The following is a 60,943-nucleotide window of genomic DNA, read 5'->3' on the forward strand; positions in this document are numbered from 1 at the left end:
AATTGAAGGATTGTTTAGAAAGATTTAGATTATTTCAGAAAACTCACGACCGTACCACTTGTCCCTGACCATCACGTTTATGATTTCTATCATAAAAATTTCAAAAATTAAAATATCGTCATATTTCAATGTTTTATACACAAAAGAAGCACACCTCTATACAAACATAATGATTTTTCGGGTCTCAGGTAAGTTTTTTCGGAGTTATACAAACTTAAAAAGATTTTATTGGCTTTTTTCAATTTTTTGAGTTTTTTTATTTTATTCTAGAAAGACCAAATATACCAAAAGCTCAGTGACCTTTTTATTGTATAATGGTCATAAAAGTAAATTAGTTTATAGCAAAAAATAATATTAACTATTAGCGAATTTCCCTATAGGGAAGTAGCTTTTACCGTAGGTCTCATGGTAAGACTTAGGCCCGGGACCGATTTACTTTTTCATTTTGATGTCCCTAGAGGCCAAAAACACCATTCGTTCAAATTTTTATATATGTATATATATATATATATATATGTGTCCGTGAACACGATAACTTGAGTAATTTTTATCCGATTTTGATAAAATTTGGTTTGAAGGTGTAAGGCAGGATAAACTTGAATGAGTTCGCGATCCAGCATGATCGGACCATGGGAACAGGGTTTTATGGGGGGTTTTATGGGGTAAAAATTGGTTTTTCTCACTTTTGACCCTCAAAACACAAAATTTCCCAATTTTTCTCTAAACCTTCTTAAAGAGCTTAAAAAAACAAACAATTCAGTATATCAAAGTGTTTTTGTACGGTTATTGGTTACGGAGAAAACTAAAAAAATTGTAAATTTAAAATTCCCATGTTATTCTTATGGAGAATATTGTAAAATTTTGTAGTTTGCTTGTTTATGGATATCTTTTGATCAAACTTGGCAAATATATTCATTTTATACTAAGCAATAATTATTTTACTTAAAACACACACTTTATTAGTTCCCTTGTAGCAGCAAACCTAGGTACTCGTTAAACCTAATGTTATTTAAATAGATCGATTTAAGTTCAATTCAGCCAAATGGAAATTCGCTTAGACGGCAGGTTTGCTGCGGCGGGGGTATTTTTAATATTCATTTAAACATCTGTTATGGTCGTGACAGGATTTTGTGTTTTTCCACTAAAGATGCTCTTTTAAAAAAAAAAAATTCCAAAGATATTGCGTTACCATGGACATTTTATGAAACTTAAAATGTTAATGAAATAAAAATAATAATAAAAATTTTGAAAAAAGGGGGAAAAAATTTCCAAAGTGCTTTTCCTGAAAACGTACGTTTTTAAATTTTCACTCAATTGTATTTATCGAAAACCATGTATCGATCGATCAAATAATCTATATATATATAAGGCAAAGCCCTCACTGACTCACTGACTGACTGACTCACTCACTCACTCATCACTAATTCTCTTACTTCCCATTTTATTCTGATCGGACTCTCGGGCTCCGCCCCAGTGGCTCTGGAGTTTCCCATGTTAACCTTATGAGTACTCATATTTAAATGGAATTAATGAATCTTAAAAGCTGTTTCAATTAAACAAGTTGGTTCTGTTTTATGATGTTCAATAGCATTAAAGTTACAAGGATTACCAACAGGAGGGTGCAGCACTATTATTTCTTTTACATTTATGACAACAGCTAATTTGCAACCAAAAGGTGAGTGAGCGTAGCGAACGAACTTCAACCTGGAGGCGAGTTAGCGTAGCGAATGAGCTAACCTGAAGGCAAGTGAGCGCAGCGAACGAGCTCACTTATAAAGTTAAACGGGGCAAAGCCCGCGGGTACAGCTAGTAAATAGTAAATAATAAAATGCCTTTATTTAGCAAGCCTTCCTCAGTACATACTGCTTTACAGGATAACTCTTGTCAATTTAATAATATTAAATAAAACCATACTAGTGTCCCTGTTGCTCGAATTCGAGCAACTGCTAAGTATTACAGGTGTTATTTTAAAACGTTTCTGATGACTTTAAAGTATTCGACTCAAAGGTTATGGAAATACTAAAGATGTAAATAAGAGATTATACCAATTTATTCAGGCTCTCTAGCTTTTTTCTATTGTAATATTTACACCAACCCAAATAGTAGCCTAAATATTTCATTTCAACCAAGTCAGTAAATGTTTGTAACAAACTGGTTCACGAACTCTCGAATAAACGTAGGTTGTAGGTTTACACGTTTGTACCAAATTTCATCAAAATCGGATGATTTTTGCTTGAGTTATCGCGCTAACGGACACATATAAATATATATATTATATAAATATATATATATAAATATGTATATATGTATATGAATTTGAACGGATTGTGTTTTTGGCCTCTAGGTACCTCAAAACGAAAAAGTAAATCGGTCCCGCGTCGAGGTCTTACCATAAATACTACGGTAATAGCTTATTTCCCTATATGGGAAATTCACTAAAAGGATAAAAGGAAAATATAAAATACCCCCGCCGCAGCAAACCTGCAGACTAAGTGAATTTCCATTTGACTTATTGGATTTACTTAAAAATATAGCATTTATTCCCGATTTAAATAGAATTAGTTTAACGAGTACCTACTTAGGTTTGCTGCATCAGGGAGGGTAAAACTATTTTTTTTTGTAAAATGTTAATAGTTAGTAAGAAATAAAAACATTTTCCAAATTTGATCAAAATATGTTCATAAACAAGCAAACTACAACAGTTTACTTATTCTCCATAAGAATAACATGGGAATTTTAAATTTACAATTTTTTGGAATTTTCTCCGTAACCATTAGGCGCATAAAAATGCTTCAATATACTAAATTATTTGATTTTTTAAGCTCTACAAAATGGTTTGGAAATAAATTGCTAAATTTTATGTTTTTTGGGTCAAAAATGCGAACATTTTTACCCCATAAAACCCCCGTTCCCATGGTCCGATCATGCTGGATCGCGAACTCGTTCGAATAAACGTAGGTTTACACGTTTGTACCAAATTTCATCAAAATCGGATCATTTTTGCTCGAGTTATCGTGCTAACAGAGACACACACACACACATATATATATATATTTGAATTTGAACGGATGGTGCTTTTGGCCACTAGGGACCTAAAAACGAAAAAGAAATCGGTCCCGCGTCCAGGTCTTATCATGAGTACTACGGTAATAGCTTATTCCCTATATGGGAAATTCGCTAAAAGGTTTAATTTACCTGTTGCGTCAATTGATCCTTGTGTTATAAAATAAATACAGCTGTTTCGTGCTGCTAAGCGCGCACGCACACCATCAGGTTGATGGAAGAATGATGTGCCCGCTTGCAGCACGAAACATGGGAAAGTCGCTAGAACCGAAACATAGCCTATAAAACTCCTATATTTTTTATGTGGAATGTTGTGCGGTGGAACTCAGGAACTGTTGTATTTGGATTGTTTTGTTAATGGATAGACCTTTATTTTGATTAAATATGGCAAGTTTACTTCACAATAATTGCTATTAACATGTCACTAAAAATGCTATAAATGTATGTAATTTGAAATGGGGGGGGGAATAAGTTAGTTAACTACTTGCGGCGACTGCATTGCATAGTGCATGTGTTGCGTCCCAGCATGTACTAGTAAAAAATTAGTGTGTTATGGCTTGTGTCACGTTTGTCTCAGCATACGCCCGGCCTTAACTACAGGCCGTGGTATGGCCACCTTTAACTACAGGCCGCGGCCTGGTAGAATTAGCAACATCGCAAGTGGTGTTGTTCAGTGACAGACGTCCCATAAGATAACATGGCAGACAGGTGACATCAGCTCATTAATTCGCACTTCATTGATTTAAACTTAAATTTATGAACATAAATTTATTAAAATATTGAAAATAAAACATACAGAATTGAAAACCGAAACAATCTGAATTAAAATCTATTACTATAAATTTTTAAGCGGAGTCAATATTGTCATAGTAGGCCTACAGTAACGAATATTTCGTAAATAAACAAATACCATTAGCTGCTTCCAAACAAAACAGCTGTTACAACACCACTTGCGACGTTGCCAGTTAGAGGGCCGTGGCCTGCAGTTAAAGGTGGTCGTGGCCGTGGCGTTCGAAGTGGCAGTGGCAACGTCGCAAGTATGTAGGGTTCTAACGTTTTTTTAAGCAGCTGTAATGGTATTTGTGTATTTATGAAAGCTTGGTTACTCGACTATGAAAATATTGACTCTGATTTAAATGTACAGATAGATTTTAAATTCACACGGTTTTGGTTTTTATTCCGCATGTTTTATTCAATATTTTAATGAATTTATGTTCATAAATTTAAATTCAACTTTTAAAAATCAATGAAATGCGAATTAATGAGCTTATGTCACCTGTCTGCCATGTTATCTTATGGGACGTCTGACATTAACACACTCCACGCCTTGCTCCACTACACAACACTACTTCTGACGTTGCTAATTCCACTAGGCCGCGTAGTTAAGTGGTCATGGCTGGCCACCAACACCTCGTGCAATTTGAAAAAGCAAACAGGCTCGATAGAAAAAAGGACAAACAATCCCGATGATTGAAAAGTGTGGGCCCTCATCTTCTTAAAGTTGTTGGTGACAATTTGACTTGCACATGTCAGAACTTAAACATTTTTTAAATAATTTTACATATAGTTACTTGATAAGCTGTGTAGAATTAATAAGCTGTGCTAGATAGGCCAGTACAGGCCTATCTAGCCCTGCCTGTCAGAGGTGTGCCTTAGTAGCTCCGGGAGCAGAGCCGCTTCAATAGCTCCAACTCCTGTTGTGGAGCTAGCTCCACAAACAGCTCCAGCTCCGGCTACCACTCCGGTTACTCCGATGACCTAAGGTTAAATAAATGCACTCCAACTCTGACCCAGACGAATCATTCCTTGGAGTCTTGTCTTGGATTACCAAAGCAGAATATAATAATTCACGGAGCTGGAGCGGTATTGTGGGGAGCTAACAGCGTCGTGCTATGTCAATGACGTCAGTCTTCTGGGCCAGAAGTTCTAGCCGCTCCGGGAGCAGTTGTAGTAGGGGCTGTGTTACTTGTGAGCTGTGTCGGAGCGAGGAGCTGCTAAGAAAATCGTCGGAGCTGCTCTAGCTCCGCACCATGCGCAGGCAGAGCGCTCCATTGGCGGTGGCGCTCCATTCACCACGGCACACCTCTACTGCCTATCATCGATCTCTATTATATATACTATATACTTATATATACTATATACAGTACTATATACTCTATACGTACCCACAATTCCACAAACAAGCACAAGCCCCAATCGCCCAATGATTATCGACGTCTACTCCTACTGCATTCCATTCTGCTTCGACTACTCATTCTCATTTTCTTTTCTATTCATATTCATTGTTCATTATTAGGTTCATTTTCATTCAGTCTTTGTCTTGGTCGTTCGTTGCGTTCAGCGTTGGTCGTACTCGTACTCCCTCCGCCATTTTGAAGAAATTCTTCATCTTCAAGCTAGCTAGGCCTAGCTAAACCCTACAGAAATTTAGGTTTATAGGAAAGTGACTTGACTTGATACAATCAGCTTGACTAAATCAATTTACTCGTAAATTTTAGTTAATTTGTGCCAATTCTGATCTGAAAGTGCTACTCCAATATGGGAGAAGAAAATAATAAAAGTGGTAAGTAAAAAATGTGTTAAACTATTGGTTAAACCTAGCCGCCTAGCTAAGCTAACCTTGTCTTGTGAACTAAATTTATAATTAGGTAAAACTTACCCTTCCAAAGCATCCCTATTTTTGAATGTTTAATGAGAATTATTTTATGGGGTGCCCACAACTAGTCACATAGCCTAAGTTAAATTTGGATATAGCCTCTAGAGGTCTAGAGCCTAATAAGTTAAATTAAATAGGGGTACAGTTTCTTAGGGCTACGCTATTATCGATTGAAACTATTGAATTGAAAATATATCTATTATAAAATAAAACTAACTTATCATAACCTAACCTAACCAACCAAACTTGCTGATGGTGAAAAAATTGCATGTGTAATCGAATCGATAGTTTCATTCGATATAGGCTAGGCCTAGACCTAAACTTACTGGTAGGTTAACCCTCCGAGTGTCCATAGTTTAGGCCTTAATGTCCGCCTATTTTTGGCGCATTTGCAAGGTTTTATTAAAACCGATCTGAGAAGTTTAAAACAATGTTAATTCTACTGTTCTATAAGTTATACCATTTTGTTTGGAAAATCATGGGCTTCAATATTATACATAAAACATAAAGAACATTTGTTTCAAAAAAATTTTTTAGGTAAAAAAAATATTTTGGAAAATTTTCAAAAAAAAAAAATAAGTTTGCGCTCAATGAAATTGTATAAATTATAGGCCTATAAATATTTGAAAATAGCCACTTTGTTCTAAATTTTATGAGGATTACAAATATATAATAATATAAGGAAGTAGATTTGCAAATAAATAAGTTATGGGCAAAAAACAGATTTCAGTACATAGCGTTTAGCTAAGAATGCATAGCCTAACCATAGCTAGGAATCTGGCTGATAATTTACATCAATATCACTACCTTCCTACTTCTTCAGGATCATCAACCAGCCCTTCAAAATCACTTAAATCTTCTTATAATGCACCACGTATATCACTACTTTTGATTTTTAACACTAAAACAATGATAAACGTAATAAAACACATCAGTCATCGGTCCGAGGTTAACCAAGCTGATTACAAATACGCACGTCAGCTGTCTGCTACAATTACGATCGGCTCAGAGAACATACAGCGCTGAGACAGACCTCTGGAGAAAGCTTAAATTTTAAGGAAAAGAACAATACCTAACTCGATCCAGTTCAATCCGATTCAGTCAGTCATAGAGCCTTCGCCGTAAACGATGTTCGCGCGTCGAGAAATCGACGCGTGACACTACACAAAGTGTGTCGCACGTCGATTTTTCGACGATGGACACTCGGAGGGTTAATTTATTAATTTGTAGCCTAGGAGCCTAGGCCTAAATTAGGCTATCTAGTCGAATATACTCCCGTAGCTGTTGTCAAAAAAATCTGGGGTACCTACAGTTTCTTAACCCTAGCAGTGGCCGATCGACGTCTGGTGACGATCTGACGTTGATGCTTAGAATGGCCAAAGTCGTCTTGTGACGATCTGGGCTGAAAATTTTTTAGCGGTAAAAAAACACTTACTTAAGTTACAATCAACTCAGATGAGAATAATATATAGGTATACCATTCGAAAGATCACATTCTGAATTTTCATTTTATTACATAAACAAACCCTGTAGCAGGTATATAACAATGTCACGACGATTAGAAATCAAATAAATTTTCGACGCGGCACGACTTTTGCAGCCGACACTTGGGAACTGGTAAAACACGTCTTGTTTGGCATTACCCTGCTCGGGTAATTTTCGTCGTGGGATGTTGCGAGTGGTACCACTGGATAGCCATTGATTTTATCTTCATTGTGGTAGTAATACCTATTTAGAACGAAATATTGATTGCACAACCGGTACAATTTTATGAAAACAGCCGTTTTTGAAATTTTTAAGAAATGGCAGATGGTCGTCAGGTGACGATGTGGAAAATACGAATTACATACAGTGTAATTTATTATTACTAGTCATATATTATGTCATTTTGAAGAGGAAGAAATATAGATTCAGAGAGTGGCAGCCCTGCACTCAGGGTTATTTCTGTATGCTCGCATGTAGACGACGGAAGTGAGTCATTACTGCTACAGTCTGTCAGCTGTCTTGTATTCGCCATTGTTTGTTTGTGTTGTTGCCGGTAAAGTGTTCGTTCTCGTGTTATCCGCGATTTATTACTAAATACGTTATTTGTTCGTAGTGTTAGTGAAGTTTGTGTGTGTGTATAACAGTAATCTTCATGCATAAATATTACTGAATTGTGTGAAATAGTGTTCATAAAAGGTTGTATTTTGTTAGCATTATGTCCTAAAATGACGATTCTGACATTCAGGATTGTTGTACGAGACGGACCTTAGTTCACCATGCTATATATGCTATATAATGATATACCCAAGGTGTTATAAATTTTTATAAAGGTAAATGAATACACTACAACATGTTTATAATGGTTTGGGGGTAAAAAATTTTGTAAAAAAGTTATAACCTATACTAAATACTGTATTTTGTTAGCATCATGTCCAAAAATGACGATTCTGACATTCAGAGGTGCTATATATGCATAGCCTATAATGATTTACCCAAGGTGTTATACATTTTTATAAAGGTAAATGAATACACTACAACATTGGTTTGGGTGTAAAAAATTTGGTAAAAAAATTATATAGGCTACTAATTACTGTACACTCCATTTTCTCAAAATGCGCAAAAAATTCAAAACGTTCTCAAATTGATACATAATCATAGGTGAAAATAACTTTTTATCATCATACTTGATGACTTGATACTTGATGACTTTTTTGGATTCCTTACTTCATTAGCTTTACAAATGTGTAGGCTACATATTATCAGCCTACATAATGTTTAACAACACAAACAAACACTGTAGGCTATAGTTTACACTTATTTGCGGTTTTGCGGTTATTGTATTATCATGTCCCTATTACGCACCTAAAAAAAAAATATTTCTAACATTTTATAAATTTTTATGTAGGTAACAAGATTATTATGTTGGTTTGAAGTAAAAAAAATTGGTACAAAAGTTGTATACTAAATACTGTGAATTATTTTTCTTGAGAAATCGCTAAAATATAAAAACATTATTTTATATACGTATGTTTATAGGTAAAAAATTATTTTTACCATAAACTTTATGACTTTTTTTGATTCCTTACTTCATTAGCTTTACAAACATGTATATATCATTATTAGTATACATATATATTATAGAACTTTTTACAACATAAACTAGGTAACACTGTACGGTTTTCAATTTTTTCGGTTCTCCGTTTGTCATTATATTTTGCCCCAAAAACTTATAAAAAAAAATATTTTCCTAACATGTTATATATTTCTATGTAGGGAATTATATTGGCTACAAAATGTATATAATGAATTTCCCATAAAAAATCTGTAGAAAAAAAAACCAAGGCCGCTTTTGAAATTTCAAAAAAAAAAAAAATTCAAAAATTTTTACTGATAAAATACACTGTCTAAATCATTATGATATTACTATTTCTAGATTCTCCTGTTCTTTCCGAACAAAATGAATATGAGGTTGTTGGCTAGGTTTACTTGTACGGTTTAATTTTTACGAATTTTCAAAAAAAGGTCTGCAAAATCGCCAAGATGGGTTATTCCCCACTTCTAACATTGGCCACTGCTAGGGTTAACCCTTTGCACTCCGGCAAAAATTTTTTGGTCCTAGCCAAAAATGCCGGTACTTTGCTGGATAGGCCTAGCCAAAAACTCCAGACATTTTTACTAATTTTTGTAAGCGTTTGGTAAAATTTATGTATCTTCCTTGTCTGATCAGATAGAGACATAGGCCTACTTTTTGTTTCCTTTTATTCCCTATGAAATTCTACATAAAAATAAGTGAAAATAACCCATACTGTATCAAAAATAAAATTTTTTTTATTAATTTTTATTATAATACGTTTGATTTTTTATTTTTAGAAAAATATTATGTTTGAACGTGTATATCTAAAAAAAAACCATTGAGACCATATAGCCTATAATGTTAGTATTCTCAAATTCTCTACTTTAGTTAGTTCTGAACAAAACACCACAAGTTCCATGCACCTACCTTAAAAAATGAAGAAGTTGTAGGCAAATTTGAAAATTTTTGTCCGAACTCCAAAATACCTACAATTGATGGCAAAGAGCTTGCTAGATGCTCGGAGATTGTGGACCTCGGCGTGTTGTTCACCCCAAACCTCAGCTGGGATCGCCATGTCCACTCTGTCTGCAACAAAGCCTTGCGCAACCTCGGCCTAATTCACCGAATTTCATCAACTTTCAATAGAGCATCTACTTGCTAAAGTTGCTATTTCATTCCCTTAAGTGAGACCCCACTTGGAATATTGTGACTTTATCTGGTCCCCTCACCAACAATATCTGAAGGACGAGCTGGAAAGTGTGCAAAGAAGATTTGTGCAGCTCGTGGGTACTCGCCTGGGATACAGGTTCCTTGAGGCTCCTTAGATGATCTGCAATCCCTCCTGAAGCTGCCTTTACTGGAATCCCGTCGCTTCAACCACAACGTACTATTCCTCCGTACTATTCCTCTGGTCACCTCTGAGCTTGATTGCCCAGAACTACTCCAAAAGCTCAACTTCAGGGTTCCCACTGGTACTCGCTCCACTGACCTCTTCACCAGGGTAGCAGCTTCCTCAAATTATGGAACAGTCCACTTGTGAGACTTCAAAGGCACGGGAACCTAATACCTGGAAACCTCGACATCTTCTGCTGCAGCTCATCCATCTTTAAAAGAAATCTGCTTGAGGCGCAAGTTAGTGATGGTGTTCAGTGATCGGTGGCTCTTAGTGATGTGCAATAGGTCTCATTGTCCCGGGTTGATGTTCTGATTATGTCTTTCTAATTTGTCTGTTTCTTTTCTGCATGTAGGCTAATGGTTTTCTTTGTTAAATTGATTATATTATATAAATTATAAGGCATTGTTTGATAGTGCAATATCTGTTTCCAAATTTTTTTAATATATCCGAATGGCTTATTTTGCTATTTTGTTTTTAACTCCAGAATATATACGAATGGCTTATTTTGCTATTTTTTAATCAATAATTAAGTACTGCGCGCTTGTCTGGGGCAATTGTTCAAGAATTGAAGAAGTGTTAATATAGAAAAAAACTATTTGAATTATTGATGGTTCAGTTAATCTTGAACATTGTAGGACTATTTTTATTAAATTAAAGATTCTTACTGTTATTAACCTTTATATTTTTGAACTTATTCTTAAAAAAAAAAAAAAAACTACCAGTCATGGTCCAGAATGAAGATGTCCATCCCTAGGCTACAATACTCGTGGTAGACATCAAATAAGTTACCAGCACTTCCATTTGAGCAAATCTTTAAATGTTGTTATGTGTTTAAGAAAGTTTATAATAAGGTAGTTAACAATGTAAATAAGTATCCACAAAACATATTTATAAAAACAGTGACTGGCTCTTGAGAAATCCTTTTTATAGTAGCCTATTGAAGAGTTCCTGGAACATTCAGTGATAAGTCATCTAAATTTGTTAATTACTCTATAGGTACTATAGGGCCCAGTCTATTTTTGTTTTCTTCAATTTTGTCAATTATTCATTTGTTAATTGTTTATAGTCTATTGTGATTGTTAACCCTGTAGTTGAAAGGAATTTGTACAAAAGACTTTTTAAGTAGCCTATAAATTTGTACAAAATATATGAATACAACTATTGAATCATGTTAAAATTTCTTTATAATGAAAAGTAAACATTGAATTATTTACAATATAAAATTAAATCAGTCATATGATAAATATTAAAATTAAATGAGAGAGTTTTAAATATATAACAAGACTCATACTAAGTTAGGCCCTAACTCTCATTATTTAGACAATGAACATTGAAATTTTATGTTCTGCTCCACTGACAATGTTAATGTAAATGTCCATGATAATAAATTATTTGATTTGTTTTGCGGCAAGCAATTTCACCTTTGAAATGTTGGCCTATGAGGCTGTGGAGAATTACTATTAGATCACCTCTGTGATAATTTACCCTGTAGCTCTTAACCCTTTTGTCGCCGCGGTCCGATATTTTAGACGTCTGCTAACTAAAATGTTTGTTTGCTGACTAAACCTAACATACGTCCAATAAGCTACAAATAACACATAAATCTGTATCATCTGGGTAGGCCTACACTAATTTACGCCTCACATTTACTATTATACAACAACCGGCTGATTATAGAATGAAACTCTTCTTAAGTAAACTTAGCTTGACTTTAGTCGGCTTCGCTAGCGCTTCACTGAGCATGTGCAGGCAGAAGTCGGCACCAGACCAACTGAAATATATTGAGTCAGTGTGAGCTTAGCCTCAGACGGAGGACGCTATAATCGTTGCCAGCCTGGTCGAGCTTTATTTTGGTGTAGGTTGGTACTTGCTAAAATTTCCCGTAAAATCCCGTCTGGCAATGCTTTTGTCCCGGTTTTGGGGATTTTCTCTCTTTGACCCGAATTACAAAGACACTGGCTACGGATCCAGGCAGTGCTGCTTTGGGTGTTTCAGTGAACTACCTCCACGCTCGGGGTAACGCAGCATTATCACTGCTGCTCTTTAGTGATTCGTCAGACTGAAATATTTTAATGCCAATTACGTTTGCTGATTCGGTGGTGGGCGGAGCCCCGGCGCGCCACTGAGGAGGGCCCTTACGTTGTTTTCAGCAGTCAACGTGTTAACCAAATATGCTGTATGTGAGTAAATGTGGTGCGTAAACTATAGTGCAGCCCTTCTAGTAAAGAGCAAGAGCTTTTGACTGTTTTTGTCTTAACTTACTACTAAAAAGCTTGTGCTTAAGTAAGTAGGCCCTACCTCCCAGATAGGGGGGGATGACGACAGAACAGTGGCTCCGTGCCATGACTACTTTCATGTAGTCCATTATCCTCTTGTCAAACAACGCCAGGGAACTGTGCCATGCAATTCATTCGTGTTGAGTCTCCATATTGTACAAATTATTTAATGAAAATTAGGAAGAACACGGTGATCTCAGCAATGTGGTAAAGTGTGAGAAATGTTTGCTCAGTTGCAAAACATTATTATTCCCGGTGCAACTGTGTTATGAGATAATTTTTAACGCAAAAGAGTATTACTATCTGATTAAATTTATAAACATTTTGGAGGTCTTGTCATTGACAGAAGGCCAAATAGCGTCACTTCACTGCGCTGCTGACTTAAATGAAAGTGAGGTGAAGAAGGTTTAAGATATATGATAAGAAGATTAAAAATTAATAGCCTGTCATTGATAAAAAAAATTATATTAGGAACCTACTTTTCTAAAGTGAGCTATTACCGGTAGCTTTTCTGGTACGGTAGTCAATAATGTTTCCTTTAAAGAAAATGTTTGTGTCATTACAGGGATATAAATGGACCGGCTGACTAATTACACGTAGTCCTTATTTAGGCATGGGAGGATGGTAGAAGGAATCAAACATGTGGTACACTCACCTAAAAAAACAGTACACATCTGTTCTAACGTAAACTTAACCAAACATAATCTAACCAAATCCTATTATATAAGATGGTAGCCTATAGGTTAAATATGATTACCCCCCATTTGTTTTAGTTGCACTACGCATTTTAACTAGTATTTTTCTATCTAAATTTAAGTAATTGTGTAAACATTAATTTACTTTGAGTCTCATGTGTCAGTAATCTAGAAATTTACCTTTTGAACATCTGAATATGGGCCCAAATTTAAATGATGTGAACTAAGTTAAGTGGTTGTTACAGATCGTGACCATGAGTCCAAAGACAGAGAGAGGGAGAAGGACCGTGACAAGGATAAGGACAAGGACAGAGATAGAGATAGAGACCGCAGACATCGCTCAAGATCTCGTGATCGTAGGAAACGATCCAGAACTCGAAGTCCACGAGACAAACGGTCACGCTCTAGGAGCCGAGACAGACATCGCAAGCGCTCTAGGTCCACGTCGAGAGACAAGAAGCCACAAAAGTCTCGCAGGCGCAAGGCTTCGTTGTATTGGGATGTTCCTCCTCCTGGCTTCGAGCACATTTCACCACTTCAATACAAGGCCATGCAGGGTAGGTTGATTTTTCCACTACAGTATCTTGTAATGAGAATGAGGGACTTAAGAGTTTGTATTTAAGTTATGTAATATATTTTACTATTAAATTGGTAGACCCAAAGACATAAAACATGGATAGGTTAAATATTAATCTTTTATAAATACCTGGTAATTATAAAAAAACATGACGATCCAGCTTCCAGCTATAAACACATTTTAATTTTGTATTTTCCCTTTAAGGCTCCTTTTATGAACCAGCGGTCGTCAGAGCTGCTGCATTTCTATAAGTACATTTGATTACAGCTGGTTCATATAGACAAGATGCCTACGTCAGTATGCAAAAGTCCATTGTAGTATTTACAATCTTCTATCAGAATAAAGCTTAGGGGCTTATTATATTAATGTGTTAAAAAGTCTCGTTCTCATTTTCCTTGCAGGCCTAATGATTAAACAATAACATCCATTATGCATTTATGTGTAGCCTAAATGATGTGAGAATGATATAGCCTACTTTTGATATGTTTTTGTTATAGTTTCGAAGCCTACTTTTGATATTTTCAAAGTTCTTTGTGCCTAATAGTGATCAAAAACTAATCTAAAATCTTCAAAACCACCAATACTTTGGAAAAGGTTTTAGTTATTGATGGGCTGATTCCAGAATCAGTCGATTCTGATACCGATTCTGATTCCAGAACTTTCGTTTCGGTTCTCGATTACATACTCAATCCTGATACCTGTTATAAATTCACTTAATAACTCATATATGAGTGTTTATCGCTACCCTTATGAATAAAAGATCATGTTGTTTTATCTTTTTACAATAAGATAACTGCATTGCTATTGATTAAGGTACATACATTAAGTTAGCCTATAGGCCTAATGAAAATAAGATACTTCAAGACATACATTTTAATACCATTTTTAACAAACTTGTTAAATTAATTTTATACAACAAACACTGGTTCCTCCTAATGAAGTCTGGTTCATGCCTTCAACATACTTCTCTGGCTCACCTACACATATAGATCCAGAGCAGATTATTTTATTTTTTTTGGTCTACTTGTGTTAGGAAAATTAGTACAACTATGTTCACTTACATTTTAGATTACTATTTACTTGATGTTTACATTTTGTTCATCAGGATCATCAATAAATTCCTCTCATTCTGAAGTAGGCCTATCCAGTTCTTCATAGTCTGGAACATATTCTTCCCCACCACTAGAAGTCTAACAATGATTCTACTGACTGATTTTGTCCTAGCCTATATCAAAGTCATCTTCAATATTGTCATCGTCAAAGTCACTTCAATTACTTAAAGAATCACGTAAAAGGTCTCTAATATCACCTAAACGGTGATCGCACGGCCACCTTTAACGAGATTGTCACCAATTTTTGAACAATTCACTATGAACATAGCAATCAACTCAACAACAAAACAATTTGCCATCCGCAACAGAAACTCACGAGCCACGACAGCTGTTTCAGAAACAACGAAGTATGTTTATAGTCAAGGCGGTTTTACACGGGTAGAGTTGTTGGTAGTTTGGAGTTTATAGTAGAGCTACTTTCTTGCCCACTCTACTGATTTTAATCAAACGACTGTTCACACATAGTAGAGTGTTGATAGTTTGTGAACTGTGTGTTCCTCCTCCATTCCCAAAATGAGTGTTCCTCTTCTTTCTGCAACAATGTCACACTGTCATCCGTGGTTCTGATTTGGGGATTTACATTAGCTGACTTCAGAGTATTCTAAAATAATAAACTGATGATGTGCCAAATATTAGTTACAACCTTCAATGTTAGTGAAATTAACCCCCTTTTTCAGAATCGGTATTGTATATAATGAAGCAAAGTATCGAGGATTGGGGACTGTTGGTATTGAAAATCGGAATCGGCCCATTCCAAGTTTTAGTTTGTGATTAAATGGGGAAGTTTTTAGACTCATATTCTAGAATTGATTCTATTAAGCATTGATCTCCTTTTCAAGTCATTATATCAGTGTCAAGAGTCCATTTTCTTTTAGTTTTGATTGAGATTGAATAATAAAGTACATTTTTGCAACGTCGACCAAGTTTTCCCTAGGCCTATAGGTTTTGAGATTAGAAATTTGAAATTTTAAAAACTAATAGTGTTTTACAAAAATATTTCACAAGGTATTGATTGTAAAAGTTGTACGCACCTTTATCACTTAATGTATATATGTTTTACTATTTGTACATTTTATGGGTTAAAAGCCCACTGTTGATATTGTTTATAAAAGGTAGTAGTATGCCCATTTCCTCCCTCAGCTGCCGGCCAGATCCCCGCCAACATCGTGGCTGATACCCCACAAGCCGCAGTGCCCGTGGTGGGCTCCACCATCACAAGACAGGCACGACGACTCTACGTTGGCAACATACCTTTTGGCGTCACTGAGGTAAGGCCTTAGTTGAACCTCATTGCTTGAAATATTTCCAAATAAAGGTTTCTATTCCTTTATTGCACACTTGCTTATCAAGTAAATATGGATATCGATTAATCATCAATTCTTTGTGATGCAAGGCGAGTGTGTAGGATGGAGTGAGAAGATCTCTATACATGGTGTCTACTCTCCGGGAAAACCGGGAAACCTGTAATTTTGTCTTACCTTAAAATATTCTGAAAAACTGAAAACTCCAGGAATTAACCCAAACCTCCGGTAATCCGGAGCTCAGTCATCGGAAACGTTGGTTAACCGAAACACTACCGCTGATGTTGCCGTGATTGCAGGAAATGATTTACAGTGTTGCCGAAACCAAGATATGCTCAGGGGTGTTGCCGCGATCGCGGGAGACGATTATCAGTGTCACCCCGGGATACGGTTGCCGGTGTAGCCAAGACTGCAAGATATGCTCACCGGTATTTCCGCGATCGCGGGAGAAGATAACTAGTGTCACCTTATCTACCAGTTATACTGTTTTAATATGTTGTATAAAATATTATTCTTTGGAAAGTTTTGTTTCAAAGTTATAGTGCATACCAGTTGTTGAAAAAAATAATTAATACAATTTCTAACTATTTCTGAAGTAGCCTACATTTTTAAGTAGGTACATTAGTTAAATGCATTATGTGATAAAATTATGATTTATTTTTAATATCTTTTAAAAGTGTTTACTGTTTACTTAATATAAAACAGCCTGATAAAGCTTTAAGTAGGGTTCCGATAGTAGTTCTTAAAAATCTTTTCTTTTTTTTCTCTAATGGGGCTGGGGTATCATTACCCCTTGCTACCTCGACCTACAAGATCTTTTGTAGCACCCTTTTTGCTTAGTCACCCAACCGAAGTCTTCTTGCAAAGCCAATTAGTTGGTGCACACCCATTTCTCGTATTTCAGGAGGCATCGGGAATGCCTTTCCTAGGTGTTTCAACCTCTTCTGGGCTATCGCCGGACATTCCAGCCATATGTGCTCAGCGGATTCCGTGTCCTAGAGGCAGAATCTGCATTGGTCTGTCTGTCTAAGCCCTATTGTCTTGAGGTACTTCCTTACGTAGCCATGCCCTGTAAGTAGATCTATCAAGAGGCTTATTTCCCCTTTTTGGAGGTCGAAGATGTTTCTCCATTCCTTACTAAGAGGATTGATGAGCATATTTGATTGTCTTAGGCCTGGGGTATTTTCCCAAACCTTTTCTTGTTGTCCCTTTGCCCAAGCTAGGATTTTTGATTGGCCTTTGCTCACTGGGACTCCACAGCATGTTTCGGGCCCGACGAGTTCGAATTTTGCCTCCTCACCCGTCAAGACGTCCCAGCATGACGTGCCCAGCGTGACCTGGGATCCATGCAAGTTGGACTCTGTTGTGTTCGCTCAGGGCCTTAAGGGTGTTCCTGCAGCTCTGCACAACTTTAGATTCCACCTTAAAAATCTAAAAAATCTTTTAAAAGTGTTTACTTAATATAAATACCCCCGCCGCAGCAAACCTGCAGACTTAGCGAATTTCCATCCGCCTGATTGGATTTTAACTAAAATGTCTCCTTAAAAATATCACATTTATTCCCTATTTAAACAGAATTAATTTAATGAGTACTTAGGTTTGCTGCAACAGGGAGGGTAAAAAAGTTTTTTTTTTTAATGTAAAATATTAAAAGGTACTGTGGTTTAGTAAGAAATTAATGTATTTTCCAAATTTGATCAAAATATATTCATAAACAATCAAACTACAACAGTTGACTTATTCTCCATAAGAATAACATGGGAATTTTAAAATTACAATTTTTTGAATTTTCTCCGTAACAATTAGGCGCATAATAACGCTTCAATATACTAAATTATTTGTTTTTTTAAGCTCTACAAAATGGTTTAAAAAGAAATTGTGAAATTTTTTGTTTTTAGGGTCAAAAATAGAAAAAACCTATTTTTACCCCATAAAACCCCCCATAAACCCCCGTTTTCATAGTCCGATCATGCTGGTTCGCGAACTCATTCAAGTTCATCCCGTTTTACACCTTCAAAGCAAATTTTATCAAAATCGGACAAAAATTACTCAAGTTATCGTGCGGATGGACACATATATATATATATCTCTATATATAGATATATAAAAATTTGAACGAATGGTGTTTTTGGCCTCTGGGGACATCAAAATGAAAAAGTAAATCGGTCCCGGGCTTAGGTCTTACCATGAGACCTACGGTAATAGCTACTTCCCTATAGGGAAATTCGCTAAAAAAACAGCCTGATAAAGCTTTAAGTAGGGTTCCGATGGTAGTTCTTAAAACTCAGGAATTTGTCTTGAATTCTCATGGAAAACTCCTTGAATTTTTACTGACTAAGATCAGCTGTTTCATTAGTCTGGAGGCCATTTATTAGAAGCTGATGGTGGACAAGTAACTAGAATTGGTTCCAGTTTCGAACTATCAAAAAGCTCAATTGATCTAACTGGCACAACTTAGGACTGTATAGGAACAACATTTATTCAAATATAACATCTCTCACTGTGAAAGGATTATGTTGTGGCGTACATTGTAGGGGGGGAGGAAATTTTTTTCTCAGATAGGTTCTAGAGGTACTAGCCACACTTAAATTTCTTCCCTGGAGTGCTGAGGGGAGAGGAGCCAAAAAATATCCAGGGGTTGATACAAAATCAAATTCAAATAATCTTTATTTGTTAGTAGTATTCAATAACATACATAAATAGTGTCAAATAGGTACAGGTATTGAAAAACGAAAAACAAAGGTTTCTTAGAATTAACAATACAAAAATTGACATCTATATAAATAAAATTAGAGTCTTGTCTGTACATTGCTCAGAATTATATATTTTTAGGTTATTTTTACGTTTTATACATTAAAGAAGCAGAAACAAGTCTTATCTCTATTTCTGTCTGTCTGTAACACTCAAGATGGAATTTTACGCAATCTTCTCCGTGAAAACGAGAGTACCTATCAAGATCCAAGTCATTTTAATGTAATCACTGGATTGGCGAGAGTGTCTTTAGCGATTAAAATATGGCCTCACGACTTTGTAAATTAAATTACGGACGTTCAAAAATGCAGTTTTGTGCGATTTTTGCCAAATTTTTGTTCAATTTTTATCACATAATCGTCTATGAAATAACGAACAGCTGTTCGGATCAAGATTATTTTTTCTAGCTGTCACTGATATGTTTACAAATGTTGTTTACAAATACTGCAACCATTTCGAATCACGTTTTGAAAGCAAATCCCAACCAAGTAGGATTACAGACGTTTTTCTTACATAACGGATTTAATTAATCGCAAGTGCAATATCATAGTGTAGCCGTAAATGAAATTAAACAACTAGGCATCATCCAGATCAGGAACCAGAAATTATTTGTGTATAAAATTGTTCTTGAGTTTTGATAACCAAACAAAAGACCTTGTTGAATATGGCTTATCTTGAATATGTGTTGTATATGGCTGGGACACTCAATGATCGTCGCCAATAGCTTACAAACAAGGTTTCGACTCATTGACGGCGCTTCAATGGCGATTGTGTAAAGTGTAAAGAAAAAAATCACAACTGCAGTGGGAAATTGTAACTGAGGTTTACGGATGATGCTAAACTCGCTTTTCCAATGTGTCACTTTCTGTTTCTACTCACCGTGTAATGCAATTGCTGGAACATACAACCAATTGGCCCATAGCCCATCTCTTGGGTACGTACGCTTACCTATTTATTCATCTAACAACCTTTTCGACGACGATCCTTGATACCAGTACTTTTCCATAGAATACATGGCCTACCTACTTAAGAAATAAAATTACAAATGTCCCAAAACCCTACATTGTGTGATTTTTGTCACATTCAACTGACTACTATAAGATCCCCGTACGTAGAACGGGCACACAGCTAGTTACTTCTACAACTCATCAAAAGAATAAATAGCTTTGTTGATGAGGTACTGCTTCAATTTAATTTTGATTTTTTTTTTTTGACACCTCATCTGTTATGCTTTTTGGAATTTTTAGAAGACACATAATATTGGCTCTTTTTGTTAACAGGATGAGATGATGGAGTTTTTCAACCAGCAGATGCATCTGTCTGGACTGGCACAAGCTGCTGGCAACCCTGTGTTGGCCTGTCAGATCAATCTGGACAAGAACTTTGCCTTCCTGGAGGTAGGGCTTGAGTTGACTTTAAACTTTTTAATCTGCGTGAAGTTAAATAAGCTACCATTATGTTCTATGACACAGTTTGTATTGGTGTTTCTTAAACCTTTTTCCTAGCATTCAACTTTATGAAACAAATATATTTCGCGTTCCACTTAGACATGCAATAATAGGCCTATATCACATGTTAATTATTTATTTTTTTGCAAGCCTTAATAATTTATAATATTTAAGAATTATTTGTTATTTTCAATTTTGTATTATTACTTATATACATTACTTATGGGATATATATAGTTTAAGATTTTTCCACCATCAGTCTAAATTGTGCTTGTTTTACATCAGTCACTCAGTTTTTACTACTTTAAACCAGCATAGAATCTCATCTTCGTTTTTATGTTTAGTTGAATGTACAAGTTTCCGATGAATTAGTTCTGACACACTAGACTGAACATGCCTGTCATATATTTATTTATTTATTTACTAGCTGTAACCCGCGGGCTTTGCCCCGTTTAACTTCTTAATTTTCAAGATTATCTCGTTCGCATGGCTCAATCACGTCCTGGTTGAAGTTCGTTCGCTACGCTCACTCACCTTTTGGTTGCAAATTAGCTGTTGTCATAAATGTAAAAGAAATAATAGTGCTGCACCCTGTTGGTAATCCTTGTAACTTTGATGCTGTTGAACATCATAGAACAGAACCAACTTGTTTAATTGAAACAGCTGTTAAGATTCAATAATTCCATTTCTCATAAGGTTAACATGGGAAACTCCAGAGCCACTGGGGCGGAGCCCGAAAGGATTTTTGAAATAAGAATATGCCTATATGTTAATCGGGAATGTGAGCTATCATCATGCCAAATTTCAGCCCAATCCGACCAGTATTTTTCGAGTTTACTTTTCCCATACACACATACACACATACAGCAACCACCTCTTTTTTATAATAGTATAGATTTATTTATCGCCAACGGATTTCACCAATTTACAATAATGAAATACAATATAGTGAGTTACTCGTCATGACTAAATATACTAAAACAATGCAAAACTAATGAACAATACAATAAGGATACATGCAAAATCTAAGACAGTAAAAAAAAAAACAAACAAAAACTTAAGACCTAGGAGTAACAAGACATAAATAATACAACACATAATTGAATAAATACGGTAGTACAAAAAGTCTAAGAAATATGTACATAACAGAGACAAGTGAGACTAACCTAGGAAATATAACAATAAATATAATAATTTACATTTAAAATGATAAATATAATACTGTGGTAACAAGACAATACAATAAGAAAACAGTACATGTGATGGACTTATGATAGAGCTAGGAACGATGATAAATAAATAATACATTGAAATGGGATACCTAATAATACATAGACTAGACATTTAATACTGATATAAGGTGTAATTTGCTAGAACTGTATGCTTGAAGGATGCAATAAACTCATTAAAGAAGTCTAGGTGAGATGCAGCATTGCTTCCAATCCTCAGGAGACGTGATAGTCCAGTATGGTAAGTGTAGTAGGTGGAGTGGAATTTTCTCCTGAAGATAGTTCTAGATCTTGTTCCTCTGGGCGTGACGAGATCAATGCAGCTCATCAGCTCGGAACAGTCGAGAAAACTATTCACAATCTTGTGCAGGGCAATGAGGTCGAAGTGATGACGTCTTTGGTTGAGGGGAGGTAAACCAAAGCGTTTTTCCAAATCATCAACAGGAGTGGCTCGGTTAGTGCAACCGAGTCTTGAGCCCAGTAGCCTCAGGAATCGATCTTGGATGTGCTGTAGTTGGTCTATGTGATTTCGGTGGTATGGGGTCCATATGATGCAAGCATACTCAAGTATGGGACGAACGAGTGACTTATACAGCACTACTGGTGTATGGGGGGGGGGGGGTGGAAGTCCAGACGGGGATTTTATGGGGAAATTTTACTACCAACCTACAACACAACAATAAGCAAGTCACCCACTACACGCTAACGTGGAATTGGTCTGCCTTCGACCGACGCTAGAGCAAAAACGATGATATACGAAAGGTATTGCCGAGCGTATCCGATCGGTTACGGCAGCGTCTGAACAGCGCTCGGCCCGTATCCGATCGGATACGCCCGCAGTGAACGTGTTAACCAATCCTTTGGAACAGGTAGACTAGATTTAAATTAAAAATGCAAGTTTATCATACTAAATGTTGGCCTGCTAAACATATTCCGTATTATCTTTTTCAGTTCCGTTCTATCGATGAGACAACTCAAGCCATGGCATTTGACGGTATCAACTTCAAGGGACAAAGCTTGAAGATAAGACGACCTCACGACTATCAGCCGACACCAGGAATATCAGACACCTCGGCCGTCAGTGTGCCAGGTTTGTGTTTTATTATTGGAGCACAGTTTGGAGCAATGCACAGACTGTATACATATTTCACCAGGCATATAAACTAAACCAAACACTGTAGGCTATTTACTATGTTAAAAGACAGTGAGTCTGCCTATTGTAAATCAGCTTGCCTTGGACCATCACAAAAATATTGAGAGTTTTGACACATTTCTTTTAAAAGCGTTTGATAATCTTTCATTGAAATCGCCACTGGTATGGACACTTGAAGATTTTAATTTTTAATTTAATTTTTAAATTTTCAATTTTAAGGCTTTCTTAAGTTTGTATAACTTTGTTGTTTTTTTTTTATCAAACCTGCTTTTAGCAGTCAATTTAATTTATAATTATTTGAAAATGGAAATGTATCTATATTACATACATTTTAAAAGTATTTAAAACTGCTAATAATCTCTATAAAAATAACACTTATTATTTTATATATATTGTTTTTTTTTGTGGGGGGGATTTTGGTCTTCTAAAAAAGCACCTCTGAAATACACAATCAGCTGTTTAATTAATACAACAAAAATCATATGGTTTTACTACACTGTATTCTGTTCCAGCTGGAGTCATCAGCACAGTGGTGCCAGATTCTCCTCACAAAATCTTTATTGGAGGTTTACCCAACTATCTCAACGAAGACCAGGTAAGTCGTCTCACCATTGCTGTTGTCTGTTTCTTCATTTAGCTCCGTCTAATGACCTCAGCTCTTTCAAATCTAATGCGCCTGTCATTACTAGGTTCTTTTGTTTTTTTTATCTTTTGCTAATAGGATAATATTATCATATTTTTATGTTTACTAATACATATTTTCAGTTCTAAGAGTTAAAACATTTTTTTAAGGACTTTTGTTAGGATATCCACCAGGCTTGGTAATAATAGAAGGGAAAAATTTTTCATCTTAGCACAAGAAAAGAAAGCTCAACTCTATACATAGCTATCTTAGGTAAAAAAAATAGGTGACTGCAGACCTATTGGTTCTAAATCACTAAATCAGCATTTTAAATAGTGCTGGCGGTACACCATTGTACCTGAACACACCTATGTTTTACCTGAAACCTTCCTTGGTTAAACATTCTGTAGTGATTTTTTGTTTATCTATACACAACACATAGCTAAAGAATAGCTAAATAAATAGCTTAAAGTGCCTGTGTATGATGTGCTAGGATAGATTCTTCCCCATTGAGGTAAGTGCTTCCCAACAAAAATTCCTAAACTCAAGACCCCAAGCCAGATATTATATATTCTGAACATTCTGGTAAATAACAGGTCAAATCTATTAATCTGCAGACAATGATTACATGTTTAATACCTAGAAGTTATCGCATGTTCTAATTATCGGGTAAAACAAATATAATAATAATTAATGCATGAAAGAGCTGAGGGCATCAGGACGATGTAAGCAGGCAGTCGGAGTCCAAGATGTCTGGAACTTATCTTCAGCTCAGTATGGTCAATATCAACATACAAGCGAGGGGGCTCACTTAGATGTCTTGTTTGTTGTCACTCTAGCTCTGCAGCCATTCCTGATAGACGTGGCTTACATTTAACTAGGCTGTAGATTTTTATAGGTTGTTGTACTCGAATCCTCTTGATGGAGACAATTCTTTGGTTAGCTCTTTCAGGTCATAAACTGTTGTATCTGGTAAAGGATTTTGTATTTATCTTCTTTGTAGATTTTCCAGGTATGTCAGTTTCTCTTTTGCGACCATCCAATAGTTAGTATCCTACATATTTAAGAATTAGGTCGATTAAAAGGTTAGATTTTTTGTTCAGTTGTGTGTTGGGTAGTTCTTACAGGGAGCCCCTTGCGCTTACGTTTGGGCAGCATTTTATTGAATGTGGGAGAGTTTGGTATCAGTCGACAGTGGATTCCTTTTCAGCAATTAAGGTGGCCGGTCCCTCTCAAAGCAAAGTTTCATTGCAGATTGGTATTTCTAGGTACTTTTTTCAGTTTGGCACTTATGCTACTTCCCAAAGCATCAGCAGATTTATTGTCGAGATTTTTCTGAAACTTAAAGCATTTTTCAGCATCCCGTTTTTACAGCCAGTGAACTACAATCACTTAATGAGGCATGTATCTGCACTACAGCCTCCAGTCACCTTTTTGATGTTTTTTTTCAGACTTTTTTTTCTCAGACCTCTATTATGTATTACAGATTGGCTTCCAAAACTTAACAGTCATACCACCAGTGTTTCTAGAAAGCGTCACACATTTTATTTCAGGAAATCTCCAATGCAAAAAGTTTCAGATTTTATTTCAGGCACGAATCGCCAACACAATGTTTCTTTACAGGAAACGGTTGTGAAAATACTTTTGTTTCTTTCAGGTCCACTGAAAATAAATTAATGACAATTTTCAGCTCTGCATCCAAGCCATATAGTTTTGAGTTATCATTCTGAAATAAAAAGTTAAATGTTTTTAGCCATGAATAGATCATTTTAATCATTTTTGTTTATTAAAAAAATGCAGGATGTTTACTGATCTTACAAAAAATACAAATATATATGACCAATAGGTTGTTATTATCCTATGTAATATAATATGAATAAGATTTTTACGTTCAATTTAGATCTTCTGGTACATTATTAAAGCACTCTTATTTATAGATTTCAAAACCATTTATGTTTTTATGATGACCAAAACTAATGGACCCCTTAAGGATTATCTTAACCATAAAGAGGATTAAGAGTTAAGACATTTTATCTTGTAAGTTCTCTTCTACATTTAATTTATGTTTTGATTATTGAATACTCTGTCGCCCTTTTTTGGTGACACATTGTCTTGTTTCTGAAAATTTAAATGAAACATGCCATTATTTTTGTTGTGTTGCCCAATTATCTAATAATATAACAGAACAGTGATTCAAAAATAAGAACTGGACCTGTGATATTGCACAGTCAAGCCAGTTTATTTGTAATAAAAGATGATCACTCTAAGGGTGTATTGTTTTTTTTTTAACTTCTGGCAATATTGAAACAGGCTTGTAAATTCTGGTTTACTTAACTAAAGAGTCACCTTATATTGAACACATACGGTAACTCGGTAGACATCCTGTAAATGTAAATTCAATGAGAACCAAACAAAATCATCCACTATTGGCTTGGATCTTTGAGATATAATTTATACTTATGTCCGAAGTTATACAAATCACTGATGCACAGTCTGCTTTCCCCCTTTGTCATAGCCAAGGTATCGTGGGTAATTTGTCTGCTAATCTCCGGCTCTTTAACAATCATGAGTCATCTGTGGAGCGGCGTTCCGTAAAGGCAAGTACGATTTTGTGTAAACGCTCTTTACTACGGGACGTCTGCTTTTGCAGTGCAATGTGGTGGAGTTTGCTGGTTGTTGGTTTAGTATTTGAAAGAAATAGTCTTGTCGATCAATAAATAAAAGAATTAAGTTGATTTATCAAACACAAACACAACAATGTTTATATGTTTTATATGTTAGGTTAGTAGCGTGTAATAATATGACTAATTTACCATTTAAAATCAAACATTGAGTCCGTAGTTTAGCTAATTGAATCTCAATACATTTACATCTTTATACAATAATCCTATACAATAATCTGTGGTATCTATATGTGTTTTAAACGTCTATTTACCATATATTTTTTTAGTACTTAATTAGTTAATGAAATGAAATACAACATGTTATCAAACTTAGGTTGTTGTATCTGGAATCTGATGAATCTTCAATCACATTGTAAGCTTATAGTTTGTCCAGATATTTGGCCTTGATATTTTGAAGTGGGGTCCTCAAAATTGGTCTTAAATTGAATTCTACCCTTGGAAAGAATATCAATGACAAGAGAATTAAATTCATAGAATTCCTGAAACTATAAGATAACTTTGTTTTGTATGCTAACAGACAATTTTGTATAATTGTTCAGTTCCCTCTTATTACTTTCTAGTATATAAAACGAGAATAGACTAGCATACTTTTGATTTTGATTATTTATATTTAATTAATTCAATCTAATATTTAGTAAACTAGTTAACCTTTTTACCCTCACATTTACTTAATTTATCAAAGCAACAAACACCAAAAGTATTTTCTTTAAAAATTATAAAATCCAATACCGTCTGTACACTAAAAGGTTGCATTCGTTACTAAACCAATACCAGTCAATCATCAATATAAAAGGTAAGTGTTATCTTTTTGGCTTTTTGTTGGATATAGGTTTCCTACCCTGCCAAGGTAAGCATTGTACTTTGTACTTTGCCATATTATTTTTTATTACACAACATTCAACAGTCAATAAAAAAATCTTATTCTGCTTAGACATGTTTTCTGGTTGCTACTGTGTACTATTTTCGACTGACCTCAATATACCACTCAGGTACATAAATTTACAATATCTTTTTGCAAAGGACACCTTTATCCGCCCAGAGAAACATTTATTTTCCATTATAATTTAGAATTCATTCTGCAAATCTTCACCCACAATTATAATCTTACGTCAAACCTATCTGACGACACTTATATAAGTCCTGCATGTTAAAACATGAACATATTTACTCCTTTGTTTTTAAGATCATTGTGTAAAATGGTAAAACTTTTCAGTACAAATTCATAAAGTGAGATTTTTTTTAATTTCATAGTTTTGATTTTCTAATTGGTTGTAAAATCTACTTTAAGTCATTCCTAAATTTGTTAATATAATATTAATAACGCACAATTTATTTTACAATCCTGAACATAAATCACACTGCTCTCTTCTAATGTAAATAATACATTCTACATGTAAACCTATTCTACAATACCTAATCAAGTGACCTAATCAAGACCTAACACACTATTTGTCCTTACACCACCTTTGTTAAGGAATAAAGAAACTAATATGTTGATATTATTGACAAAATCAGTCTACTTTAATTTCCTGTTGTTGATAACAGTGTTTAATCTCAGACGAGAACTCTACTGTACATTATACTACATTAGAAGATACATTTTACCAATTGTCTAAGTGCATATTTCCTTTCTTTAGTTTACCCAAATCAATATCTTTTCTCTACTGATACCTAACGTTAAAAATTCACATCTCTGTGAAAGGAGGGTTCAAAACTCTTGTGATACCCACCCAACACAGGCAGAAGATACGAGTTTCAGTGGTTGATATTGTTGGCTTTCCTTAACAGGTGAAAGAGTTGTTGATGTCATTTGGATGTCTTCGAGCCTTCAACCTGGTAAAGGACTCTGCAACAGGCCTCAGCAAGGGCTACGCTTTCTGCGAGTATTACGATGTCATCATGACTGATCAGGTAAGCAGACTACTGAGTAGAAGAAACCAACTACCAATAATTTATACAAGCTTCACTAGATCATTAACATACCATTTATAACAGTGATCTGAAAAATACAGAAATATATTACATCTAATAACACTTGCAATAATATATTTACACTTATACTGTTGACTTACAAGACGGTAAATACATGTAAAAGTTGTTGCAAGTGTTATTAGACGTAATATATTTCTGTATTTTTCAGGTAATTAATAACTCGTACGATGCTAATCAAGAAGTTATTAACAGTGATCTGTGGAAGTCCTGTTCCAGTTTTGGAAATCCTGGAATCGTTCTTGAATTTTATTTTGATAAGACACGAGACTAACTGTCAAACATGATTTAATTGACGTTATACAACTTAAATTATTATATAAGGAATCTTTCCCGCAATTATTGAAAGTCTGTTTATCAGATGCCGGATTAAAGCCCCTTTTATGTTGGGTAATGCTCGCATGACGTTCGTTTCGTGACATTCCAAAAAAAGTACTGTGCCTTCCAGCTCGAAATAACGTCTATCAAGCGGTCGTTTGACAGACATTGGGTGGATATTTCAGATATGTCACTCAACCGCATACGTTCACTGGCCACTAGTGAAGTCAGAAGTCAGTTTACATCCCCCCCCCCAAATTCAGTTCTCAAACGTGGAAGGAAGAAGTGAGTTCATCCTTCTAACACTGCTATTTTTAACAGTCACTTAACTCTACCATCAATTGAACAAAATGTCATATTGTCCTTCAACCCCTAGCAGACTGAAGTGGTGTATACAAAAAACCCATACCTAACCTACCCCACCAAAAACAAAAAAAAAAAAAAAAAAAAAACTACCTTGCATGGGGCTTGCCAGACGATGTGTATACATGGCTCCATATGCTCCAATGCATTTAGACAGTAAGTTGCCCGGCGCACATAATGAAAGTCATGGGTGTCCTGTTTTTGAGTACGAGTGCTGAGCTGTCGTCGAGCCTTGTGTATAAAAACTCCCCATCTAACACAATGTAATTTATGTGTGTCAAGTTATGTGTCTTATATAAAAGAGCTGTTACGGGTTTACATTACCTGCCATACAATTTCAAATGGTAACTGCCATGTGTTTTATGTTTTGGCTAAATGCCATTGTCAAACAAATTTCCAGTCCAGGAAATACATTACATCCGCTTGATTAGCTTTGCTGATGGTTTCATTTCACACATACATTCAACACACAACATGTTCGACATATAAATAGTTAGTTTTACTGTGCTATGCCTATTGTTCTATTTCTAATCCAAGAATATTTAAAACTCTATTTCCAAACTAAACCAATGTTAACAAAAACATGTGTACAAAAATCATCTGACAACAAAACATATTTAAACACAAATAAATCATATGATAAAAATAACAGACATAATACAACATCCCGCCTCAAGATGTCCACATCTTTATGAACCTCAGTACCGCCTCGGTTTCTTGGTGGACCTTCCGTAACGGGTTACTGTGCCAGCTCCTGTACGATATCACGTGAGTTGCATGGACGATTAAGGACCATGGATGAACGGTTTGAAAGAATACCATCTCTTTGTAGTACAGTGCAGGAACTAAGAACTTCCGGTTTCGGCAAATGGTTCTCTTGTCAGTTTCTACAAGGTAGGAACACCTTACCGTGTCGACGTAGATCTGTGATCCATACCATGCTTCCAACTTCTAATTAACTTAAACCACTCGCTCCATGTCGTTAATCAAATTGTATCTTGTACTTATTCTGATACTTATTCTCCCTTTCAAAAAATCCTTGTTTTCCACAGGATTTCCAACCAAAATAGATGAGATTGTCTCTTAATTTCCTTCCAAACATAAGTTCAGATGGGGAAAAGCCGGTTTCAAGAGGTGAGGTTCGGTAAGAAAGTAGGGCAAGTTAAAATTTATCCTTGTTGTTACTCATTAGCCCTTTTGCTGCTTTCATAGCTGCTTCAGCTGCCCCAATTCCCTGATGGTGGTGGGGACTACTTCTGAATGTGGAGAACCCCCACTCCTTTGCAAACATTTTAAATTCCCTTGAGTCAATATGGCGAAACTTTGTTCCACTGGGGTAGCGGATTTCTACCCCCGGATATTTCCCCCCATGAAAAAATGCCTACGTCATTTTGACGTCACGAGGGGCGGGGCCTATACACGGTCAAGAAACAGCCCGCGACTGGAAATCTACCCCCGGACATCTACCCCCGGAAATCTACCCCCGGACATCTACCCCCCGTGGTCAGCTCAGTCACGTATCGGCCAATATTCATTGTTGTAATTTATTTTATTGACTGTTTTATGTAAATCAACGGCTCTTCGGTTAGTAATTGCCCTCTAATATCTAGTATTACGCATGTGATATGTCATTGTCTTGTTTAATATTATCTATCTTCCTAATGAAATTGTCTGTAACAGCCCTTTTTCACCCGAACTATTTCACCGATTTTTATGATCGAGGTGTAATTTTAAATCTTAAGATCTACTGCAACGCAAAATGGTAATTAAAAATATATTTTGATAAAGGGCTTCAAAAGTTTGGACCTTAAGCATTTTATTTACTTCTAGACAGTGATTTAATAAATGTTTGGCCAACTTTCACACACAGTAACAGCTAATGGCGCATGCACGAGGGCAGATCGTAAAATTTAATACATATCATTGAAGGAGGTTATTTTCTGATTACTAGAGGTAAAAATACAGTGCAATTAAATGTTGATAAAAAGCCTGCCACTGGTTGATCAATAAATTAATTAATTACTAGGTGAAACCCGTCAAAATCGACGGTTGCTTTAAAGGCTTACGATAATTCTTTTAACTGTGACAGAGTGAAATTATAAAAAAATGTTAGCGCATAGCATTGTTTAATGAGTAATAAATAAGTTTAGAAACAATAATGACTATTGCGTTAGTTACAAAATATGGTTTATCATTCAATGAATAACATATTTCTTATACCGTCCGTCATATGTGTTATTGTGTTTGGATGTGTTGGATGTATGTGTCTTAGTAGACAGGATAAGAGCACAATGAACTTCTTCTGTAGATAAATAATTCGTTGGCTAAGAAAAATATAAGCCGGATTAATAAATATCTCAATCCAAGCGCATTAAAATAGCCCTGGCCTGAACCTTTTTTGTAGTATGTAGTTAGTTTAATAACATTCAAATGCTCTATTGTGTTTTCAATAAGCTGAATGAATACATCAAAGTAACATCTCTAACAAGTCTGCAATAAATTGCAATTTGGCAGATTAATGACTATCTAAATCGTGCTCATATTTCTTCATAAAAATTATTAAAAATTTAATCCAGTTGCTGTAAACCACTATTAATTTAAAAATATTACACGGCTCATATGGGCAACATGCCCTTCTGCACTTGTATTATTTTGTATTGTATTACACAATCAAAATCTTTTCCAATAATTGAAAACATGTATGAAAATAATCTTATGAACCTATGATGATCTGTCTTAGATATGACAAAATATTGGCAAAAGTGGTCAAACATGCAGACACCAAGCCGTATAATAGTTATAAGATAATTCAATAAGTAATAATTTTAATAGTTACCCAGGGTGGCTAGTGACCTGGAATACCTGGAAATGTCAGGGAATATTAAATATCTGGAAAAGTCATGGAAAAGTCAGGGAATTTTGTCATAAGTCAGGGAAAATTGTAAAAGGTTTAAAATAACTTTAATAATTGTTAGGAAAGGTCGATCTGGTGAGAGTACGTGTGCCGTGTGGGTGGAAACTAAGAAATATGTCTGTACAAATAAATTTTGTGTTTTTGTACAATTTAAATTTTGTTATAAACTGCGTATCATCTTATCAAACCAAGTTAAATTTTATTAAGGTAAGTTGCAATGCAAAGTTTGAATATAAGCTAGCCTGTATCTATAGATTTTATGTATGTTTTTCATATAAACAAACATAAGATATTCTTCAGATAAATATTAGTCCTTTTGAAGAATTAGTTAGTTATTAAAATTTTAATTTTGAATTTGTCGATCAGGGAAACTTTAAAAAAATCATGGAATTGTCAGGGAAAAGTCAGGGAATTTTTCAATGTGATTTCACTAGCCACCCTGGTTACCGTATGTAATATTTTCCAATGATTTCGTAATGGAACGTTATACTGTATTGCAGAACATAAGATGATGCAGAACAAAATACATTTTTAAATCAGAAAACTACATTGTAAATACTTCTTTTTGACAAACTCAGTAACTCTCTATGTGTTGTTTAAAATACAATTTTAATATTAACAGCTCTTTCATTAAAAGTAGTGAAAAATTATCCTTATGATGATAATGTAAACAAATCTGGGAAGGGAACTTTTAAAGGTTTGCTTAAGGGTCAAACTTTTGAAGCCCTTTATCAAAATATTGTTTTAATTACCATTTTGCGTTGCGCTAGATCTTAAGATTTAAAATTACACCTCAATCATAAAAATCTGTGAAGTAGTTTGGGTGAAAAATGGCTTTTACAGCTTATTTCATTAGGAAGATAGATAATGTTAAACAAGACAATGACATATCACATGCGTAATACTAGATATTAGAGGGTAATTACTAACCGAAGAGCCGTTGATTTACATAAAACAGTCAATAAAATCAATTACAACAATGAATATTGGCTGATACGTGACAGAGCTGACCACGGGGGGTGGATGTCCGAGGGTAGATTTCCGGGGGTAGATGTCCGGGGGTAGATGTCTGGGGGTAGATTTCCAGTCGCGGGCTGTTTCTCGACCGTGTATAGGCCCCGCCCCTCGTGACGTCAAAATGACGTAGGCGTTTTTTCATGGGGGTAAATATCCGGGGGTAGAAATCCGGCGACCCGTTCCACTATCTGAATAAACACGTCGAGGAATTCCAAAACGTGAAAATGTGGTTTTGCAAACCCCCAAGAATATTAATCACACATCTTGCTTAAACAAACTCTATTTCCGAACTAAACCAATGTTTACAGTAACATGCTGACAACAAAACATATTTAAACACAAATAAATCATATAATAAAAAGAACAGACAACACCTATCATGAAAAAAAACACATTGCCAGTACGCGAGCAGGAACAGACACAGTAAAACTATTTATTTTCATGTTGTTTATTGAGTGTAATCCTATAATGTGTTTTTCTCTACATTTGTTTGTTGTGTAGGCTATTGCTGGTCTCAATGGGATGCAGCTGGGAGACAAGAAGCTGATTGTCCAGAGGGCCAGTGTTGGGGCCAAGAACACAGTGTTGGGTCAGCAGCTACCTGTCACTATACAAGTACCTGGACTCAACCTAGCAGGCACCTCTGGACCTGCCACAGAGGTAATGTCCCTAGAGTGTCTCTTAAGTGTCCAAATGTCATAACATTCAAAGAACAGTTTTGGCTGAAGCAAATAGACCGTTTAATCTACAGTTGGGAGGTTATTTTCAGGGCTGTGCGAATCCAGAAATTTTGGTTCGAATCCGAATCCGAATCATAGCTGTACAGATTTTACCGAATCCGGATCGAATCCGAATACTTTAATTAGTTCCGGGTCGAATCCGAATCTAAAATTTATAGCCATTACCGAATCCGGATCGAATCCGAATCTCAAATTTACAGCTGTTATCGAACCCGGATCGAATCCGAATCTTAAATTTACAGCCGTTATCGAACCCGGATCGAATCCGAATCTCAAATTTACAGCTGTTATCGATTCTGAATATTTGAACCAGTTCCGAAAGACATAATATGTCATAATTTATATTATTTAGAATTTGGTCAAGAGAGTCCAAGATGTCCTACTTGTTTATTTTCTTTTTAAATATGTATATAGTGGATTATATAGGGTTCAAATGCGACATATGAGCCTAAGTCCGTAAGTTATGACTATTACAAGTTAACATCTCACCTCACACTGTGAGGTTAAGTTTATGTACTGATAGCCAAGATAGGGTTCAAATGCGACACGAGCCTAAGTCCGTAAGTTATAACTACCTAGGCTATTACAAATTAACATCTCACCTCCCACTGTGAGGTTAAGTTTATGTACTGATAGGCAAGATAGGGTTCAAATGCAAAATGAGCCTAAGTCCGTAAGTTATGACTATTACAAGTTAACATCTCACACTGTGAGGTTAAGTTTACTGATAGCCAAGATAGGGTTCAAATGCGACCTAGGCCTAAAGAATAACACTATGGTCAGGTTCATATTATGAACCAGGCAACAAAAAATCAGAGTACACAAGTAGTTTTTAGTGTCCGCTTTCCAATTTTGACCCATTGCAGCTTAGGCATAATACCTACCTTACATCATAAATTTGAAATCAAATATCTTAAATACCCTAAGCTAAACCCAATCTAACTTAAGTTTTCTTTGAGACCCTCAAAAAACAACATTGGCCCATTACAATATGAAAAAGATTGAAGGTGATAAGACTAATCTGGATGATCAACTTACTGGAAGCTTTACAAACTACTAATAATCAACAATTTTGATATTAAAAATAAACAGAAATAAATAGGCCTAGGCCTAACTTAAGTTAAAAGTGAATCAAACTACCTATATGATATAGGCTAAGTTAGGCTATAAACCAACTAATTAATTAGTTATCTATACAAAAAAATCCTTTTTCGACCTTTTACATAAGTTACTTAAGTTTAGGTTATGTTTACACTTTAACTTGTACTTGAATGTGGCTATCTGTACCAGTACGTCATATTTTCCATTTAATCAAAAGTGCATCATCAAATCAGAACTATAAATTGGATTAGATCAATAAAGTACAAGTAACACTTTTCTTATAGAACATAACTTAGGCCTAATAAAAAACACAGTTTAACGTATAATTATAAATTTATTTATTTCCCTAAGGTAGTCTGGCGTCCATTTTCATTTTGTCATACTGATGGATGAGTCGAGTGCTGTCAGTGTCATTGTCCCGTTGTCCTTTCGTTTTCGTTCTATTAGTTGTCGTAATAAGTCACTCAAGAGTCAAACTTCAATGTTCCAGTTCCAATCCCAATTCCTGGTTCAATGAATCAACTCGACAGACGACACCATAGACGACACTGATCATTGATCAAGAAGCAAGAAACCCAAAACCCAACCACGTCCGCCATTCCATGTATCCACACACGACCAAAAAAAATAATCCCGCCTGCTGGGTCGAGAAATCCCGTTTTATCCCGTATGGTCTTTTTAGTTTAATTCCGAGTGTTATTTATGTTTGACGTATCATGTTTAAATAGTTGTTTAAACATTGATATTATGTTTTGCTACAGGAGTTTACCAATTGGAGTTCGTTTTTCCCTAAAACTAAGTAGAAAAAATTAAAAACAGACGTCATAGCTGAAAAATCCGTTTTATCCCGCATCCAATTTAAATCCCGATCGTGGTCTAAAAGTCCCGTTTTTGGGATAATAATCTGAGTCACTGCCGCCATTTCGTTCTCTGTTGGTTCTTGGTTCTAAAACCGACTGACGGAACGACTAAAACTGACCGAGTGAAGTGAAAACCCGGCGAGTGCAAATGGTGCAATTCAAAGACGGAGCCAACGAGTCGATTGTCGAATCAACTGCTCCATAATAATCCGCTTGCAAAACTACCGGTGCGATGGCCGATGATATTACAATTTACTGAAGGAACGAAATAGATTTTACCCTAAATACAGTTTTCTCTAGCTCTAGGTCAGCTGGCAGTTGGTGCTTTAGTGCTTTTGTTTCTAATCTTTGAATGCTGGAGCCAATTTTTAATCAAAATCAGGTTATGAAAATGATATTTAAATTCTCATATCGAATCCCAACTCGGATCTCTTTCCGGTACATTCGAATATCGAATCCGAACCCGGGTCTCTTTCCGGTAAATTCGAATATCGATTACGAATCCGAATAGAGTTAGAAACAGAAGATTCGTTCTCGAATCCGAATCGAATCTCCAAAAAGATTCGGATTCGACTCGTTTTTCGAACTATTCGCACAGCCCTGGTTATTTTACGAAACGTGCACATACCATAGCCGCTTTTGCCTTAAGTAATATGTTTTTGACTATGATTTCATTTGACTTTTGGTATGACTCACGGTCGTGGCGCGATCGTCAAAATGACTCACCATCACGACACGATCGTTGAAATGACTTCGCCTTCTGTGTTCGCGGAAAAATTGTTAACATCTCTCGCAATAGCGGTGTCATTGTCACTCGCAAAGCGGCAACTTTGCAAAAATGTACGTTACAAAAAAATATTATTTTCAAAACAAACTAAAGCGCTTTTTTATCAAAATATAAGGAGTTAATTGGAACCTATTGCCTCTACAAGACACTCAAAGTTAAAATCAAAACATTCTTTATTCGATATAGTGTCACATTACACAAACTTTAATAACTGTCATAAACTAAACCAACCAAACTAATTATAACAATTTTTTCAGAAGTTACAAATGATTAATGTTTCCCTCTTAAATTTTTGGGTCTATCCATATAAAAAAAATAAAAAATTAGGGGTCTGTGTTGCACCGTTAAAGACGGGTACGGTACAGTATTTTCCTCAGTACATTTTCGGTTCGGTACAGACTATAACAATTAGTTACTTTCTATTCACTGTGTTGGTTAGGAGCACATAAAAAGGTTTATCAGATGTTTGTTTAGGATTTTCATAATTTATTACTAGGGTATAAAATAAAGAAGTACATGGGCTTTTCATTGATTTTTCGAAGGCCTATGATAGCCTTGACAGGGGAAGAATATATCAGCAGATGGAAAAGTTTGGGATCCCCAGAAAACTAATAAAACTAGTAGAAATGTCCTTGAATGAATCAAAATGCAAAGTAAAAATAGATGGAGAGTTATCAGAAAGCTTTGAAGTAAGAACAGGCGTAAGGCAAGGTGATGGAATGTCACCTATACTATTTAACATAGCCTTAGAAGAGGCCCTCCAACAAGTAAGACAAACAAATATAGGTTTAGAAATGGGAACAAAAATAAACATCCTAGCTTTTGCAGACGATGTAGTAATTCTGTCAAAAAACAGAAATGACCTAGAGGAGCTAACCAGACTGTTCATAAAAAAATCAGAAAAAATGGGCCTAAAGATTAATGATGAGAAGACAAAATATATACACTTCACGAGACAGCCAAATGAAGTGAGGACAAATGAAATTAGTATAGATGGACATACTTTTGAAGTTGTTGAACAATTTAAATATCTAGGGGTAATTATATCAAGCAGCAATAGTGAAGAAATGGAAATAAATTATAGGATTGCTCAGGCCAATAAATGTATGTATTCTTATAAGAAATTGTTGACTTCAAAGATTCTCTCACATAAAACGAAAATAAAAATATATCATAGTATAATTCGACCAGTATTAACATATGGAGCTGAAACTTGGATTTTAAATAAAAAAGAAGAAAACAAAATGATTGTTTTTGAAAACAAAATTTTAAGAATGATATATGGACCAATACAAGAAAATGGAGAACGGAGAAAAAGACATAATAGGGAGATAAGGAATATGTACAATGATTATGATGTAGTAGCACACGTGAAAGCAAGGAGAATAAGGTGGGCAGGACACGCACTACGGAGAGAACGAGGTTCACTACTAAAAGAAGCAAGTATAGGAAAGCCAGAAGGGAAACGACCATTAGGAAGGCCCAAGAAGAGATGGTGGGATAGTGTTTCCAAGGACGTCAGAGAAGTGGGGGCAGAAGTGGAAGAGGCAGAAGATCGAGAGAGATGGAAAGCAGTTGTTGGTGCGGCCAAATCCCGCCTTGGGCATAAATGGCCATGGGAGTGAGTGAGTGAGTGAGTGAGTATTACTAGGGTAATGGGGCAATAAAAAACCCATCAGCAGTCCCAAAACCAAAGTCTTGAGTCAGTAGTTTAGTTCATTAAAGTTTTATCACTTTTATTCCTTTACGACTTCCATGATTTATTTAATTTAATGTTTAAAGAAAAAGTCAGAATAATAATACTGGAAAAGCAAAACAATAGAAGGGTGGGAGGGGTTGGACAATGACCTCGAAACGAGCGGGCCACAGCGAATTGTGATGGCGGGGAGGGGATGGTGCAACCTTGAAGCTATATTTAGACTAGAGGGCTGGCTTGGGGGGTCAATGTTTTTTGTCAGGTCAATTTGACACATCACTAAAACCCTTACATGGGCAAAAATTTGTGTGTTCCACAAAACAAAAATTGCCGCCGTAGAAGTAACAAAAGAGATAAAACATTTTAAGGGGTTTATCAAGAGAAATTGAATGGCGCAAACCAGAGGTCCCAGAATTGATATACAGGTTAGGCAAAAGTCTGGAACCCCCCAGTTAACTTTTTAACGCGTTGCAGTAGGAAAACAAAACTCGGCACATATTTACGACATAAGAAATTGCACTTTTTCATCAAAGTTACAACTTTGTTTACATTTGAAAATTTTGACCTGCCCCCAAAATGGGGTATTTTGGGGGCAGGTCAAAGTTTTCAAATGTAAACAACTAGAACTAACATGTGACCCCTCATTTTAAAGGGTTTATCAAGAGAAATTGAATGGCGCAAACCAGAGGTCAATATGGCACCCCTAATAAAAATGGCAGCCATTATAATTTAAGATGAGCAAGCAAGATAAAGTCTGGACACCCCCAGTTAACTTTATAACGTGTGGCAGTGTGGGAAAACCAAACTCGGCACATAAAAATGCACTTTTTCATTTAAGTTAGAACTTGTACCCGGCCCCCAAAATGGGGTATTTTGGGGGCAGCCCCAAATTTTCAAATGTAAACACCTATCATGTGTGACCCCTCATTTTAAAGGGTTTCTCAAGACAAATTAAATGGCACAAACTAGAGGTCAATATCGCACCCCTAATCAAAATTGCAGTCATTTTTGCAGACTTTATCTTGTTTGCTCATCTTAAATAATTCAAATGGCTGCCATTTTCATTAGGGGTGCGATATTGACCTCTAAATTGTGCCATTCAATTTCTCTTGATAAACCCTTTAAAATGAGGGGTCACATGATAGGTGTTTCCATTTGAAAATTTGTGCTGCCCCCAAATTACTTACTTTACTACTAAGTTAGGCCATTATACTAGTCAGCCATTATGAAGTGTTTTTAATGTTATGTTAACATTTTTTGGAATAAACATGTTTGAAGCAACAATTTGACAAGATAATTTAACACAACTGTTTACGTTTTTTCAACTAACCAATGAATACAAACCCTTTAAGAAGCAAAATGATTATGGAGAATAGTCAGACTTGAATTTTGTCGCCGAAATGAGCTTCGCACGGCCGTCACTAGGATCGCTTGCGCAACTCTTATCTCTCTCTCTCTCTCTCTCTCTCTCTCTCTAAGCCGATTCTTTGCCTTGCTCTCTCTCACTGAGTCAGCTGACTTGGCCGCGTGCTCGCAATAGAGAGAGAGAGAGAGAGAGAGAGAGAGAAATTCTTTATTTATACACATTATTTTGCAGCAAATACATTAAGAAATAAAAATATCACATGGGTCACAATGACCTGTGCGTGATAGAGTCCTTACTGGCTGCTTCATCAAAATAAAAGTTCTTCACACTTCACTACACATAAAAAAAAGAATAAAAAAAACAATAACTTGGTAAAAATAAGCATACAATAGTCTACCTAGAGGCCGCCACGGGAACTATGCAAAATTCAAATATTCCCAGACTGAATTTTTAACAAAGGCGTTGCACTTCTTATTGGGTTTGTATTCATTGCTAATACAATAACTGGGTATTCAATTTTATCTTTTAAAAATAATCAATGCATTCAGTACAAAGACAGCGATAGTTGCCAGCTGCAGCTGTTCACATTCAACAGAGACGAATGAAATACTGGAGGTTATGATGAAGTAAAGGCAAAGAGGAAAAATACCTTATTTAGTTTAGACTTTATGACACTGGTCATTGAGACTTAAAGAGTTTTGGAGATAGTGAGACAACTTAACAGTTATATTTCAGTTGCCTTCTCTTGCTAATTAATTTTCCATCCCTAGGTGCTTTGTCTGCTAAACATGGTCACACCTGAGGAGCTGAAGGATGAGGAGGAGTATGAGGATATCCTTGAGGATATTCGGGAAGAGTGCAACAAGTACGGCATAGTCCGGAGTTTGGAGATCCCTCGGCCCATAGAGGGAGTGGATGTTCCTGGCTGCGGCAAGGTACGTCAACTACAGCGTTCTTTTTCCTTTTAGATGAAAATGAAATGGGCAAATGAAATTACAGTTCATCATATCTTGCAGGGGTAGGCCGAAGCCACAAAGCTCTTTATCTGAATATGTTGAAATATTGTACACCCCAGTTGTTTTATTGATAGACCTTAAAGCCTCAAGCACCTGATAAACGCCCGTAGTTTGCGAATAAATTCCTCCTTGGAAAAGTGAGTAAGGTGACTCTTTCTAAACAAATTGCCAAGCGTTGTCCCTCTTACCTCAGAGAGCTCTTCACAGTCAAAGAGCAGGTGACCAGCTGTTTCCTACCCCATTTCCTAAAAGTGTTGCGCCATCATACAAACTATACGTTTGTTGATAAATCTAATTTAAAGTATTAAAAGTTTAAAGGTTTTTCAGAACACATTTTATAATTTGCTTATAATCATAACAACTTGATGTTGATAAATCTAATTTAAAGTATTAAAAGTTTAAAGGTATTTCAGAACACATTTTATAATTTACTTATAATCATAACAACTTGATGTTGATAAATCTAATTTAAAGTATTAAAAGTTTAAAGGTATTTCAGAACACATTTTAATAATTTACTTATAATCATAACAACTTGAAAATCAAAATAAAAACATAATCACATGTAATGAAGAATCATATGACTTTAAATTAAATTCTAACACCATTGCCAACAACGTTGCAGACGTTTTATGAACCAACCATGTCCGGTAATCACTTCTGTGGTTTTCCTACATCGCCTATCCATCCTCAAATTGTCCGAGGCAACCCGCTTTGAAGATGTATGACCTTACTTACTCTGAAAAGGGATGTTTCAGCCCATCGCGCAATAGAGGAGCTCGCATACTTGCGTAAGAAACCACAGAAAGGTTGTGGACCAAACTGAGTTGCTGCTGCGGCAACATTTGCCGGTTTATCTGCGACTTTGTAACCTTCAATGCCTGAGTGTCCAAAAAGCACCAAGCAAAGCATATTAGATCATTCCTCCTACAGTACCCAATTCCGACACTCGCCAAGTTCTTATTGCAAGTTTTATTTGAGAGAAAATGTGTTATAAAACATACCTTGTCTGCTTAAATTCTCTATAAAAAGTTTTAGATTTGAGTTTTGTACATATCAAAACTGTTTTAATTGTTTTGGTAGTTTTTTTAGTTCATACTTTGCTTTGTAAATAGTTTTTTTAAACTTCTTGTTTGATATAATATTATATAGGTCAGACTTTTCAAAATGGAAATCAACAGGTGGTAATAAGTATTTGGTAATATGTTTCAGGTGTTTGTCGAGTTTAATTCTATGACTGACTGTCAGAAAGCACAGCAATCTTTGACTGGAAGAAAGTTCAACAACCGAGTAGTTGTGACTTCCTACTTCGACCCTGACAAGTACCACCGTCGGGAATTTTAAACAAGTACAATGTCAACTGTAAAAGGCATTATTGTCTTTCTTTGCCTACCAAAGTGTCCGCTTTCATACATCTTGTTTAAGACGCTTTGTATTCTGTTGAAATTTCATTCAATAACAGAACAGTTTTAACTTAGTTACAGTACTAATGTATATAATGTTAAGACTTGTATTATGAATTGATTTTCTTTAGAGTAGATTACTTTTATAAGACTTTCAGTATAGTGACACCCATTGAAACTGGAAAATATATGTGAATACCATTCAATGTTTGTTTTTTAATCCTATGTTTATGCAATAGTTTTATCATATAAAATGCTAGCCGCCATACCCGTGCTTCGAAACAGGAAGAGAACCCTAAAGAGAATAATAATGTTCTATAGATCTGCTGTATGAAAAGTTATTAACTCATAAATAAATGTCCACAATTATGATGAAGCAACAACAAAATAATTTTCAAACATGTGGTTTAAAAATGATAAAATTCTTAATAATGTTTAAAATGTTTGCAATTATATATGCAATTTATAATTGTTTTAAAATTTGGCAATTCTAACATTAATTGTATTCATAAGAATAACATAGCAACTTTGCAAGCTGTCAGGGGAGAACCCTAGGAGAGTATTGAAATAAAAAGTGACTAGCCTATGCCCCTTGGCTCTTTCCTGAAAAAAAAAACAAAACAGCTCAATAATTGTTTTTGGTTTGAGTAATTATTGGTCAAGTATTTTTCTTGTTATTGACATACTCCAAACTTTCACATTTAAAAATATTAGCAGAGTATCCGTCCTTCGTACAGGGTGGGTGTATAAGTTTAAAATTCTTATTGGAGTGTTATACTCGTGCTTAACGTTTGCAATGGGGGAGGACACGGTTTGAGAAAATTTGTTTCTTTAAATTGACCTTGGAGGCTAGTGGCCATCTTGGATGATTTCAAACTGCTGCTGAAGAGTCAATTATCATCCAAAAATAGTTTTTCAAACACCAACGTGATAATAATTTTAATATCTAGTATATTATGAGATTAGAAATTTTCGTTGTTGTTTCCAAGGGACTCCATGAAAGCCAACGGCCATCTTGGATTTGCTCGCCATAAGACCAATGTTAAATTTGTAATTTTCAAACATCCGCTGAAGAGCTATTTACCATATCAAAATATTTTTTCAAACACCAACGTGATTGTAATTTAAATAACTAGTAGGCTTATACTGTGAGAATAAAAAATGTCTTTGTAGCTTCTTTAATTGTTTTATGAGTTAGAACATCTAGGCTCCAAGGACTCTTAGCGGTATGCTATAGTAGTAACACATCTGCAATAGTCATTATGTCACACCTAAACAATATAAAAAGTAAACTATCGAACGTTTGCATAATATTACAAATTATTTATTAAGCTAAAAACATAAATACCGGGATTCCACAAATTCTTGGCCTGATTTAATAACATTGCTGTATGAAAACCATTAGAGCCACACTCTTACATGCCTTGTTTTGAAGGGAATTTAATAAAGTTTTATCTAATTAAGTTGGTAATACCTAACCCGATTGACAATAATACAGTAATGATTCAATACAACAATAAATCAGAAATGGTTAGTTAACAAGATAAATCGCATTGTGTTTTGTTGTTTCATGAAACCCAATCCTCTATTCAACGACCTTCCATTTAAGTTGGAAGTAGGGATGGTCAAGTCTCGAAATTTCGGGAAATTTTAAATCTCGTTACACGAGACGAGATTTCTTTTTGGCCGGGATTTTTATCGAGACGAGAATAAAAAAAAAAAAAAAAAAAAAATTAAAAACGCCTGCAGAAAGTCAATGCAATACCCGCAATACAGGAGCGTGTTGTAGTTGCGTTTCCTTTGCGAAGGCGTTCTTATTTAATTAATTCTTCAAATGTAAATATTACTTTAATTATTTTAATAATATTTGAGAAGTTTTGTTAAGTGTTAGCAGTGTGAGGAATGTTTTATTACTATAAAAAAAGTCAAAACAAGTAGGTAACTATTTTATAAAAATTAATATTTTATTTTATGATTTATTTTATTTTAGGATAAGTTGAACTCTATCCTAACTGATATCACTATGTTTCCTAATCGTAGGCATTTTTAATAAGTTAGGCGTGATTAATAAAAAAATGTTATACTGATGTTTTTTAATAAAAGATTGTAAATATTCTTGCCTATTATCATTATTTTTGTATTTAAACAGTCATCTAACAATGTTACAAAATCAGGTAAAAATTCCGAACGTGCATTTCCCGTTGTGTATGAGAAGGGAAATCCCGTCTCGATCTCGTCTCGAAATTTTATGAGAAATAAAAAATCTCGTCTCGTCTCGTCTCGAACTAAAAATCCAATCTCGTCCATCCCTAGTTGGAAGGTTAACTGACACGATTCTAGAGTATGGGGGAGTGAAAATCCCATGATAAAATGAATGGGACAGTCCAGAACTAAATGTTTGGCGTAGTATAATGCATGATGGAATCATTGGACCATCATCGAACCAGCTGATTTACTGTATGATGTTGCCAACCTATTTCCAAGCATACACGGATTACGTGCATAATAAAACCCCGCTGTTTTGTGTTGTTTGGTTGGAATAGTGGTGTGCGCCTAAGGGCCGGTTGCTGAGCTCGGGATTTAGCTAAGTTCTAGACTTAAACCGTCTTTAGACTCTGGAGTCTAAGAAATGGCTTGCTGAGATAGGGCGTTAGCGAAGTCCAGAACTTATTAGACTCCGGAGCTTATTTGGCTGGTTAGACTCTGGAGTTTAAAAATTGACTTGCTGAGACAAGGACCTATAAGTCCAGAACTTAACATAGATTCTCGTCTCTTGCTGAGACAAGGATCTAGTAAAATCCGTTAAGTCCAGAACTTAAAACACTACGATTTTAGATCCTCGGCAAGGGCAGGATTTAAATTAGATTCTAGACTTAACAGAGTGTATTAACCTTGTTTGCGCGTTATATGATCATCATATTAGGACGTATATATTAGGTATCCATATTATGCATCATCCTAGAAACTGGAATTGATAATTTAAGACATCCTATTTTTTTTTTTTTTATTGACAAACATCCGCTAACAAAAAGGAATATTTGTTTGCCCGTGATTTTTTACTACGAAACCGATGTGTTTAATTTACAAAAATGACAATGTTTCAATTTTTACATATTGCAATAAAACATTGTTTTAGTAAAATCCTAGTAGTAAATTTTAGTAAATGTAATTCCTGCTAATCTTATACAGTAAGTAGTTTGAGACACCCAACATGCAGAGTCGAATGGGTTAGAGTTATGACTTCCTTTCTTATTGAATATCATACTCGATTGTGAACTAATGGTCTACGTTATCGGGTCTACGTTATCGTAGTACTCACTTATACTTAAATGCGACATGCACTTATGTACTATATTAAACTTTTTCTACGATTGTACTAGTATTTTATCATGGGCTTATTAAAACATTACATATTATACTTTTAACTCAGTATATTCGACCAGTCCCATTTGTAACCATATTTATAATTTACAAAAATCTACTTGGAAAAAGAGTATGTAATATAAATAGTAATTGAAATATTATTCATGTAATTGATTTAACTATATACAAAAACACAAGAACTATATACACAATACTTAACCCTATATTTACATTTTATTTTCTACACAAGCTCTATACCACACACATTTTACAAAATCCATAGCCCAATTTTACCCTCTCCTAACTGTAAAAGTTTTTCTGTTAGCCACTTGGCATTTAGATTACTTTTTTCACGTAGGTGTTAGGGTTGGTACTATTCATGAGTGGATACGTGTCTATTTGAACTGATTTCAAACATTTTACAAATTTGAAAATGTTTGGGCGAGGCGACGTACAAGCATACAATATTACTTTATTTTGTAATTTGTGTAGCTTGTAAGTTAGTATTTTCCTGTTATAAAACAAAATTTCAGTTTTACAAATAATAAGACTAATATTATTAATTTGTATTTTGTTATGAAACAGGTCCCAGACCTGGTATTTTTAGTTTTAGTTTATATGTTGTGTTTGTTTAGGGCCATTTTTTTGTTCATGCTGAATTTTATGTTGAAAAACTAACATGGGCCATATCATTTGTATTTCCTGTACAAAAGCTATACTATTTCGGCTCTACAAGTTTTGACATTTAAATAGTTTCCAGTAAATTGAGTCTTTCGGTGAGTTTGCACCTACCCAGAAATTGTTAAATTAGAATAATCAACACATTATAAAACTACTCTTTTTTTGATTTTGGTTATCTAATATATATAATTTATCTAAATAATAATTTATAAAAATAATAATTGATCTAATAACATAATTTATCTAAATACCCCCGCCGCAGCAAACCTGCCGACTAAGCGAATTTCCATTTGTCTGAATTGATTTTCAGTTAAATATATTTGAATAACATTAGGTTTAACGAGTACCTAGGTTTGCTGCTACAAGGAAACTAATAAAGTGTGTTTTTTAATAAATATTGATAGCTTAGTACAAAATAAATAAATTTGCCAAATTTGATCAAAATATATCCATAAACAAGCAAACTACAACATTTGACAATATTCTCCATTAAAATAACATAGGAATTTTAAATTTACAATTTTTTTAATTTTCTCCGTTACTAACAATCGAACAAAAATACTTTTATATACTAAATTATTTGTTTTTTAATCTCTTTAAAAAGGTCTAAAGAGAAATCGGGAAATTTTGTGTTTTGAGGGTCAAAAGTGAGAAAAACAAATTTTTACCCCATAAAACCCCCCGTAAAGCCCCGTTCCCATGGTCCGATTGTGCTGGTTTGCGAACTCATTCAAGTTTATCCCGCTTTACACCTTTAAACCAAATTTAATCAAAATCGGACAAAAATTACTCAAGTTAATCGCGTTCACGGACGTATATATATATATATATATATATATATATATATATATATATAAGTCTATATATATATATATATACATATATAAAAATTTGAACGAATGGTGTTTTTGGCCTCTGGGGACATCAAAATGAAAAAGTAAATCGGTCCCGGGTCTAGGTCTTACCGTGCCACCTACGGTAATAGCTACTTCCCTATAGGGAAATTCGCTAAAACATTAATTTATATTATGAATGAACATGAGCTTAGTATTGACCTTTGTGGTACTCCAAATCGCATTTAACTGGATTTGCCGTGATTTTTTATTTCAACCTTATTATAACGCTTTTCTCAGCCATTACCTCTAACTATAATATTTTCGTTACAAATATTACTACCCTATGTTAAAAAAAAATTAAAAAAATAAGTTTGCAACTCAATTTAATTGAAAAAATATATATTATGATTCGGTCGTTGTCACTCTCTCCGTCACTTTCAGCTGATAGGTCTAACTGTCAAAAGTGACCAAAAACGCACGATATAAGTAGTTTTGAAGAAAGTGTCACTTTGAAATTCTAGCATTAGCCAATCGCGAGTATGTATCGTGGGGTGATGTCTATTGTTTATGAAGCGCGGAGCAGACAGCCCGGCTCGGCTGTCACCCATTGCCAACATCACAACGCCAAATACTCTACGATTCCCTCAATATTTATTGCTTTAAGTTCTGGACTCAAATAGGTCCAGGACTTATAGATCCTGGAGTTTCAGAGATAGATCCGCGACTCAGCAAGACGATTTAGATCCGAGAGCTTATTTCAGTCCTGGACTCAATAAGTCCAGAACTTATAGATCCGGAGCTCAGCAACCGGCCCTAAGTATAAACCCTGCACTATAATCAGTGCAAGGAAGCCAACTTTGCTGGGCGACTCTACAGTCTACGAAAAAGTAAGTAAATGCAGCAATTAGCTACTTTGCTTGCTATAATCAGTGAAAGGAAGCACACTTTGTCAGGTAACAGTATGAAAAATATAAATATGTATCTTGCCTTACTTAATGCAAAACAATTATTATAAAAAAATAAAATCATTTTAATTAGAATTTATATTACATTTCTTGCATTCCAATATTCATCTAACGAATACACAGACAATGAAAGGAGATAATCCTTAAGTTTTTTTTAATACATTCATTGCTAATGATACAGGTATCACACTTTTATATTTGGTTAAAAAAACGTAGGCCTAATCATAATCATGTATGTGGAGTGCTAATTTATCTTGAATTTAATAAATTGTAAATGAAAATATATAACTACATACATGATACCTGCTGACGACTCACTTGTGCTTCATTAGCACTGAATGTGTTAAATACATTTAAATTATTTTGTCTAATATAATTTTAGGTAATACTAGAGCTCTCCCCGTGGTCGAAAACTTGACCAAAAGCATGGCCGCATTTAACTGAGTGAAAATTTTACGTACGTTTTCAGGAAAAGCACTTCTAACGTTTTTTGTTCCGTTTTTTGAAACCTTTATTATTATTTTTTATTTCATTAACATTTGAAGTTTTATAAAATGTCCTTGGTAACGCAATATCTTTGTTGATTTTTTATTTATAGAGCATCTTTGATGGAAGAACACAAAATTTTGTCACGGACATAAAACTGAATACAGTATTAAAAATAGTTAATATTATTTTCATAACTATGTTTTGCTATAAATTCATTTACTTTTAGGGCCATTATACAATAAACAGCTCACTAAGCTTTTGGTATATTTGGTCTTTCTAGAAAAAAAGAAAAAAACTCAAAAATTGAAAAAAGCCAATAAAATCATTTAAAGTTTGTATAACTCCGAAAAAACTTACCTGAGACCCAAAAAATCTTTATGTTTTTATAGAGGTGTGCTTCTTTTGTGTATACACATTGAAATATGATGATATTTTAATTTTTCAAATTTGTATGATAGAAATCATAAATGTGATAGTCAGGGACAAGCGGTACGGCCGAGAATTGTCTGGAATAATCTAAATCTTTCTAAACAACCCTTCAATTATACTGTTAGTTATAATAAATTGACTAAATAATAAACGATTCAAGATTAAATGGAAAACTTCTGCTTAGTTTTGATTTCAAAACATATATTAAAGATTTATTCTACACGTTTTTTGTAAATTTACTAACATTTGAATTTACTTACAATTTACTAACATTTTTATATTCGAGATTTATTGTAGTGTTTAGTCAATATTTTGTATGAAGTGGAATAACCTCAACGGCCACTCTTAGAAAACAACCTGAGAATAAAGATAAAATAGGTCCGTACAGGTTTTTGTTCATTAAGTAAGTACTATGACTATGTTCCAGTGGGCGGAAAAACAATACTGTCTAGAGGAGATATTAACCAGGTACTGCCTGTTGTTAGAATAAAAAAAGGTTAAAATAATATAGCCTATATTATTTCACGGCACCATCCATATATACAGTAAAACCTAGAGGTAGTTTCCGTTTCTTAAAACTAACCAAAAATATGCATATCGAAGATGCTGATTGGTTACGATAACTGGTTAATCCTCCACACTAAACCTCCACATAAACTTACACCAGGCTAATAGTAGTTTTTTCAATTTTGATCAGAAACAAATCGAGGGTTAATTTTGGTCAATGGTATGCCTTTACATTACTCTAATTGTGTTAAACCTTATTATTATATATCAAAAGGAGCATTACCTTAGAAATGACAACTTAACTGGGTTGGAGTGCTAATTTAGTAGTTTTGATAATGTCAAATATTTCAATCAGGAAAGCCTTTTTATCACCATTAACCAAAAGACCAAAGCTACCTTAGTAAACCAATATGTATTCACAAACATGTTTGATGCCTTTAGCAGAGTTAAGCCTCTGGAGTCATCTATATATTAATACGCAAGCAGGTTTCTTTTCACAGTCATAACTCGATAACGGTTTGACGGAGTTTAACGTTTGAGGTGTCAAATTAAAGGTATTTTCTCGTAGATGTGCAAATACGTCTTAAGAAAGGGCACCACTTAAGTATACTTAAGGGCTAAATTTTGGAAGGCGGCGCTATCTGTTGACATTAGATAAAACTCATTTACTTTTGTTTACAAATAACATATGGACGTACTTTGTTTGAAGTTCATTGTTGGTGATGGTGAGTTAATGTTGTTGTTGGGTCGTGATGGAAAATGTCCGCAATAAACCTTTGAACAACATATGGACGTAGTTTGAAATAGTTTTTAAGGTTAACCACAGACTGCAGGACAGCAGGACTAAAACTTCTAAAATAAAGCTAGAATTTATGTTTTGTTTCAATCTGTTAAATAAGTCTGGTTCATAATAAAGAGTTTCCTAGCAATACTAGACGACAAAGTGTTTGTATTTTTATAATAGTTAAATCATAGACAAAAAGAATAGATATTTATTTAATTGTTGGTAAATAATATTCAAATAGTCTTTACTTGCTTTTGTCAGCTGATTATTTAAATGTTTTAATTAGTCATCTGCTAATGTTTTGTTTTAGTTTTTATATACACAATTCTTGTTCAGATCATGAAATAAAATAAAGTTAGAAGTGTTTGTTAATCTGTGAGTTTATCTTAAATTAAGCTTACAACATGGTGTCAGGTTATTAGAAGAATTACAATAATGAATGGAATACCTCTACCAGATCCACTTGACATTTCGGACAAAACAAATGCAGCAGAGAAATGGATGTTATTCAAGGTCCAATGGAACAACTATCTAACTTTGGCTGAAGCGTGTGGTGGCTCAAAATGCAGCAAGATAACAAGCAAAAAAGTTCAGGTAGCTTTATTAATTATTCCAGTCTCTCATTGGAGGTAAAACATTACAGCTACGGTAATAAATAAAATACCATGCAATGGTAAGGCCATCGTTGATGAGATTATTGATAGACGAGATGATTATTTTAATAATGCTAAAAATTTGTTACTTTTGAGCGCTTTATGTTTAATAGTGCTACACAATCACCAAATGAGTCTTGTAAAGAGTATATTAACAGGTTACATGAAATGATAGGAAAATGTGAATTTGAGTCACTGTCAAATTTATCTAGGCTTGAAATTGAGGAGCAGCTCTTATGTGATAGGTGAGTAGTAGGTTTATCAAATAACGACTTAAGAAAACGGCTCTTATCAAAAATACATCTGACTCTTGATAATGCGACAAGCATATGTCTTTCTGATGAGCAGGCTAGTAATCTTGCTAAAAAAATCAATGAACGTAGAGCTAACGAGACTGAACCTTCTACGGAAAATATAGTTACTGAGTCGTTTAGAATAAACAGTGATCAAAAACTTCTTTCGTGTAAATTCTGTGGTGGGAAACAACAAAGAGGAGCAAGTTACTGTCCTGCGTTTGGAAAAGCAACAGTAGTTTATGTCGAAAAAAACAATCATTTTGCTAAAATGTGCCTTAAAGCAAAAGAAAAGATTAAAGTAGTAAGCTCTGCTTGTGAAGATACCATTCCTGGAGATTATGTAGACAAAAATGACATATATGAAATGGAAGATGACATAAAAAAAAACGTCTATTCGTCCATTTGAAAGTCCCATTTAGGAAAGGTAATCGAATGCTAAAATGTCAACTTGATAGCGGGGCGACATGCAATGTAATGAGTTATGATATTTTGAAGGAGCTGGTTGGAGTTGATCGTCCAGTCCTCCAAAAAAGTAATACAACGCTTACTTTCTATGGTGGTGCTTCAAAGGCTTCTCTTGGGAAAATAACATTGCATGTTATATGGAAGAATATTAAGCAAAGAATGACGTTTGAAGTTATCAATACGAAGCATATTCCATTGATTGGAGCTCAAGACTGTTTACGGTTAGGGCTTATTGCAGTAGATGACCATAGTTGGGAAAGTTAGTCAAAAATTCTAACTAGTTAGAAGTTATAAGTTAGTCCCGTAAAAAGTAACTGATAGAAGTTATAAGTTAGTTAGTTTAAAAAGTAACTGATAGAAGTTATTAGTTAGTTGAAAAACTAACTGATAGAAAATAAAGTTAGTTTTAGTAGAAATTAGCTGTTTGTTGGGCAGTTGTTTTCAAGTATTTTTTAATGTCACATCTTGGTTACTAATATATACTATAATATGAGTAAAGATTGCGCACGATATGATTTAAAAAATGGCTCCTACGATTTCCTCCAATTTCAATGCTATTGAAAATTGCTTGTATAATACATTTGCATTGTATGATGTCTTACTAACCAAAGGGATAATTACGACTGTTCAAAAACATTAAGTGTTTTACTGCAAAACAATATACACTGACATTGAACTAAAAATCTAAAGGAAAGGCCAAGGAGATTTGTATTTTCGACGATGCACCGCACGAATTGATGCGTTATTTCACCATCCCGTAATTATAGTTGCAACGTTCCACGATCCCAGTGACTGCAATAACGGTCGTCAGATAACAGATGTTATGTATCATGAGTTTTATATTGATTGAAGCTTATTGTGGACATTTTATAGATCGATCGTCCAGATTAAAAAGTTTTGTAGACTAAATTGAGGATAAGTGGATGTCTAACAAAAACGAATTGACTTAACTGCTTAATTAATCTTAGTAAGACTGAAAATATTTGTAGGCTTATAAGCTCTATTTTTTACCTCTTGAACAAATCAAACACCTCGAGCAAGATCGGTCCCCTGGTACTTGTGTTTTAATCAAACATTGTCACATTTTACATTACTACAACATAAACAAATGACATGAAACTTGTCAGATAATGAACATCAACTAAAGACAATGTTTTGACACTTGAGATGATATATCAATCACCAAACAAACATTTCCCCTTCCCACCCTTCAGTGCTTGGGGTGTTGATAATGGCCGTCACTACCCTTGCACAGGCCCACTGCATTCCAAAGCAACTGTACTTTGACTTTCTCTTTCCCCAACCCCAGCGTTGGTTGTCTACAAGGGCACTGACCTCTCACGGCCGCACGCAACCCTCACTGATTACGTGAAATAAATAACCCGTATTTGAGATGCTTCCGCATAATTTGGAAAGTTAGTTGAAAATTCTAACTAGTTAGAAGTTATTAGTTAGTCCCGTAAAAAGTAACTGATAGAAGTTATTAGTTAGTTAATTTAAAAACGAACGAATAAAATAGAAGTTAACCAAAAAAACTAACCAATAGTGCTATTCGATAGAATTTCTATTCGTTATTCCCAAGTATGTAGATGAGGATGTTTTTGAGTTAAAGAATTCTCCAAATCCAAGCTCCATTCTATCTTCTTTTCAAGACATTGGTCAAGGTCTAGGATGCTTTGAGGGTAAACATAAATTTTAGACTTGACGAATCTGTTGTTCCTGTAGTGGTTCCAACTCGAAGATATCCTCTGGTTTTACAAGATGAGATAAAAAGTGAAATACAACGTCTTGAAGAATTAGGTGTAATACGTAAGGTAACGGAACCTTCCTCATGGGTCAGTGCTATGGTTGTCATTAAGAAACCGAACAAATTACGCATTTTTATTGACCCACATCAACTAAACAAAGCTATCCAGCGGTCACATTATCAGGTCCCCACTATAGAAGAAGTTGCTCCAAAAACTTATAAAAGCCAGGATATTTAGTACTCTAGACCTAAAAGATGGGTTCTGGCATATAAAGTTAACCGAAGAGGCAAGCAAATTAACGACATTTTGGACTCCATTTGGGAGGTACCGCTGGCTAAGGATGCCTTTCGGAGTAAAGTCAGCTCCAGAAGAATTTCAACGGCGAGTAACGAAGAGCTGGAAGGACTGAAAGGAATCTTTACGATTGCAGATGATGTCGTAGTTTACGGCAATGGAGACACAGATGAACAAGCTTTAGAGGACCATAACAAGAATCTGCATGCATTGCGCGAGCTAGACAAAGAAATATAAAGTTCAACATGAATGAATGTAAAATCGGACTTAAGGAAGTTAAGTACATGGGACATGTTTTGAGCAGTGATGGCTTGAAAGCGGATCCTGACAAGATATCAGCAGTCTCAAATATGAAAGAGCCTCAGAACAAGGAGGAAGCTCAAAGGTTCTTGGGATTTATCAATTATTTAAGTAAATTTCTGCCAGGACTGTCAGAAGTAGCAGTTCCAATAACAACTCTAATTAAAGAAGATGTTAAGTGGACGTGGCAGGAATTACATTCATTGGCTTTCAAGAAATTAGTTAACATGGTGACCAACTCTCCAAACCTACATTATTACAATAAGGACTCTCCTGTGACGTTGCAATGTGATGCAAGTCAGTTTGGCTTGGGTGCTTCGCTATTGCAAAATGGTATGCCAGTTTCATATATATCAAGGACTCTAAATCCAACAGAATGCCACTATGCTCAGATCAAGAAAGAATGCCTGGCAGTTCTATTTGCCTTTGAAAGGTTTGAACAGTATTTGTTCGGTAAATGTGATATTACGGTAGAAACCGATCACAAACCTCTTGAGACTATTTTCAAAAAACCTTTGGTCAACGCACCTAAACGGTTGCAAAGAATGTTGCTGCGATTGCAGAAGTTTACATTTACTGTTGTTTATCGACCAGGTAAAACAATGCTTTTAGCAGATTTTTTGTCACGCGTCCCAGAAACTAAGTATGAATGCAGTATGCAGGACAATTCAGTAATGATTTTTGAAACCTCAATGAACAGCTCGACAAAGGAGTTTGAGCAGTGTAAGTCCTTAGAGTACATAAATGTTACGGATGAGCGTTTAAACCAACTGAAAGAACACACATAAAGACCCCGTGCTTCAGAAGCTTATACCAGTGATTATACCGGTTGGCCTAATAGAAAGACTCAAGTTCCCAAGGAGCTATGGAATTACTGGCCTTTTAAGGAAGAGCTTGGAGTTGAAGACGGACTTGTCCTCAAAGGAGAGCGGATTGTTATCCCAAGTAGCATGACAATTGAACTAGTCCATAGAATTCATTTTTCACATCAAGGGGTTGAATCATGTATAAGGAGAGCAAAAGATGTATTTTTTTGGCCGGGAATGGCAGGAGATATAAGAAAAGAAGTTGAACAATGTTTAGTGTGCAAGAAATATGCACCGACTCAACGGAAAGAACCCCTCTTACTTCAAGAAACACCATCACAACCATGGCAGCGAATCGGGGTTGATTTTGCTCAAGAAGGCTCAACTCACTTCATTATTGTGACTGATTACTATTCTTCATTTTTTGAGATTAGGAAAACACAAAAGTGTACCTCTGAAGCATTGATTGTTTTCTGTAAAGAGTTATTTGCAAGATACGGCATTCCAGACATTGTAGTTGGTGATAGTGGCACCCCTATATTAAGTCAAGCATTTAAAGATTTTTCAGAAGAGTGGAAATTTAAGATAATTACTTCCTCTCCATATCACCACCAGGCAAATGGAAAGGTTGAATCTGCTGTAAAGATATTTAAGAGTATTTTAAAAAAAGTGAGAGAAGACAAAGGCGACTTTCAGCAGGCTCTTCTTGAGTTGAGAAATACACCACTCAAAGAAATTGGTAAGAGTCCAGCTCACTTGTTAATGTCAAGAAGAACTAAAAGCTTTGTACCCACTTGTGAAGATCTGCTGCGTCCTAATGTTCCTGTGAAAGTAATTGAAAAGTGGGATAAAAAGATAGATGCATACAAAACATATTTTGACAAAGGAGCTAAAGACCTCGCCCCACTGATACCAGGACAAGTTGTTTGGGTTCAAAGGAAACCTCAAGAGAGAAGGGATCCCTGGGTAGAAGGTAAAGTTATAAAAAAAGAAAGAGATCGAAGATATGTGGTACAAGTTGGTGGAAACTTATATGTTCGCAACAGACGCTTTTTAAAGACATAAAAAAGTTAAGAAAGGGAGGATGTTGGTAAAATGAATTTATTTCAAATAGTCTTTACTTGCTTTTGTCAGCTGATTATTTAAATGATTTAAATTAGTCATCTGCCAATGTTTTGTTTTAGTTTTTATATACACAATTCTGTTCAGATCATGAAATAAAATAAGGTTAGAAGTGTTTGTTAATCTGTGAGTTTATCTTAAATTAAGCTTACAACATTAATAAATATTTCGTTCTTTTTGACTATGGTCAAATTGATTTACCTTACATCGTACTTTACTGATTATCATGTACAGTTCGATGCGATGAAGTGAATGTTTCAAAGTGATTATTCACAGGGCAGTTATCCGTTACATTACCATTTTATCATGTAATTTACAATGTGTATCAAAATTCCAATTCTTTTATAGGGTTTTCTGTTGTTTGGATAACTTTCTTATATTTAATTTCAATTTAAAATCAAATGCCGCGAGTACGACGAAGAACTGTGAGTGACTGGAGGGAACGCGGACATGACCGCTTGCATCAACCTCTCAATTAAACATTTATTTGACGGGTACTTAGTTGTAGTACCACCGTTGTGATACATCCAATCTTGGACATAAATGAACTTGAAATGTTTACATTGTAGTGGCTTACATTTTAAGCAAGAAAAGACTGGCCGAGACAGTTAAGTTTTTACTCTTTGTTTGCAATGAAAGGTTTGTTTACCTCATTTGTTCAATTCACCATACCTTCAGGATCTTATTGGTAACTCCCAATCTGAAAAAAGTCTGTGAGACTTATATCCAGAAATTATTTGGATAAAATTTGTCAATTCAATTCTGCCTTTACCATGGTCAGCTCCGAAGCTCATTAAGACGAGAAAATTCCACATGGGATCGACAATTTCAAGATTCATGACACGTTTTACCACCGAGTAGGTCCTCCAATTCCTCAAGAAGGTGATGATCCTGAATACGCATAGAGATATAAGTAAGTACAACAATGTTACTAGAACCCAAAGCAGAATTAAGCACAAATCAAACAAAAAACTCAATGAAAAAATATGCGGAAAATAGGGTCACAATGCCCATTTGCAAATCTTTGAAGACAGTGGCAGACATTCTGTAGGGACGAGAGCTCCGAGGAGTCAAGTGAGATTCTTATGTACATAATAAGAGACAGAAGAAGTGACTTCCCTCGCTACAATGGTGCTACCTGTGTAGATGTCACAGCAATTTTTAAAGCTGAAAACAAAGCACCACCTGGCCAAATAAATCATATAGTTTTTTCCAATACTAATAATGTTAAACGCGTATCCATTTTATATCTGTCGTTAGATCCATTCGCTTACCCTCTTATGTTCCCAACCAGAGACTTGGGTTGGGGCCCCTAATTTAAACACACCTAAAACAGAACATATCGTAGAAATAATTTAACAATGCTAGAATAAGAGTAGCAATGGTTAGCGTCAAGAGAGTAATTGAGCTACATTAGGTCAAAAGCTCACTTTACAGTGTGTGGTTGGCATCTACGTGCTCATAGAGTGCACCTGCCTACAGTACATAGAGATAACCAAAGCAGTATGAGAGTGAATGTGAATTTAAATATTGTAGATTACTTTTATATTTTTTACATCATAATATTTTTATATTCTATAATCATAGTCATATAAATTATTTTAGGGTGACCCTTTGATTAAGGTGTTGCTGTTTATGTTTTTTGTTTATTATTTTAATACAAGTTTCAGTTCTTCTCGATTTAGAGCAATGGGTTATCTAGTTCAAATTATTTATTAAAATAAACGGTATCAGCATTCTGACACATACTTTCTCCCATAAGTTTGTCAACAACCTTTATCATGTGTAAGCGGTGAACGTAAATATACGGAAATGGGAATTGTACAATTTTCTTCAGAATTTAAAATACTATAACATACTAAATTTTTATCAAAATCGTTCTAGCCAATTTTGGGAAAATCTGATTTTCCGTTATTTTATGGGGGTTTTTATGGGAAAATAACATAATTTACAATAACTTTTGAACCGTAATTTTTACAGAAATGGGATTGGTACCATTTTGTTCAGAATATAAAGGACTATAACATACTAACTTTTTTATCAAAATCGTTCAGGCCATTTTTGGGAAAATCCTATTTTTCCGTTATTTTATGGGGTTTTATAGAAAAATCCCCATTAAAAATCAAAATTTATAAAAAATGAAAAAACTATCAAAATTGTAAGGACCATTAATAACATACTATGTTAAATCGAAACCGGTTTTTGTCTAAAATCCTATTTTTCGTTATTTTATGGGGTTTTTATGGGAAAATAACATAATTTACCATAACTTTTGAACCGTAATTTTTACAGAAATGGGATTTGTACGATTTTGTTCAGAATTTAAAGGGCTACAACATACTAAATTTTTATCAAAATCGTTCGGGCCATTTTTGAAAAAATCCTACTTTTCCGGTTTTTTATAGGTTTTTATGGGAAAATCCCCAGTAAAAATCAAAATTTCAAAAAAATGAAAAAAACGCCTGGAGATACCATTGAATAGAACCTACATACCAAATTTCATCGAATTCGGACCACAGGTGTAGTCTCTAGCTCTGTACACATCCAGACACACAGACACACAGACACACAGACACACAGACACACACACACACACACACACAGACATCACTTCGAAAACCACTTTTTTGGGTCCAGGGGGACCCAAAACGAATATATCCACTCAAAACTCAAACTCGAAAATTTTGACAAAAACAATACTTTCTCCATATACTATGGTATAGGGGGAGAAAGTAAAAGCAAACAAAGACAAACAACAAACTGTTTTTTACACAAAAGATGTGTTGTACTGGGATATCTATCCGGATAATTTGATTCTGAGTTTGTTTAAATATTACAATAATTTGTTTTACAGTTGAGTTTCGAGTGAATTTGAGTGCAAGCATTGGAGTCAAGCCGTCCAAAGAGGAATAAAAGCCAAGATTGAGTTCGAAAAATATCTAGCGAATGGAACCTTGAGCCGTACGGAATATTTAACCGAACGAGTACTTTTATTGCAATCCATCTCCCCTAGTTTAAGTGAAGAGGAGATCGTATCATTATTGGCAGAGCGATTCGATTCAATCATCCAGGACATTGTTAATGTGCAAAATATCACCACAATAAAAGCCATGGAACGACTTCTACAGAAGGAAGACATTCGAGACGGACCTAAGAAAGTCAAGACAACCATTTCTATATACTATGGATGCTATATTACTATATTGTGATGGATTGTGTGGATACTATATTGTGGATTCTATGTACTATCTGCCCTTAAAATGGATTTGAATGTTAATACAATTGAAATCAATACGCAAATCAACAATAATAATGTTACAGTGAAAGTTTAATTTATGTCATCATGAAGGACAAATATGTCAAATAGTAGTTAATAATTATAGCCATAGGCCAAATAATAATATAAATGATAATTTTCATAATATGATGTACGATGAGTACCATAATAATATAATAATATGAGTATGATAGCACAGCACACAACATCAGTGATCAACAAAGTAATCCACTAAAGGACAGCACATTGGCATTTGAGGAGATTAATAGATATCACCAAACACATCAATAAGTAAACTATTAAATAAAATGCAAAAACATTTTCTCTGAAGAATGAAGATATCTTATTTGGACCAAATCACATATCTGCTTCAAAACGATCATAGAAGAGGAGATGGTAAATGGTGAAGAAGATCTCGGCAACATAAACTCTCAAAATAATGTGTAAATAAAATCCTCTATTCAATCCATGATCATCAGTGTCACAAATTATATTAGAGGAGATTGTCATGAACCTTAATCGCGAGTGTGTGTACCCTTTCCCCATTTCCCAAGTGAAAATTGTGAGAACATATCCTTAACATTGCTTCTATTGCTATTCCCCTTGTGTCAGGTCATGAACTATCTTAACCCTCACTAATTTCCCCATTTATGTTTTGTTCCTGTGTTTATGTAAATTTAGATTAAGAAGTTTCTAATCATCATCATCCAATAATATCAATCATTTAATGTGACTCATAACTAGCTTTAAATATGATTCATACTAATTGATTCATGAATTGCATTTCATATTCGTTCGAAATTTGTCTTTCATTCCATATCATACAAATTTCTGAGGAGATAAATTGTAATATTTCATTTAATTTCATTTATTATTTAGTATTAAGTTTCTTAAAATGTTAACTTTTGTTCATACACCTTTGTTAATAATCACTCCTCAGAAAGGCTGGCCTAATATTCATTTTCCTAATTTATATAATTTCATTAATATGTTCAATTAATCATTAATAATATTCATTCAATAAACAATATATATTATTCAATATTATATATATTATTCAATATTATTATATATATTTTTCTTACAAAGCCCACAACCTAATTATTTATTAAATATGTAAGAGAATTGCAATACATCAAAATTTGTTATAATATTATTTCAAAATTAGTCCTTAAGGAATCAAAATTTAAGAAGCAGTGAAAGTGATCCATGTGTTCAACAATGAATGATGTGAACATTGTAATTGAAAGAGAAGGAAGCCATTGAGAAGTTGAAACTGTTAGAAGAAGGAGTCCAAATTTTACCTAAATCAAATTCATTAATACCATCAAGAAGACCAGTTTATATCAAGTTATATCACAGTAGCCTAAACCTCAAGAGGACTCAACTCCATCATTGTTATCTTTCTTTTAAACTCTTTTAATTCAGTGCTAATTGGACTTACCTTTTGGACAACATCAAAATTAGATTTTTCATTGTTGGGATTAATAAGTTTAACACCTTAATTAGGCCTATTTGGACACTATTAAATTTATTAATTCTTAGCATTCAAGCCAGCACGACACCCTACCCTGAGATACCACATCTAAATTATTTGAACCTTTATTATTCAAACTTATATTTTATTGCATTTTAATTTCAACCCCACACACCATTGTCAATCCTTTCTTTGTAACGTCAAGCCTTTTCTCATTGCATGTTGTTCATTTGTTTAAATAAAACACCTTTTGTAATTCGTATATCTTTGTTAAGTTATTAACTTTAAACATTTGTAGAATAGGCCTAAATAAATATTGTGAGGTGAGTTTACAATATAATGTACTAAATGCATATACAGGGTTAGTAAAAAGCGTGGAGACCCCCTGTTAATTTTTTTAACGGCCCATACTAGAAAAACTCGGCACACCATTATGGCATGTTAAGAAGTACTTTTTGGGCATAACCGCCACTTGGTGTTCATCCCCAAAATGGGGGATTTTGGGGGAAACTCAAAAATTTCAAATACAAAGACCCATCGAGTGACCCCTCATTTTGAAGGTCCTAGTAAAAGAAAACCATCAACGCAAATTAGAGGTCTCTATCTCAGTTCAGTAAAAAATGGCAGCCAATTGAAATTCTCATAAGTTCTCAAACCCAAAATGGGGGATTTTGGGGGAAACTCAAACATTTTAAATGATAAGCCGCATCGAGTGACCCTTCATTTTGAAGGTCATAATAAAAGAAAACTAACAACGCAAACTATAGGGCTCTATGTTAACACAGTAAAATATGGCAGCCAATTGAATATAAAATTGAAAGTTATATCCGATTTCTAAACATTTCAATCAGCTTCCATTT

The 60,943-nt window shown here is 34.8% G+C and overlaps 1 protein-coding gene across 2 annotated transcripts; it reads left to right on the top strand.

The window, feature by feature from the left end:
• The first annotated feature begins 5,475 nt into the window (after positions 1-5,475).
• Positions 5,476-41,797, top strand: LOC128999893 (splicing factor U2AF 50 kDa subunit-like). 2 transcript variants are annotated; one of them, XM_054426648.1, is made up of 11 exons: positions 5,476-5,626; positions 13,390-13,701; positions 15,974-16,101; positions 20,166-20,282; positions 22,514-22,652; positions 23,228-23,310; positions 25,830-25,934; positions 27,810-27,932; positions 33,124-33,282; positions 39,943-40,107; positions 41,401-41,797. In XM_054426648.1, the coding sequence occupies exons 1-11, from the start codon at positions 5,602-5,604 to the stop codon at positions 41,530-41,532; spliced, it is 1,488 nt and encodes a 495-aa protein (XP_054282623.1). In that variant the 5' UTR covers positions 5,476-5,601; the 3' UTR covers positions 41,533-41,797. The 2 variants fall into 2 exon arrangements, with proteins under 2 accessions (XP_054282623.1, XP_054282624.1); XM_054426649.1 differs by lacking the exon at positions 25,830-25,934 and having other exon boundaries at positions 5,484-5,626.
• The last annotated feature ends 19,146 nt before the right edge of the window (positions 41,798-60,943 follow it).

This window comes from Macrosteles quadrilineatus, unplaced genomic scaffold (genome assembly GCF_028750875.1).
Source record: "Macrosteles quadrilineatus isolate MER2022 unplaced genomic scaffold, UCM_ALF_1.0 Scaffold_8__2_contigs__length_117827958, whole genome shotgun sequence".
In the NCBI taxonomy this organism is placed as follows: Eukaryota; Metazoa; Arthropoda; class Insecta; order Hemiptera; family Cicadellidae; genus Macrosteles; species Macrosteles quadrilineatus.

Coding starts and splice junctions, on each gene's coding strand:
- LOC128999893 (XM_054426648.1), top strand. CDS start 5,602: ATGGGAGAAGAAAATAATAAAAGTG. Junction 20,283..22,513: donor AGAACTTTGCCTTCCTGGAG/GTAGGGCTTGAG, acceptor TATCTTTTTCAG/TTCCGTTCTATCGATGAGAC. Junction 23,311..25,829: donor ACTATCTCAACGAAGACCAG/GTAAGTCGTCTC, acceptor ACTGATGCACAG/TCTGCTTTCCCCCTTTGTCA.